Source organism: Lathyrus oleraceus, chromosome 1 (assembly GCF_024323335.1).
Source record: "Lathyrus oleraceus cultivar Zhongwan6 chromosome 1, CAAS_Psat_ZW6_1.0, whole genome shotgun sequence".
NCBI lineage: Eukaryota > Viridiplantae > Streptophyta > Magnoliopsida > Fabales > Fabaceae > Lathyrus > Lathyrus oleraceus.
Genome location: NC_066579.1, coordinates 56,097,186 through 56,169,274, shown reverse-complemented (window position 1 = coordinate 56,169,274; position 72,089 = coordinate 56,097,186). Strand labels below are relative to the sequence as shown.

Genomic DNA, 72,089 nt, shown 5'->3' with positions numbered 1-72,089 from the left:
TCTCTTTTTGTTGACACATGCTTGAGTGGCTTGAGATGACGCTTTAGTTGCATTCTTTGTTTGCCATCATCCGATAGTCAAGTTCATCAAATCCTAATGACAAGGTTTGCATCTTTATCTGTTTAATCGTTCATACTTGACTTATCATAATATATTGGTTGTCATCATCAAAAATTGATGTCTTTGTTAAAAGCATGTCACCTGCAAAACAAGGTTCCATTGGGAAGACATTTAATGCTTATGTCCCTTATTACTTTTTCGAATGAATTTAAGTGTTTCCGCTTCTAGTTCAAAGCGAACGACATCCTTAGAGGGCGACCACGAGTAATAAAGACTTCTCCGGCTCCTTAACGCCTGACAAGCCTTGGGGAAATTGTTTTACGTCGGTTAAAGACTCGAAGTAATGTCAATCCACTCCAAATGACTCAATGTATAAAAGTCATCTCATGTGAAATGTAAGATACACTTTCTGATCTCCATTTTTCACTACGCTCATCTTTAATTTTAAACTGACCTGAACGTTGGAGTGCTAACTTTGTAGATCCACTCTAGTACCATTGTATAAGAGATCAACACCACCGTTTTAAGATTCTTCATCACTAACTTACACTTAATTCTATTCTATAACGATATATATATATATATATATATATATATATATATATATATATATATATATATATATATATATATATATATATATATATATATATATATATATATATATATATATATATATATATATATATATATATATATTTCGTTCTAGAGCCAGAATCATTTTATTAAAAATTTTATTTTAACTTAATAAAGATTATTTAAAATTAGCAATCCTCTTAAAAATATTATATTCATTATCCTACAAAAGACAACATTATTTACATAAGTCTTTGCATCACTGATAAGATTCATCCTTAATATTATTATTAATAAGTTAATTTGTTAATTTTTTTATTCTTATTATAAGAAAAAAAAGTTTTAAAAATTGTTATTCCTGTTTATCTTTATTATAAAAAAAAGTTTTTTTTCTGTTAATTTGTTACTTTATTTATCCTTATTATAAAAAAGTTTTTTTTATAGAAACTAAAGTCCTCCGCTCTACCAACTAAATTATAGAAAAAAAAAGTTAATTTTTAAATACATTAAATAATATATAATATACATTTATTTTTTAATATATTTAAAAATATTTAAAAAATTATAATAAAAAATGTATCGGAGGTATTTTGTACCATGAGTAAAAATAGTTGAGAATGATATTAGAGACCACTCTATCCCAGGAACCTCTATTCAATCACTATCCTCTTTAACTCTTCAACCCTTCATCAACTCATAGTCATATCTTTCCATTGATCCAATTTCCCTCAAATTTCGTATATTTCATTCTCAGAACAAGAATTGTTCGATTGTGTTTGGCATGCAATCTTTCACTTACACTCGATCAACATTGTTGTAGAAAATGGAGAAAACAAAGTCTAGTTGTGTAAAGGTCAGTAATCATATACCTGATGATCTTACAGTTTCCATTCTTTCAAAACTTCCTCTAAAATCTTTGGTTCGGTTTAGATGCGTAAGAAAATCATGGTCTTTCTTGTTCCAAGACTCCTATTTTATGAATATCTACCGCATCCATTTTGCATCTAATCACAATTATACCTATGCTGATCATTCATGTATCAGTCATGAGTTAATTCAGCCATATTATGAACTCCACAATGCCTTGTTTTTGTATCGTGGGAAGAGTTTTGAGAATAAAGTAAGATTAGATTGGCCACCTCCAATTCAACAGCATGACCTAGGTTTTCAGTTTATGGGCTCTGTTCTTGATGGCACTCTTTGTTTCTCCCAAAATTGGGAAATCCCAAATACTGTATTTTGGAACATTAATACTAACAAATTCAAGACTCTTCCTCCTAGTTCCCTCGAGTTTCCGCCACCTTTTTATCATAATGCTGCGTGTGCAATTCATGGATTTGGTTATGACCATGTTACAGATGATCATAAGCTGATTAGACATGTAGCACATTGTCTCCATGTAACCGACGATGAAGATCTTATTCCGCCATACCAGGCTAACTGGGAAGTATACAGTCTAAGAAGTAATTCTTGGAAAAAAGTTGATATAGATATGTCCAACGGTTATTTTAATACAGATCTCCGAGTTCACGTAAATGGAGTCTGTCATTGGTGTGATGAACCTGAAGATTGTTTGGTGTCATTCGACTTGACAAATGATGCGTTCTTTAGAACACCCCTACCCTCACGTCTGGATGGTAATTTTGGCTTATTATTGGTAGATAAACGGTTTGTGGCTTTAAATGGGTCTGTTGCTTTTATCTCAACCTGGGAAACAAGTTGTGCAAATAAGCTAACTACTTTTCACATATCGGTTTTGGCTGAACTCGGTAGGAAAGAATCATGGACTAAACTGTTCATTGTTGGACCATTACCTTGTATTTACCATCCTATTGGAGCAGGGAACAAAGGTGATATATTCTTTTTGTCAAAAGATCGCAAACTAGTTCAGTTTGATTTAATTACGCAGAGAATTGAAAAACTTGATATTAGCTATCGACTAGGTAAAAAGACACTCCTTTATAAGGAAGTCTTTCTTCCGGTCGGAGAACTAAGAGATGTATGACCGTGATTGTTAGGATTTTATCTTGTATCAATAAAGCATGTCATACTTATTTTCAAAGTATATGAAAAATTTAGAAACTGGTTGATAATATGAATTTTGCTTCATCAAGTTTATTCTATGGTTTACTTTTTATATATATTTGCAAATTGTTCTGATTTGTATTTCAACTGTATGAATGATCTTATGTCTTTACTGGAGAACCTCCAATTTTACATTGACATAACTAATACTTGAGAAAATCTGATAGTATAATGAGCTACATATAGTTCTCTTGAACTATTATGTTAATATTGAAATAACTAAATCTGTGTTATAGGGAATCAGTGTATTTTAGGTCCATGAAGAAAGTGTTTGAGACACCTGTCTTATTAAGTGGTTCTGCTCTAGATACATGTCCTCTTGCTTTATTTCTCCGCCTCCTATAGAATGTGTGCTTTGCTTGGAAATGGCTAAAGTGAAAGGATTTCACCAATATCTGTACCTTTAGAGAATTGGTTATTTCTGACCTCTCGTGGCTTGACAGTTAGTCTGTTAGTATTAAAATTGATGCAGAATCTAATTATAATATTTAGGTAACAGTTTAGGTGGAGCTGTCTTTTTCCTTTGTCATTTAGAGATCTTTTTTTGGCAATTAGAAGTGGGATATTTTTCAGCGTTTCGTCGTTTTCTGGGTTAGGATTTTCTGCAGCAGTATTTTTTTTTCTATAGTGGCAGGGGAGTGCATATGTGTTGGAGTTTACATCTCTGATGGTCAAAGTCTGGTACTTTATGGAATAGTCTTGCATTGTCAATTTTATCGCAGGTCTAAAGTGGTTTTTTGTGGTTGGGTTTTGATTGGGCCACGGTCGTGTTTCTGCCTGGCTGTTTGCCTTCAGCAGGGATGAGGTTCCTTCTCTTTAAGGACTGGAGTGTCTCTGGTTGTCTATGTGCATGCTGGTTTGCTGTGTGTATGGTCAGAACTAGCTTATTCTTTGGTTTGTCTTCTATGCTAGTGCAATGGCTGTGCATTTATTTTCTGCTCTTTTTTGGATTCGTCTTGTGCTTGAATTTTGAGTTCTGTTTCTGTACTGTTTTTCAGTTGTTTAAAAAATAAAATCATTATTTGGGCACAAGTTGGTAGAGAAAGTGAGTATGTTGGCACCAAACTGTCCTCTAAAGCTGGTCTGCTATGTGGGTTTGGTGTGTGTTAGATTTTCATTTTAAAACTATTAGCAGTTCAGATGATGCTAAATCTGAGTAATTGTTCAGCAGTTTAGATGGATATGAAATCGGTTGTTCAAAACAGGGAAATTGACAAACAAAATTGAAGCTTTTATATTTACATTTCAAAAGACATCACTATTACTTTGGCTATAATTTCTTTATTTACTTTATTAAAGTTCTTTACAAAATACTTTAAATAAGAACATAACTTAAGAGTTGTATTCCATATAAGTAACCATATAATGGAAGAAACACATACATAAGACGCCCCCATATTCAAATGCTGTTTCTTGTATATGAAGACAAACTACTCAAGGCATGATAATGATGACATGGTCTCATATCCAAAACCTTTTTATTTTGCATGATTTCTCTGTCATTTCTGTTGTTCCCATGGATGGTGTGTACTAATGCTTTTAACTTGTAAAGAGGAAGGAATGTTGTTTGGTTTTTACTAGTCAAATAAATCTTGGGGGTCTAGGTCGGGTCACTCCACATATTTAGGAGGTTGAGACCTTCCTAAAAAACCAGCATATCTTTAATATTGGGAATTTTTTTTAATGTACCATATGATTTATTAGACATTTTGTGAAAATTTAAAAATATCTTTTGAATTCGGAGATGTATTTTTGGCGTATTTTATACACACACAACTCATTCGTTTTTGAGTCACACCTTAATTTATGATAAAATTTAGTCCGAAAAAACATTATTTCAGGAACCTGTATGACTAACAGTATTCAAAACCTCTCGCAGCAGCATATTGCTCTTTGTTTTCCTATCCCATGAATGATAAAAGTATTCAAACTTTTCAATGCCGAAAAGGGCTCGACGTAGCCATGATCACCACTGCTACGAAAGATAAAGTACATTATAAACAAGTTGGTCAATGCCGGAAAATTAAGAAAATTTGAAAATAATATTCTTCAAAAACCAGCAGGGCTTGAAATAAGTTTAAGAGATATTAAAGTATGACATGAAAAATAGCAAAGTGGAAAGAGATCAAAATTACAAGCCATGTTTCCAATAGCTTGACATTGTGTGAAAATGCATATTTTAAAATACTTTTGAGCAGGTGATGCGCCTCCAAAGCACATACTACAGCATGTTTCGGAAATATATTTTCGGAGAAATTCGGGAAATATATTTTTGAACTAAATTTTGTCATAAAATTGAGGCGTGATTAATAAACAAATGAGTTGTGTGTATGAGATACATTCGGAGATACATTTTTAAATTTTGAGGGACATTTTCAAATTTTTATAGGATGTTATTCCACCACATAGGGTGGGATAAGAAACCCCCTTAATGTTTATGTTGGTGTGAATTTGTCAAAACAAATAAGTTTGTCTTTGGAAAATAAGAATTTCGGGTAAGAGAGGCCCAAGTATAGATTCATTGGTGGTTGTTTTAGTGGGCGACAAAGAATTCGGTGAAGAACATGGGGTTACTTCTCAGGTTGCATAGCTTGAGTCTGATAAGGGCTTTTCACCAACAAGCTCCTTAGTTTCAGTTAAGGGTCTCATTTGGTTATGCCATGGAAAAATACCCTATGAAAAACCCAAAATGTCTCTCAGATTCTGAAGATGTATCTTCGGACGACCTTGTCTTAAGTATAAACGTTAATTGGTCTGGAGACGTATCTCTGAAATGCTTTAACACATACCCCATGCATCCCTCTCTGAAAGGCCTATTTTATACGATTATTGTTCTGGAGATGCATCTTCGTTTATGGTTTACGGAGATGCATCTATGTACCCTATCAGAATAGTGCGGGTTATGTTAGGTTTATGGTTATTCAAATGAAAATGAAGATTTATAAATATTAAGGACCTTGTTATGTGATGAGCATAAAACCATACAATCGATATGTAAAAAATGAAATATATAAATCCAAATGGTCAATAAATGACATATATAAATGAAGTCGAAATACACGATAAAGTAGAATGAAGTCAAAATAAAATAAAATCTATAACAAATCCAAAGTATAAATATTATATACTACTGCGTATTCTGAACTACAACTCCTCGAGCTCCTCGGTCTCCTCTACCCCCGTCCTCCGACGTTGTCTCCAGTACATCAGTACCTCTCGTGCCTCCGTCATAATGGCATCTAGGACATGCCTCACCTCAGACCCATCAGAGAAGATACCTCTGTCAATGTTTGCCTATGCAATCTCCACAATGCAAGGACATCTAGGCAAAACATCATAAGCATGATCTAACTGTGTATGCTCCTCCTCTAGTATCTCCTGATGAGCTGCCTTCGATGGATCTCCTAGAGCAATCTGCACCATATACGGATGTAACACCGTGAAGAACCACCTGATGTACCCGTCGACATAACTTTAGTCGCTCTCATCTATTGTACTTTGTGCCTCTTCCTGTACCAAGTGACTAAGATAATCATCAAACATGGCATATATATCTCTACGTGTTATAGCATGAGGAGCAGAGATTGCAGGGTGTCTGGGAATAGTCTGAATGTAGACGAACTGCCACATGATGCGCTCAGGCAGACGAGGAAATGTCAGACGTGAACTGCAAGCCAACCATCCTGAGTATAACACTATGTTGTCAAGTGGTCGTGTCTCACGGTGATTGACATGGCTATTAAAATGCATATCCTCGGCAACCCAACGGTCAAGATACACTCTTAACGACTTTATCGCCTAGTTCCATTTTAGCGGGGCAAATGCAGAAGCACGCGACATATCCTTAGTATAAGTCAGTACATACAACCATTCGAAGATGCGTGGAAAGTTCTAGAGGATCCAAGCCTGAAAAGTGTTGGAACACACAAATCATCAATAAGGGTGTTGCAAAAATGTAATGAAAATGACACACAAACATTAAAAGACTAATAAATATTACCGTCAATAGTGTGATACTTCCTATAACATGCTTCGTCTTTAACATGCAACCCTCTGATAACTTCGAGTACAAGTAGACCAAACAAGCGGTCCCCTAGTTGTACTCACGGATCCGCTCGAAGTCCTTGACGTACCGTAGGTAGATGACATCCACATAAGTGGCACTCTTATCCACAAAAATCACAGTGTCAACCAAATATAGCATGTATGCTCTCATATCATACTCTCTATGGAGCCCCACCTTCTCGTTATCACATCTAGCCTGCTTCACTCTAAGGAGCTCATCTGTATATACCTTTTTCGGGAATTCAAATCTAACATGAGCTCCTCTAGTTTTTTCAAACTCCTTAATGGCATCCTCTGGGTCAACTCCCAAATAGTCTACCATCAGCTCGAGTGTCTCATCTTTGCTAATCCTCTTATGATTTAGAAGTTTCCCCATAATCAGAAGATGCAGCAAACATGACACATCATTGAGTGTGATAGACATCTCACCAAGTGGTAGATAAAATGATGACGTCTCAGTGTGTTATCTCTCCGCGAATGCATTAAGCATCTCGTGGTTGACCGTAATATAATCGGTCTTGTATAAGTCCTTCATCCGATATAGGGACAAAGCAGCCTGAAACCACTTGTCATTAGGCTGAGGCAAGCTAGTAATATTTTGCCCATGGTTAATAAACTTCAACAGACCACGGTCCTTTAGAAAAATAAATCTATGTCAAAAACTTGTAATATAATAATAAACGTAATTTAAAAAGAATAAATCTAACTAATTTTACCTCTCCGTCCCAGATATGTCTGACAGTATGGTCCAAGTACAAAGGCATCATTGACAACTCTATAGGGCCTTCTTTAAATGCCTGAGGTGGCACTAGCTCATCAGTCTCAGCAGCCTGAGATGACAATGGCTTAGCAACCTCATCAGCAGGAGGTGGCACTGGCTCATCAGCATGAGGTCCCTCCGGCGTCCGGGGTGGCATTGGTGCCTCAGGTACCACCGGTGACTCGGGTACCTCTGGCGCCTAAATAGGTGAAACTTGTCACCTGCAAGAGGAGAGAGGAAGTGAGGCGTCAGTAGGTGACACTCGTCTCCTACGGGAAGAAGAAGATGGAGAAGCATGAGCCCCAAAAGTCGATGCCTCCGCATGAACTGGGCTAAAGTGAACAAAATCCTCTAAAACCTGACTCTTCTCCCTACGGACTGGTGCATGTTGTGCAATCCTCTTGTGCCCCAGTATGTCGTCTCTATCAGCCAAAATGTTTGTAAGTAAACCAAACAAGTTTCAGACAATTACTACAAGCAACCTTACAAGCAAGAAAAGCAACAAAAAATAGATAGATAAATTACGAGATGCATCTCCGATTACTAGCAATTCAAACGTTGAAATTTTTTGAAGATGGATCTCAGAAATTTCCTACAACTTTCAGGTTCGTTAATGGTGGTAATGCAGACCACCAAACCCTAAAAAATAATGCTTTGATCGTTATTTTGAACCATAAAACACGTTTTTCAATATGTATAAACTATTATTCATGCAATTTCTACTCATTTCTTACCTAAACCATCAATTTCTACTCATTTATACAAAAATTCAAAAAACTTTTCAAAAATTCAAAACTTACAAATTGAGAGTTTACTTCAGTGTTGAATGATGTATTTGATGCACTTGATGTTGATGGAAGAAACTTTGAACTTTGTTGATTGATTTTGAAAGAAGGTGAGTCGAGAGAGTTTGAGAAATTTCTTAGTATTTTTTTAGAATTGAGGAATGAAAAGAGTTATTGCGCGTTTTAAAACCAACACCGTCCGGAGATACATATTTGAAATAATTATGAAGATGCATCTCCTGAGTTTTTTAACGTTAAGTTTAAATTATATTTATTCAATGTGCGTTCAAAGATTTATCTTCGAAATTTTGATGATATTTTAATATTTTTATTTAATACACTAGTAATATATAAGGTGCATTAAGAAATCAAAAAAGAACAACTATGAGATTCACTAAGATGGGGCAGATGAGTTGGACACGGGTATTGACAAACATCTTGAAGCCTAAACCCAAGCCATGTATTTTTTAATTTGGGAGAAAAAGCTATATATAACTTACCTACACTATACAATTTGAATGCGATTTTTTTACTGCCATTGCCACATTATTAGAAGAAAATAACCATAATACCACACTTTTCATTCATATATATACCAATATGTCATGCTTTAAAAAAAAGGGACATTCTAGAACTGCCGTCAAATGAATGGGCGCCGTTTCTCAAAATATAAATGCAGAATAGACGGCACTATTGTAAGATGATTTTTTTTTAATTTAATATTTATAAAGAGTATTAATTATAAATATAATTAATATTAATAATAAATATAATTAAAATTAATAAACAATATTTTTTATAATATATAATTAATATTAATAATAAATATATATATATATATATATATATATATATATATATTAATTAATATATTTAAAATTAATATAAAAATTAATTATGAAAATATATTAATTAGTTTTGTTTTGTAGTTATAATAAAATAATTTAAAATATTTTGATGTACATAATTAATGGAATTAAATTATTTATTAGATTTTAATTATTAATAAAATATGTTAATCCGATTTTAAATACTATAAAATTATTTTAAATAATTTAAATTGATTTATATGTATATAGTATGTTGCACTTACCAATGTTGTAATGGGCATATTACGAGTGCCTTTAAAGACTGAATTCATTGACTCGACGAGGTTCGATGTCATGTGACCCCAACGCCGACCTCCGTCAAAATCCCTCGTTCACTTCTCTACTGAAATATTGTCTACCCACCTTAAAGCATCATCATTAGCCATGCCAATTTCATTATGATAATAGTTAAACGTGGGTTGGTTTAAATCATACCCTATATGTTAAAAATAAATGGGTTAATGTTATAATATATAATTGACTAAGATATAATGTTACCAAATATATAGATACTTACACATGTTAATAACTTTTTTTGGAGGTTTATGTCCTTGATTTCTCTCATGATATTTCGCGAAATGTGTCTGATACAGTAGACATGCACAGATGACGGATTATGCCAACCATTATCTGGATTATTGTATGCACTTTCAATTGACGCATGCATGTCTGAAATCAAACATAGATCAGGTTGAGGAGCAACATGCCTTCTGAAGTTCTGTAGAAAGAACCCCCAACCTTCAGTCGTCTCACCTTCGACAAGGGCAAAGGCAACTGAGAAAATATTATTTTTGTCATCATGTGCTACCGCCATAAGCAGTCTGCCTTTGTACTTACCATATAACCATGTTCCATCAATTTGTGAAACTCACCAACAATTTGTGCTACTTTATGCAGATACTTTCACATTCCACGATCTTGGATAAAATATTGGAATAGTTTTGCATTATCAATATTATCGCAGGTCTGCAGCGGTTTGTTGTGGTTGGGTTTGATTGGGCCACAGTCGTGGTTTTACCTGGTTGTTTGCATTCAGCAGGGGTGTGGTTCCTTCTCTTTGCGGACTATCTTTGGTTGTCTATATGCATGCTAGTTTGCTCTGTGTATGGTCAAAACTGGCTTGTTTTTTTTTGTTTTTTTTGTCTTCTATGCTAGTACAATTGTGTGTCATACTTTCATTTTGAAACAATTTATGAAATCGGTTGTTCAAAATAGATAAATTGACAAACAAAATTAAAACTTTTATATTTACATTCCAAAAGAGATCACTACTATTGTGATTCTAATTTCTTTATTTACTGTATTAAAGTTCTTTGCAAAATACTTTAAATAAGAACATAACAAAAAAGTTGTATACCTTGAAAAATAATAGTATGAGTGAAATCACATAACAATCATATAATGGAAGAAACACACATACATAAGACCCCATTTTCAATTTCTGGTCCTTGTATATGACGACAAACTACTGAAGGCATGATAATGATGACATGGTCTCATATTCAAAACCTTTTTGTTTTTGCACGATTTCTCTACCATTTTCTGTTGTTCCATGGATGGTGAGTACTAATGCTTTTAAATTATAAAGAGGAAGGATTGTTGTTTGTTTTTTACGAATCAAATAAATCTGGGTACTTCTTCAAACTTGAGCCCCGATCATTTTTGGGGATCGCTCTACATATTTGGAAGGGAGAGACCTTCTGTAAAAAATTGGCATACTCTTTAGTATTTAAGTTGGTGTATATTAGTCGAAATAAAGAGATTAAAGTTTGTCTTGGAAGAATAAGAATTGAGAATTACTAGTTTCATCATAAGAGATAGAAAAATATCTTATAAAAACCTAAAACTGTCTTTTAGATTTTTAAGATGTATCTCCAGACGCATTATTTGTCTCATTGAATAACGTCTCAAATGAGTGTCACTCGATTTTAAATCAAAATTTTATTCTGGAGATGCACCTCCGGACAAATCCAATCAATTTATTGATTATTGAGCATTTCAGTGGATTTTACGAAAATGCATTTTTGGAGTTTGGAAGCGGGAATTTGAAAACCTATCACCTTTGCATGTTAATCATATCCAGGGATGCATTTGCGAAAATATCAAACGCAATTTTTAATAAAACAACCACCTACATGATCAGATCCCATACCCATTTTTGCTCAAAATCCTTTCAAATAACACTTTCATTCTCAATCAAGATTTTCACTCCAAACTTTCATTCTTATGTTTCATCATATCAAAAGGAGAAAAAGAAAATGGAATTCAAGGTAAAGATTGTTTATTTCAAGCTTCATTGCTCACATTAATCTTATTTTGTAGTTGAAGAAACTTACGTCGTATCTGGAAATGTATTTTTGGATTCGGTAAGAATTCTTTTAGAAATGCATTTTTGGAGTCTGTCTATTTTCATTTGCACTACTATGAAAAACACATATAATGACGGTTGCGAAATACATATAATGACGGTTGCACATCAGTTGTTAGGTAGTGTGTGATTGTATGTATCCTGGTTTTCACAACGGGCGTGTGATCGTGGTTATAAGCTAGGTAGCGCGTTACCTATCACAATAATTATATTAAACAACTGTTGTGGTATGTGTAAGAGTTTCTTATAAAATATGAGATTACTTGTTTTTATCTGCCCCTCATTAACCATATACAACCATTCAAATAGATTTTTTGAGATGATAATTAGAAAAATTAAATTATTCTTGAAAAACAATTTAAACGGTTCAATGTCTTTCGAATTGCACGCATCTTGTAATTCATGATTTATTCATTAACCCATATAATTTGATTCATTCCCTAATTCTTCAAATTAATGAAAATGAATGAATATCTTCCAAGTCTTTCAAACAAAATTTAATTTCCTCTCTTTGTTTTCTAGTTTATTTTACAAACATTAAATTTTGTGTGAAAGACTCGGACTTACATCCATTTATCATCATAGTTTTGAAGAATTTGTGGCATTTAATCAAGTTCTACAGCCTAAAGAGAAAATCACGATTATAAGATGCATGCAATTTGATAAATATTGGATCGTTTAAGTTGAGTTTCAAGAATAATTTAATTTTTCTAATTATTGTCTCAAAAATATATTTAAATGAATGCAAGTTCAATGAGGGGTTAGTGAAACAAGCAATCACATGATATAACAAATTCGCTAACAATATTTATCAACAAAAATATCAATTAATTAGCATAGATTGAGAGAACTTGATAACTAATCATTCTTGGAAGCTATGAAGAGGATAAAGTATAAGTGAGAGTAGAAAATATGTGTCCACTATGGAAATATCATATGAAAGACTCATAATATTTCCACAACGAACACAAGTTCGCGACTCTCTTATTAGATTCATGATCACACTATCAGTTGTATTAGTGATAAGTAAAGAACAATAATTGTTTGCTATCTGCACATGAAGAACCATTTATTAACAAACAACACAAAACAACATCAACAATATACATCAACATTTATTAACAACATACATACCTTTAATTGAAAAAATTTGGGGGAAATTAAGACAAACCATCATGTGAACCACACTCATAGTATGCAAACTTGTAAAATAAACGGTGGATGAAACTAATGTGAAACCTGCAAACTTGTGTTAAATTTGAATGGATGTCATTCTAGGTCTATCATACAAGTTTGCGTCTTTCACTTCAGCTTCATCCTTTCATGTATTTTTTCTTCATAGCAACACAAATCAAATGTAATCCTACAAACACCATGAAAAAAAACAACATGTTAACATAAACTAGCAGTACATTGTAATCCAACAAAAATTTATCAACATACATAACAAAAACATCAACATAACAATAACATACACGAAAAAGAGAGAATATGAAAAACGATTTGTCAACAACAACAACCAACAACAAAACATGTGAAATCGAAGTAAATAATATCAAAATCATGTCAACTAACATTTATGTACATTTATCAAAAACAACAACAACATACAAAAAAAAACTCATAATGTCTTTCACAATGGTTGACAATACCAACCATGGTGATATATATATATATATATATATATATATATATATATATATATATATATATATATATATATATATATAATATATATATATATATATATATATATATATATATATATATATATATATATATATTTTGGGATCAACTTACTAAAAGAGTAAAAAAATGTTAACCTACTCTAAATCATAGCCTTTGAATTGAATCTAATATAATGATTAATTAAGTAAGAAAACTAATTTAACAATTATTTTAGATTCAATTCAAAGGTTATAATTTAGAGTAAGTTAAAAAAATTTACTCTTGAAGTAAGTTGATCCCCACTCATATATATATATATATATATATATATATATATATATATATATATATATATATATATATATATATATATATATATATATATATATATATATATATATAAAGACAACACTAATTGTAACGAAAAAGTAAAAATTGTTGGAGCTGGGATTTGAACCATGTCACTCCATGAATGTATAATCACGATTAATTGTTTTGACCATAATGCAATGTCTTCTCGCAAATATTAAAAAAAAACACATCCAAAAATGAGGTATTACCACAATTAACTGTCAGACCGTTGTAATTTAGTGTTACCAAAGGTATATTTTGTAGTAGTGTTGCCACCAATTATTTTTTCAATTTCATTTGTTTTTTTAACATTTTATGTTATTATTTTCATTAGATATAGTGCATCACGATGTTTTCCCAAATTTATTGTGTCTTCGAATGTCAAATATGTCATTTTCAAGGAGGTAGATGTTGGCAACCAATTTACAAATGAACAAGAGTTTAAATTTCGTGATCACGTGCTCCAACGAAATCTTACGGAGGCATTTAAATTGGGGTTTGGTGTTGTAATTCGAAGATCTGATAATGATTCGGATAGAAGATGTGCATTTATGACAATGACATGCAAAAGAAGTAGGAAGTATAAAACTCCTCTTCAGAAACTCAAACCATATGACATCGGTTCAAGAAAATGTGAGTGTCTCTTTAAGTTGTGTGGTTATCTGTTGGCAAATAACAAATGAATATTTAATATGACATATACATAACCATGATATGTGTAAAAAGTTAGTTGAGAATCCAATTGCATGTCACCTCATGTCGGTAGAGAATGAATGTGTTTCAGACATGACATTGAATATGATGCAAACGAAAAATATATTTTCAACTTTGAAACATAAATAACTCGGAAATATCGCAAATATCAGGCAAGTCTACAATTTTGATGTAATTTATGAATCTCTTGTTCCTTGCATTAGTGCACCGGTACCAGAGAATAAATGAACGTGTTTCCTTGAAATATGTCATCTCATAGAAAATGTGTATGAAAGAATGTGTATTGATCTTACAAGATATGGATTTTCAGAAATATTTTTGTCACTGCGCACTGCCCCGCCTCAAAATCCAAATGATCGTATTATGTGTATTGAGTAGATTACAAATCTGTAACACTTTATTCAAGTTTATTTGAAACCAGGATGTCTTATATCATTCACATCACTAGAGTTGACAACTCATTCAACAAGGGAAACTGAGACTTGGTCAGATCATTTTTTAAAAAGGATGCAAGAGTTCACCAAGTTGAACGAGATTGAAAGAGAACCAAATAATCAAGATTAAAAGGCGGTACCACTCATTGATATACATTTAGCAGGCGACAAATGTTTCAGTTCATTTTAATTTTTATTCAATGATGTATTGTATGTAATATTGTATTAATGTTAATAATGTCTAATATATACAATTTCGAATATTTCAATACATTTTGAAGTTTTCCAAATAATTATATATTTAATACATGTTATGTTTATGTCTGAAACAAAATTTTATTTTGTTATGAGTGGTTCCGAAAATACATCCTCGTAATAACAGAACAGGGTGGTACCAAAGATGTATCTCTGTAACATCCCCTAGTATAAGATAAAAAAAATTGGGATCCACATTTGTCTACAAATACTATAAGTATGGGCTCTTTCTCTTGTTTCATACGAAAACACATTACACCATAATGCACATCAATTGGCATGTCGGAAATGTCTACTTTAACGTCGTGAAACCCTCAATTGAATTTAAGATCAATGAGTACACCCCTCTTGCATATCCGAAATACATGATGCAGAATCTCCTATCATACTCCGACAATTAAAAAACTATGAAGCTCGAGTACCGTTCACCCTCGATTGACAACAGAGGGAATATTGAGTTTGGCAACTTTGAGCTGAAGTCGAGTGTAGATTTAAGGGTTATGTGGAATACTTTTTTTCATTTTAAAAAAACTCCAATCGAGGTGGATGTAACGGTTTTGAGATAATTCGAAGATATTATGAAGGTGTCGAAATGTTTACCCGAATATTGAAATGTCATGTTTGATTTATGTTAACAATTACCTATGTAATATTTTGTTTTTTATGTTATCAATGTTAATTCTATTTTGTCAAACTGCATCTTTCTGATTCTCTGTTTGTTTCTACTTTAGTATGATACGGAAATATACCTCTGTAAGGCTTAACGCAATCCAACTTCATAATTTAATTAACCAACATTTTACATTTTATTAACCAACTTTGTTTTACAACTAAAAATATTTTTTAATATCGGGGTGTTTAATAACCAAGTTCATAATTTCATTAATCAATATTTTACTTTTCATTAACGAACTTTGTTTTACAATTAAAAATTATTTTAACATCTGAGCGTTTATTAACAAACTTCATCACTTCATTAACCAACTTTTTATTTTTCCTTAACCAATTTTGTTTTACTACTAAAAATTATTTTTTATATATGAGCGTTCATTAACCAACTTTGTACTTCATTAACCAACCTTTTACATTTCACCAACTAACTTTATTTTACTATTAAATATCATTGTTCATGCACTGTTCACGGATACTGATTATGCAATGTTCATGTTATTATTTACCGTATTTATGAATAGAAAATATGATGTAAGTGTAAGGGATGATGTAGGAATAACATAGTTGTATAAAAAATTATATATTCAAATTATAGATGGCATTTTATAGGGAAATATCTTCATATTGCATAGGCATAAATTCGCTTGTTTTTTTTTCAAACTTTAATAAAAAGGTATTACATTTTACTCTTTCTGATTCAAAATGATTATCATTTTAATAAATAAAATTTGTAAAAATGACGGTCATTCTCACTCTTAAATGTAGAAATGATTGTTATTTTTCCAATTATGTTCTTTAGTTATTACTCTTTATACTATTTCCAATGTATTAATATGGTTAATTTAGTAAAAGTGTAACATTTTATGATAATATTATTACATTTCTTAATTTGTGCATAAAAACCTTAAACGACAATCATTTTGAAATGGAGGTAGTATTATTTATTGCACGATTAAAGTAAAAGTAGAAAAGAAAATACGATCTTCATTTTAATATGATTAAGTTTATAAGTTTATAAGATCATTGTTTATTTTACAATTAAATAAGTCATTTCAATTTTACAAGTGAATTTAAATATATTTTATATCGTATCAAATAAATAGTCCATTTATTTGATACAATATATAATATATTTAAATTCACTTGTAAAATGAAATGATAGATTTAATTGTAATATATATATATATATATATATATATATATATATATATATATATATATATATATATATATATATATATATATATATATATATATATATATATATATATATATATATATATATATATATATATATATATATATATATATATATATATATATATATATATATATATATATATATATATATATATAAGTACAACACTATTTGTAATGAAAAAATAGAAAATTGTTAGAGTTGGGATTCGAACTCTGTCACTCCATAAATGTATAATCAAGGTTAATTATTTTGATCGTAATGCAATGTCTTTTCGTAAATATAAAAAAGAACGCATCTAAAAATGAGGTATTATCACAGTTAACTGCCAAGACTGTTGTAATTTAGTGTTACCAAATATATATTTTATAGTAGTGTTGCCACCAATTTTTTTTTCAATTTCATTTGTTTTTTTAACATTTTATGTTATTATTTTCATTTGATATGGTACACCCCGATATTTTCCCCAAACCTATTATGTCTCCGGATGCCAAACTTATCATTTTCAAAGAGGTAAATGTTGGCAACCAATGTACAAATGGACAAGAATTTAAGTTTTGTGATCACACGCTCCAATTAATTCTTACAGAGGCATTCAAATAGGGGTTTGGTGTTATAATTGGAAGGTCCGATAATGGTTCGGATAGCATTTATGATAATGACATGCGAAAGAAGTGGGAAGTATAAGACTCCTCTTCGAAAACTCAAACTAGATGACACCGTTTCAAGAGAATATGATTATCTCTTTAACTTGTGTGGTTATCAGTTAGCAAATAACAAATGAATATTTAGTAGGACATGCGCATAACCATGACATGTGTAAAAAGTAAGTTGAGAATCCAATTGCATGAGGCGGCTGGTATAGAATAAATGTGTTTTAGACATAACATTGAATGTGATGCAAACGAAAAACATACTTGCAACTTTGAAACATAAACAACACGAAAATATCTCAAATATCAGGCAAGTCTACAATTTTGATATAATTTATGGATCTCTTGTTCCTTGCATTAGTGCACCAACACCGGAGAATAAATGGACGCGCTTCTTTAAAATGGGTCATCTCATAACAAATGTGTATGAAAGAGTGTATATTGATCTTACAAGATATATATTTTTTAGAAATATTTTTTCCAATGCGCACTGCTCCACCTCAAAATCCAAATGATTATATTATGTGTATTGGATATATTTCAAATCTGCAACATTTTATTCAAGTTTATTTGAAACCGAAATGTCTTATACCATTCACATCATTGGAGTGGAAACTCATTCAACAAGGGAAGCTGAGACTTGGTCAGATCATTCTTTGAAAAGGATGCAAGAGTTCACCAAGTTGAATGAGATTGAAAGAGAATCAGGCGACAAATGTTTCAGTTCATTTTAGTTTTTATTCAATGATGTATTGTATGTAATATTGTATTAATGTTGATGATGTCTAATATATACATTTTCGAATATTTCAATATATTTTGAAGTTTTCCAAAAAAAATTATGTATTTAATACATGTTATGTTTCTGTCTGGAACAAAATTTTATTCTGTTATGAGGGGTTCCGAAAATACATCTTCGGAATAACAGCACAGGATGGTATCAAAGATGTATCTCTGGAACATCCCCTGGTACAAGATAAAAATTTTGAGATCCACGTTTGTCTACAACTACTATAAGTATGGGCTCTTGTCTCTTGTTTCATATTAAAACACATTACACCATAATGCACATCAATTGACATGTCGCAAATGTCTACTTTAACGTCGTGAAATCCTCAATTAAATTTGAGATCAACGAGTACACCCCTCTTGCAGATCTGAAATACATACTGTAGAATCTCCTACCATACTCCGACAATCAAAAAATTATGAAGCTCAAGTGTCGTTCACCCTCTATTGACAACGAAGGGAAGATAGTGATACACGAAAAGTTAATGATAGTGATATTTATATAAAATTTAATATTATATATAATAATTAATAACACGTTTAAATAAATTTTGATATAATATATTTATTAATTAAAAAATGGTATTTGTTTTAGTTATATAAAAAAAATGAATTTTATACATCCTTGACAAAACAACCATGAAAAGAATTTTTAAGAGAATTTTAGACCTATTATTATTATTATTATTATTATTATTATTATTATTATTAATAATAATAATAATAATAATAATAATAATAATAATAATAGTATTTATATTTAAATAAGTAAATATGAAAGAAAAAAATTTATAATATGAAGGGAAAAAAAGGATAGTGTGAAAGTATAGATGGAATGGTAGTGAAAGTTAGTGGGAGAAGTCACGGTTAATAATTTTATAAAAAACTAATATTAAATTTATAAAATATATTATTAAAAATAAGTAATAAAATTAATATTAAAAAATAATAAATTAACATTTTTTAGAGCTAAATTTTATTTCATTAATTTAAAAAAAGTTATTTATGTAAAATAATTTAAATAATATGAACAAAAAATATAATTTTAAAACATATTCTAATACATATTTTTCTTCTTGCAAAGCAAAAAAGAAATAGTTGAGGTACAACTTGACAACAAGAAACACGATAATATTCCTAAGTATTATATTAATTGATAAATTTCGTTAACATATAATTTATTTTATTGTTCATTTAAATATTGTATTTTATTCTTTTATTATTTAAATAGAAAAATATATATTGCAGAATTAATGTTGGTGTTCTATTAAGGTAAATTTATAAATTACATGAGTTTTAAAAACCTGTTAAAAGAAAAAGTATTTTAGACCTTCAAAGTCAAATCCATGATTTTGGCTTTTATCTTTTATTTCAACATCCTTATTGTTATTGATTCTAATAACCAGTCCATAACAATAAATAAAAATATATAATTATAAATAAAAGAAAAATTAAGAATATGAATAAAGAAAATAAAATAAAATAAATAAATGATTAACTTTAAAAAAATTGGTTACGAAGAATTAAAAAAAAAAGTAATTAATAGTTAATTTAAAATTTGGATTAAAGAAAATAAACAAAGTTGATTGAATTAAACCAATATTTAATAAATAATAAATAAATGTTCATATAAAATAAAATAGTTGAAACCAAATGAGTAGTTCTCTTTTAAAAATAAAAAATAAATAAAATAAAAAATCATGAGTTAAAAACGGAATGGATAGTTAACAAATGTGTGTAAGGTTTAATATAAAATAAATTAATAAATAAAATAGAATGAAAAATTTTGATACTAAAATAAAGTCATAATTGTATTTAGATTACAATTTATTTTATATATGAGTAAAAATTATTTCCTATATTTTAAGTTATCTACATCCCACCAATTTATATGATAAGGATGAGACGGATTTAATTGTATCAGGGTGGACCTATTAATTGAGGTCAATAAAAGTAGAAGTTGAGAGAAATATTAGAAAGATAAATGGAGGAGAGTGAGAATAAAGTAGGGATTGTGTGAGAAAATGAATTAAATATCAATTAATAAGTAACTATCAAATATGAATAACATGCTTAAAGAATAAATTAAAGAACTGATAAAAGAGCTATCCACGTTTTAATCAAACTCATCAATAAAACTAAAAAGTAAAATAAATGAAAAGAAAACATTAATATGAGATTAGAAACAAATATCATAATTGATAAACATTTTAATTTCATGTGCAATTCATCCATCTAGCGTATCGTGTATGGTGGTATTTGTAAAAGTAAAGTAAGAATCGTTTTTATGAATAATATATTAGAAAAAAAATAATTGATATCTACAAAAATAAAATAAGAATTTTTATAAATAATAATAAATTAATAAAATGAAGAAAAAAATAATAAATTATAAAATATCCTGACACTATTTACGATTCCTCCATTTATAGGTTGGTACACGCAAAATAAAATACACTACATGAAATTAAATAGAACCAAAAATAATAGTAATAGGAAACAATTTAAAAAACTATAAATAATAAATAAATATTTTATTAACTAAAAAAGGTAATTAGTAAAATAAATAATATTAAATAGTTATTTAAAAAATTAATATAAACTAAAGAATTATAAAAATATCTTTATAACGTCAAAATTATTAAGTCACTTAACAACTTTAACTTTATATATATATATATATATATATATATATATATATATATATATATATATATATATATATATATATATATATATATATATATATATATATATATATATATATATATATATACTTTCACTAACCATTCAGCAGAGCAATTTATTTATTTACCCTTAGCCTCATAAGGAAACCATGTTACTTAAATACAAACCTATGCTGAGGCTGCACCCTATCCCTAATAGCCGCTAGATCCGTTCCAACTTTGTCTATCTCAGGCTTCTGTTTATCGAAATCATTTTTCACAGCGTTTACGAAAATGGTGAATTCCAAATCATTGACTAAAAGGTAAGTAATCATATACCTGATGATCTTACACTTTCCATTTTTTCAAAATTTTCTCTAAAATATTTGGTTCGATTTAGATGCATAAGAAAACCATGGTCTTTCTTATTCCAAGACTTCTATTTTATGAATACCTACCACATCCATTTTGCATCTAATCACAATTATACCTATGTTGATCATTCATTCATAACCTTAGAGAAACTTGAGCCATATTATGAAGGGCTCAATACCTTGTTTTCTCTTTCTGGGAAGAAATTTGAGAATAAAGTAAAATTAGATTAACCTTCTCCAATTTAAGAGGATGACACAAGTTTTCGAATGTTGGGTTCTATTGATGGGACTATTTGTTTCTACAAAGATTTAAAAATTCCAAAAATTGTATTTTGGAACCTAACTACTAAGGAATGGAAAATTCTTCCTCCTAGTCCCCTCGAGTCCCTACCACCTTATTATGATAGAGTCTTCTTTAAAACATATGGATTTTGTTATGATCAGGTTGACGATGATCATAAAGTGGTTTGATATGTTGCACATTGTCTACCTCAATCTGAAATTGAAATTGATTATGAGTGTTTTTTCATACAACATGACTCTATGTGGGAAGTATACAGTCTTAGAACTACTATACTTTGATACACAATTACAAGTATAATAGTAGTGCAACAATCACAAAGGTTTTCAACCTTTAGAAGATTTCTAAGATAATCAAAGATAAGAAATCTTATGATCTTTAAGCAATAACAGTAAAAGAAATAATAGCTCAGAGTTATGTTAAATATCTTATAATGCATTGTGATGTTGTAACCTTCCTTTAAGTTTTCGGCTTCCCTTTATAGAGACTGAAAAAGAGTCGTTGGAAGGTTTGAACATAACGAGCAAACTTAGTGAAGAAGCAGGCCAAGAGAGACGTTGGAGACTAACATAGGATCTGATACTTTATCCGTTAAATAATAGCATTGCTCTTAGTATCTTTTATTGTACTAGGCATCTACCAAAAGTTAGAACAAACTGAAGATGTCACATCTCTTTTTCTTGAGTCTTGCAAAACGAAAATCCTAGTTGACTTTGTCCAGAAATCTGGGGCTTTGATAAGACAATACTACTTTGGTTCAGTGTACATATTAGATGTTTTTCATCCTTTCAGAATCTGAGTTATCATCAGAAGCCGAGTCTTAAGACCATAGTCTTCAGATGTTGATGCCTTCAGATGCTGAAGAACCATTTCAGATTCTGATCCATCAGAATTAGGAACACATTGCTTATTCACATATGCTAACAATCATGCTTAGTTATATGCTTGTGATCCTGCACACTTAAACAAAATGTTAGCAAACCCTACTGGTTTTTTAAATACTTTTTTATCATAAAACACTTTTAAGGACATAAATAAATCTTGTTTTAAAAATCTCCCCCTTTTTATAATTTAGTTAACACAGTCTAACATCATAGTTTGGGGTTTGTAAGATCCTCCTAAATTAGATAGACCATTAAGGTGAGGTGTCTAAGCTCGCCCTAAGTCTGATAGTCCATTAAGACGAGGTTTGTAAGCTCCCCTTAACTACTTTTATATGTTAATTGAATCTTATAATTTTAATCAACAAACTGACTTTAGGTTTGAGGTTTGCAAGTTCCCCCTTTAGTCCGACAGTTCATTAAGATAAGGTTTCTAAGCTTTCCTTAATTCCTATTTGTGTTAATTAAAACTCTCATTAAGCACAATGATATTAAATTCATTTAGAAGAAATTAGTATTAAAATAATTGAGTGATTAGGGTTCAGGATTAATTAAAAGCATTAAAAATTACTTTTAACCTTCTTAAATATTCTAGTACTTTTATCCCCCTTTTTGTCATCAACAAAAAAAAGGAGCTCATACAAGTCAACAAAAATATTAAATAAAACTATCACATATTTGGAAAAATATAGTTCTGATAAGAACATAGTGTGAACAGCCTTTACACTTCCCAATACTGGGAAGCGGCTGAAATGGTTGAACAGTTTCTGCTTTTCTCAAGGTGTCACACGTCATTCAAGAATATCAACCATCATAAGTCACCATTGCAAGCATTAAATGAGCATATGTTACATCTTCTTATTGTAACGTTCAAGACACGCAACTGTCTCAGAGGAGGTCAGAGTTCCCCTCTAGCAGTAACTAATCGAGGAGCCCCAGCCAGCTGGGTCGACCGCCATAAGGGATGCATTAAGGGTGAAAAAACCCAAGAAGAACAAGAAGAAGCTTAAGAAGAAAAATAAGAAAAGAGTGCCCAGAATAATTTTCTTCTACAATTCTGATGAAGGAAGTGAGGAGCGGGTCCCCGATTGGGATGATTTTGTACCAGCGATGGGTTATTGTTCTAATTTGGACAAAATAATTTAAACCCATGAATATCATAATCCTTCCAGTCTATAAATGAAAATTTTCTCCTTTTTTTGTAATGATATTTACTCTGCATGATTTGATTCTCCTTTGAATTTGTTTAAACATCAAGAAAATTACAGGAAAAAAATCATTCATCCAAAAGATAATCAAGCAAAGATATTATCAAACACTTATCAGAAGAACGATTATAATTTCTAGATAAATATAGCTTAATTTAAAAACATAAGCAAGATAACAAGACATACAAAACAGATAGAGAGAAAAAACATAAGATTTTATAAAAGAAAACGGTTTAATAAAAAATGGTTCAGATCCTAAAGCTAGGGTTTCTTCAGAAGATCCAAAATCTCCCTTAGGTTTGCACCCATGATGTCTTTCCTAGAATCCATACACTTCATCCACTTATCTATTCCAACTTGTTTGACAGTCATGGCTTATTGAGCAGTAGAGAGAGAAGCCATATTTTCCTTCAAAAGATCTTGCCTAGAACAAGATGAGGCAAGCGACTCTGAAGTGACTTCCTTCAGATCCTGAATAACTGATACAACATATGTCTTGAGAGAATTCCACCTAGCAACATATGTTGTTGGGTCATATGCAAAAGGTCTCTCATCGATCAGACTTTGCATTTTACCTAAGAGAATGTTTCTAACTACACCCATGTTAGTTTGGATAGTTTGAGAGAGGGATGGGGTGATTGAATTTGAGGATCCATGTTCAGATGAATGGTAAGGTGGGTTTAGTGAGAATTCAGGGTGAAGGATGTCAAAAGGAATATGTTCAAACTCAATTGTAGATTCATACACAATTTGAACTAGAGATAGATCCTAAACAACTTGTTCAGTTCTAATTTGAAATTTATATGCAGCTTGTTCTAGAGGTTGACTCTGAACAATGCTAGATTCTCTCAGAGGGGATGTTAGGGGTGAAGGTTGAGATGATTAATGGGTTTTTTATGGAAGGGTGATTTCTGGTTGAACAAATATTACATGTTCTACTTCAGAAGTAGAACATGTTTGGTAAGAGGATTGAATTAAATGAGTGAAGACTTTTATAGGAATAACAATAATATGGTTGATATCAGGTGAAAAATTTAAGGATTTTAGGTCAAGATGAGCGTCAAAACCTTCGGAATCATATTTTGACTCAAAGCTAGATGATGTAGCTTTCCCACTAGAAACATCTATATGGGGTCGAGAATTGTGTTTAAGGAGATGGTTGTTCAGAAGCATAGAATTCAACTAGCTGATTCTGAACACCAATTGGTTCATTGGTTCATTGGTAGAAAGAGGTGTGTGTTTAGGTGAGTGATTTGGTGAGGGAGTTAGAGAAATATGGTTAAGAGTGGTGCAATCAAAATCATCCTAAGAGACTAAATTCATATTTATACCTGTTTTACCAGAATTTTGAGCATCTTAAGTAGCAGTTTCTGGGGAAACATCTTCAAAAACAGCAGAGGCTTCCACAATCTTTAAGTCAACCATAACTTAAGCAACCTGAACCTCAACAGGTTCCAAAACACAAACAATAACTTCTTGATCCTTAGACACAAAGGATTCTTGATGCTTTTGTGACTGATCCAAGATAACAAATGTTAAAAGTTGAGCAACCTTGAGTGTAGGCTCAATTATTTTCTTCTAAACAAAGTCATCTGCATATTTATCCTTCCTGATTAAGGACACATTTTATTCCTCTTCTTCTTCTTCTTCTTCTTCTTCTTCTTCCTCAATCTCAGCCAACTTCCTTAACCTCTTCTTTCTTAAAGTTGCTTCTGAAATAACAGACACATAAGCAACCTTCTTGGGAGACTTTCCACTCTTAGTCTTAGATGGAATTATTATAGTGGTAGCAATCAATTCTTAAACTTCCTTCTCCATAACTCTCTCCTTATAATATTTCTGAACATCCTTCAAAATAACTGAAGCTTATTGCTTCCTCTTCTTAGAAGAATAAACATCATTAGTCTTTTTAGGAAGATCTTTAAGTATGATGTTTTTACCTTCCTTGAAGGACTGGATGATGAAATTTCTGATTACTTTAGGGTTATCCATTTTTTGATGACATGATAATCCTCAAGATAATCAGAATTAGTACATCTAATAGAAAGAGGAATCTTTGAAGCAAAAATATCACATTTCTTCTTCATCTCCATGTTAGCCAAAACAGAAGCTGATAGGATATTTACATAAATCTCCTCTAGATCTTCATTATCATGCAAGCTTTTAAGGGCATCAATTAGACGACCATGAAAGAACAGTTATTACAACAATCTAGCATAAAGGAACATTCTTCTTGTGAAGCTTTGTGTTATCCTTTATAACTTCACAGAGATGGTTGAAAATTTAAGCTGAAAGATTTATCTTATCCTCATTCTTCAGGTAGAAAATGAAATGTTTGTGATACCAAGAAATCTGATTAGTAGTACCTTCCCTTGGAATCAAGAAATTAATTAAGATTTTGATCAGAAGCCTGAATTCATCCTTCATGTTCTTGACCTTTCCAAAGTCATGGGAACAGAGATTATCACCATCTTCAAACAAACACCACTTGATAGCATCAGCTTCAGAACTATTGACTTTGATACCTATAACAAATCCACCAGAGTTTGGAGTACTCAAAAGTTTAGCAACCATTTTCTAAGTGATGATCACATCAATAACCATTACAATAGATACAATTTCAACCACTTCAAACTTCGGTAATCCTACTTCTTTCCTTATCTTCCCTTTCAAAGAGTTGTCCTTATCAACCAGAAGTCTCAGCTCTTCACAAGCAGCAAATTCATCAAAAACTTATGTCCTAACCCAGAAATATTTCACAACATAAGGATAGGTTGGATGATTTCAACATATCAAAGAATGAAGACCACTCTTGGACTCTGAAAAATATCCAAAGATTATACCCATTTTGACTGAAGGAGTCAAAGTCGACAATCTGTTCCACCAGAAGCTTTAGATAATCTTGATTCAAATTCATGGTATTGGTAATGATTGTCATACTTTTTCCAGATTTGACGACCATGTGTGCATTTTGAGCTTTTGAAGACGATGCCATTGAAGAATAGATTTTTAGGGTTTCTTTTGAAAAATGAGTTTTTCAGAGAAACTTAGAGAAATCAAAAGTGTAGGTAGTGAAGTAGTCAGGTGTGTCATTCTGATATAAATGAAGTGTTTTTTAGTGCTAAATAAGTTTTAAATACAAAAACATATAAGTGTAGTGAGAGACACGAAAAATAAGCTAATTACAACTTAACCAAAAAGAGAGGAGATATTTACTTAACAAATTCATTCCACATGTCAGGAGTTGTTCCATATTAATGACACACAGCGGGACAAGTGTCAGAGGTAGTTACTGTGAAGCAGCCATTTGTAAATATTATTCTAATTCATAGTATCATATGTTGTGATACTTCAGAGGCTATTTGTTCATCATAACTTTCTAAGGAGCTTCTGATCAAAGTAGCTTTTGAACATCATCAGATTCTGACATAGAAGGAAACTGTTCAAGAAGAACAATACATTTTGAACAATGATCTTCTGTAAACCATCAGAAATCTCTTTAGACTTCTCATAACAACTAGATGAACTTTTGAGTCATAACCAATAAATTGAAGCACCGATCCACAATAGAAGACTTTAATCTTCCCGGTACTAGTAAGTTTGTCTTACTGGTTTCTTCTAGATTCCACATCTTCTTCCTCCTTCAGATTTAGGATTTGGAATGTAAGCCTTCTTCTTGTTGAAAGTTGTAAGAAACCATTGTCTTGCAGCAACTTTTGCTTTGTTCTTTCCTTTGATCATATATGCAGAGAAAACAATTTCATTCTTTGGTACCTATATTTTTATGGATCCTCTAAGGTTAGTTTTATAGGGCTTCTTCTTTATTTGTACCTTAGCTTTATAGTAAGATTTATACTTCTTCCAGACAGTTTGTCTAGGATAAGTCTTAACATTGACTTTTGAACCTTTAGGAACTTTAGATATAATAACTTTAGGTTCCGAATATTTCAGAATTTATGAGTTACTTATCACATATTCTGATTGGTTCAGAATTTTAACTTTTTCAATAGCAGGCAAAAAGTAAGCATTCGGCCCTTTTGAGCAGTGATTTAAGAAGAAGGATTTGATGGTTTCATCGAGACATTAAACATTGGATTATAAGGTTTCTGAGAATTAAAGACTTAAACTTTGGATTATGGACTTTGGATTAAACCTTCTTGAACAAGACTTAAACCTTATAATCCAATAGCCTTCTTGAATAGTAGTCACTTTGGGTCTGAATAAATCCAATGTCTAAAGTCCATGACTCCTAAGAATCTTCTTGATATGGTCCATAATCGTATAGCTCTTGTTCAAGACATGAAGTCTTGACACAAGAACTTGAAATCTTGAGAATATAGATTTAATGTTCTCATAATTCTTCATCCTGAACATCGTATATTGTTGAATCAGAAGATTGGCTTTAGCTTCTTGAACTTGCCGATTACCTTCAAAGGTAGCACATAGGGATTTAAAGATAATATTTGCAGTAGAATTATCAATAATCTTTACATACTCAGAATGAGGTAAACCATCAACAAGAATTCATTTCACTCTATGATGCTTTTTATAAATATTTTTATGATAAGGAGTGAGATACTTTTTGTTAGAAACCATTCCAACACCATCAACAGGAAAGTTAGTGTCATCTTCCAAGATATCCCATAACTCATCATCTAGAGCAATAATGTGAGTGTACATCTTGCTTTTCCACCATTTAATTTCAGTGGAGTCTCCACTGAATATTGGTGGTCTAGTAGTAAATGCGATTAACACACAATGATTATCTGGATTCCTCTCCTCAACTGAGAGTAATCCAATCCCTTTACCTCAACAAGATATTTTCACTATAACCAAACAAGTTACAAATTACTCAAGCACACTTGCAAGAGATTGAATGCTCAATCAACCTAGAAATAAACTTCTGCTCAAGTCCTCATACAAGAGACTCCCTTGCTCAATTAACCTAGAAAGATACTTCCTTGCTCAAGTCCTCACACAAGAGACTTCCTTGCTCAATCAACCTAGAAAGTGACTTCCTTGCTCAAATCCTCAAACAAGAGACTTCACTGCTCAATCAACCTAGAAAGATACTTCCTTGCTCAAGCACGCAAGCAAGAGACTTCCTCTACTTTAAAAAGAAGTTTAGTAAAAAAGATAACTATTATACTTTGATACACAATCACAAGTATAATAGTAGTGCAACAATCACAAATGTTTTTAACCTTTCTAAGATTTCTAAGATAATCAAAGATAAGAAATCTTATGATCTTTAAGAAATATTAGTTACAAAAATAACAGCTCAGAGTTATGCCAAAGATCTTGTAATGCATTGTGATCTTGTAACCTTCCTTTGAGTCTTCAGTTTCCTTTTATAGAGATTGAAAAATAGTCGTTTGAGGGTTTGAACATAACAAGAAAACTTAGTGAAGAAGTATGCCAAGAGAGACGTTGGAGACTAGAATATGGTTTGAAGCTTTATCCACTAAATAATAGCATTGCTCTTAGCATCTTTCATAGTACTAGGTATCTACTAAAATGTAGAACATACTGGAGATGTCACGTCTCTTTTTCTTGAGCCTTACAAAATGGAAACCCTAGTTGACTTTGTCTAAAAAGTTGGGGCTTTGATAACACAATACTGCTTTGGTTCAATGTACAAATTAGATGCTTTTCATCCTTTCTGAATCTGAGTTGTCATCAGAAGATGAGTCTTAAGACCAGAGTCTGAACCTTCAGACGTTGATGCCTTCAGATGCTAATGAACCACTTCAGATTCTAATCAACTAGAATTAGGCAAACATTGCTTCTTCACATATGTTAATAATTGGGATTATTTATATCCTTGTGATCCTGCACACTTAAATAAAAGTTTAGCAAGCCTTATTGTTCTTTAAATACTTTGTTATCATCAAAACCTTTTAAGGGTATAAACAAATATTGTTTTAACAGAGGTTTCACATAATTCATCGCGTAGGTTTTGTAATGATTCTGATTGTAATCGACGTGTTTTCACCAAACAATGGAAAGTTAATTATAAGTAAGCAATAATATCATTTTCATGTTATTATTTGTAGATAATCGCAAAAATAAATTTTGAATGAAGCATTTAAGATTAACCTTTCACCATGCAGTTTGTTTTGATTTGTCATAAGCATAGATTTCTGAATTCTTGTGTATCTAATTGTTCAACCATTGAATCATCTAAGATTTGCTTTAATCCCATTATATTTTACAAGCAAAATCAAGAAAAATCATAAAAATTTCAAATTATCCAGAAAATGGCTTGTGCATTTGAACTTGGACATATTCATGTATAAATCAATTAAATAATTGAATAGAAAAATAAATGTCACAAATTTTGGCAAGCTTTAGTAATTAGTTTCTTCTTCATTTTCTCCTTCGGGATTTTTTTTGCATGTCCTCAAGCTATCATCATGTGAGTATGGGGATTGAAACAATAATCTACATTTGTACCTAAAGATTTAGCTTAGAGACGATAATAGTTCATTGGGAGGACTTGTTTAAACTCAAAAAGTGAATTTTTGTGAAGCTTTTGCTTAGCGAGTAGATAAGCTCACCCAACAAACGTTTTGTAGAATTTCCAAATCTGATGTTGACTTGTTTTAGTTCTGAAAATAAAATATGCATGAAATAAATTTTAAAGCTATAAGATTGTGTTGCCTTCTAATAAGCTTTTGCTTAACGTTACTAGATTGATTCCTATGTTAAGGCTCCTCCTCAATATGTCTTCTTTTCTTCTTCATATTGTCTTTCATGAATTTTACATATGTAGGCAGTTTCTCCAAGACTTTAGAAAGTGGTATGATTATCTGCAGTCTTTTGAAAATGTTTAAAAACCATGAATACTTCCTTTTCTCTAGGCATCGCAACGACGCGGGGCAGAGGCGAATTTAAGCATTATCATCCCCGCCCACACATCCATATACCAGCCTCATCCCTGACCCACCCTCAATCGGGGGTAACAAATGACCTTCCACCCTCTCCCCCATCAGAGAAAAAGTTTCCCCGCACCCACCTGCAAAAAATTTATTTTTTCTTATATTGCATTTTTTTTTCATAACAAAAAAAATCAATAATTAAACTAAATATTTGATCATTTTAATAAGGATTAAATATATGTCATCCCCTTCCAATATAGCGAGTTTTGATTTCACACCCTATACGATTTTGTTTTTGTGATCCCCCCTTACCAAATTCAGATTCCCTCAATAAAGACCTTGGGGTCACATTTTCGCTCAGAATCTGAAAAGATGTCCTACGTGGTATTAGGCAACTTGTTGACTGTGTATTTGGTATTTTATTTAAAAGAAAAAAGAACTTACAATTTATTCAGTTTCTTATTTACCCCCCGTGAAAAACCTAGGGCTCACAATTGGTCATTCACCCAAAATAGAAATTGGAGAAGACGAAGTTACGGTGCAGCCACGGTGGTGTGAAGTGAAGGACGATCTCCATCTTAAAGAAGACACATAAGAATCGCAAATGTCACAAGTTTGTTTTGAAGTTTCGTTTAAACGTCACTCTTAACTATTTTCGAGTTGTACTTTGGTTTAAAGTTTCTGTTATCTGTAATTTCAGATGTTTAATGTTGTATTTCACCATGAAGAGGAATTTTTAAGATTGAATGATGGTGATATGATATACAAGGGTGGTGTTTCGACCATACTGTCAGGGCAACTCATTGATAAATGATCAATGGTTAACATTCATAAGTTGGTGAACGGGTGGGGGTTACATAGAAGGGACATACAGGATATGGACCAAAATTCTTGACATAAATGAAAACTTTTTCCAGATTAGGAATAACGATGATGCTTACGATTTTTCTGCATATGCTTGTGCGACCGAAGTAGATGGGGAAATGTTTGTGGAGCATGATGTCACTGGTATAGAAGTCACAGTAAATAGCCATAGGTGTATGAATGAGATGGTAGAGATAAATGGATGTGATAATGAGAGAGTTGAAAGGTTTAATGATAGTGAGGAGGAAAGAATCATTTTTACTGCAGATGGATTTGATGGAATCGATGTTTCTCTACCCATTAATAAGGGTAACATAGTTGTTGGATTGTTAATTGGTTCAAAAAAGAAGAAATAGGAAGATGATGAATATGTTAGTGATGAGATATACAACTCTAATCCAGATGTTTCTGATGATGATAATGGGCCTAATTTTGAAAAGTTTAGGAAATACCAACTGAATAAGAATTTTAAGTTTAAGTGGAGTATGCAATTCAATTCTCCAGATGACTTTAGAGAGGAAAATCGTGAGTGGTCGGTATTAAATGGTAGGGAAATTACTTTTGTGAAAAATGAGAGCTATAGGGTAAGGGTAGAATGCAGGGATAAATGTGGTTTTCTAATGTTATGCTCTAAAGTGGGTCATAAGCACACTTATTCTATAAAGATAATAATAGACAACCACACATGTGATAGGGTTTTGGATAGTAGATTTGCAAGCTCAAGGTGGGTGGCCAAGGCAGTTGTGAAGAAAATGAAAACATCTGACACAGTTAGGATTTGGGATATTATTCAAGACATGAGACATAATTACTCTGTGGGGATTACTATGTCTAGGGCATGGAAGGAAAAACTGATAGTAAAGAAGATAATTAAAGGAGATGCAGACAAGCAATATGCAAATTTATGGAGATATGTTGTTGAGTTACAAAGGGTAAATTCTTGGAATACTATGAAGATCAATGTTGACAGACCAAACCCATCAATTCAACCAAGGTTTAAATCTTTTTACTTTTGTTTTGATGGTTGTAAAAGAGGATTCATAAATGGATGCAGACCATTTGTTAGGCTTGATGGGTGTCATTTGAAGACAAAATATGATGGTCAACTTTTAATTATTATGGGTAGGGACCCCAATGACCAAGACTTCCCATTGTCCTTTGGTGTTGTGGAAACTAAAATAAAAGACAGCTGGAGGTAGTTTCTACAATTGTTAATGGAATATGTTGGACAAGATAATAAATATGTCTTTATTTCATATCAGTAAAAGGTGTGTGGTTTTCATACTTCTCATTATATTTTAAATTATCTATTCTTAGTTGTATTTAAAGGTATGTGATTTTCATATTTGTTATAGGGTTTGGTAGCGGTATTTGAAGAAATGTTTGAAATAATAGAGCATAGGTTGTGTCTAAGACACTTGTATGCAAATTTCAAGAAAAAGTTTGGAGGTGGATAATTAATAAGAGATCTTATGACGGGAGTTACCAAGGCAACTTACTATCAATGGTGGATGCAAAAAATGAATGAATTGAAGCAAGTAGATCTCAAGGCTTGGACATGGCTAATGGGAGTACCTCCCAAATATTGTTGTAAGCATGCATCTAGTTTTTACCCTAAATATGATGTATTGATGAACAATATTGTTGAGTCTTTTAATGCAATAATTTTAGTAGCCAGGGATAAACCTATACTAACCATGTATGAATGGATTAGAAAGTACTCAATGAATAGGTGCTCTACTTCTGCCATCAAACTTGGTCATTTTTATTTAATCTTTATTTTCAAAAAAAATTATGAATAATAATTTTTATAAATTTGCTATCTTAAGATTAAGAAAAGTAAATTGATAGTAAAATTATCAAACAATAAAGATAATAAAATAAATTTAAAAGGTCGAGTGGGGGCGGGGCGGGGTCAAGGAGGGTACTAGTAACTCTCGCCCCCACCCCCACCCTCGTAATTAAATTCAAGATTTTCACGCATCTGCCCCCGCCCCCGCCCCCAAATAAATTGGTTTTCTCCGTTAGAATTGGGGTGAGGGTTGTTGGGGCAGATCTTTTTTCCGTGCCTACTTTTCTCATTGTTCTTGGTTTGGGCTTATGGATAAGGTAGATTTTCAACATGCGGGTTCTTCAATTTTCGTCCATTGTTCTTTCACCTTTTGTCTTTGCCTATTTCTTTACAATTTTGTCTAGCTCATTTTTTTCTTATGCTTCTACCCTATTTTCTTCTTTCTTTCCATCTTGTATTTCTTTTGACTGAACAACAACCATTTCCATTTCTTCATTATTTTTATTTCCACTTACTATCTTTCTTGTAGTTGCAATGGTTTGGAAGTGCTCATTTGAGTTAGTTTGAGTGTTGTCATTTAATGTTCCACTTTATTGATAAGCTAGTTGTTTGGCTATATGAAAAATCTGAGTTTCAAGATTTTTGAAAGACACGTCATTGTTTTTTAGGTTTTCTATGAAGAGGTGCATGAACTGATTTAGAGTAACCTCCAATTTGAAATTTTATCTTCATCGGGTGGAGGGCAATGACCTATGTTCCACTTTTTCTCATTAAATGATAGTGTAAAGTTTACCTCATATATAAAATATGATTAAATATATCTCACCTTCTATAATATTAACGAGTTTCTGTTTATCTTGTGTAAGATTATGTGTATATGGTCCCTAATTGACTATTTTAACCCAAAATCTTTTTCAAATCCTATGTAATTGTCCACATAATTTATTGTTTTTATTTTCATTTTAAATCTTCACCGACTCTATATGAATAAGTTGTATCTAACACCCCTTCCCTTCACATAAAATATGTCTTTCAACCTCTCCTCACATGCTACTCTACACACAACCTCCCTCCACATTCAATAAACTTACATTTCTACCTCTCTTTACCTAATTTATAAATACAAAAATATCTTCAAACTCCCATGATACAATAAAAATTCTATTAAATCTCTCTTCACATAGAAACAAGTTTTTGTTGGTGCAAAGGTAGAATGAATGATGAACGAAATATTCTATTAAGAGAATGACGGCTACAAAATACATGATAAAAGTTACAATGATTGTCACCCTATTTATAAGCTAAAACTAGGGTTACTAGAATATGATAAAATACTAAAATACCCTCTAACAAACTTAGGGGCTAAGAAAATAGTACAACTAATAAATATGAATTAGTTCTAATACCATCCCTTAATTCATATTCCATCAAAACTTGTAACACCAATTCCATCCCTTAATCTGAGAAATTGATTAGTCTTGATAGCTTTCGTCAGAACATCTGCCAACTGTTTCTGAGTGCTGCAGTGTACAACTTCTAACACTCCCCTCTGAACTTGATGTCTCAGAAAATGATACTTGGTCTTAATGTGCTTGCTTCTCCCATGCAACACTGGGTTTCTGGCAAGATTGATTGCAGACTTGTTGTCAATCATCAGCTTCAGAGGTTTGTTTACTTTAATCTTCAGATCCTGCAGTAGATTCAGAATCCACACAGCTTGGCATGCAGTAACAGCACCTGCAATGTATTCAGCTTCACAAGTTGACAACGCCACAACAGGTTGCTTCTTGGAACACCAAGAAATGGGACCTCCCAGAAATCTGAATAAGTACCCAGACGTACTTCTTCTGTCAACTCTGTCTCCACACCAATCAGAATCTGAATAACTCAGAAGTTCTGACTCATCCTTTCTTCCAGAAGGAAATAATACTCCATACTTCAGAGTTCCCTTGATATACCTCAGAATCCTGACAGCAGCTTGGTAATGGGACCACTTAGGTTTACTCATGAACCTATTAACCATCCCAACTGAATAGCAAATATCAGGTCTGGTATTGCACAAATACCTCAGAGAACCAACCAACTGTTTGAAGGTTGTAGCGTCCACATCCTTTCCATCAGAGTCAGAATCCAGTTTCTGATTTGTATCAGAAGGTGTGACAGCAATCTTACAATTCTTCAGATTAAATCTCTTCAGAAGTTCTAATTCATACTTGAGCTGATGCAAAATAATACCTTTCTCAGAGTATCTGAACTCCATCCCTAGAAAGTATGTCATTTTGCCTAGATCAGTCATTTCGAATTCATTCATCAGAACTTTCTTGAACTTGGCTATCTCCTGTTCAGAACTTCCAGTCAGCAGTATATCATCAACATATAAACATACCAGAGTCATATTTCCTTCAGAAGTATGCTGAACATAGACACCGTACTCCATCTCACATTTCTGAAAGCCTTGCTTCTTGAAAAATGAATCAATCTTCTGATTTCAAGCTCTGGGCGCTTGTTTCAATCCATATAGAGCTTTGTATAATTTGTACACCATCCCTTCCTGATTCTTTTTCACAAATCCAGGAGGTTGTGACACGTAAACTTCTTCTTCTAATGGACCGTTCAGAAATGCAAATTTTACATCTAAATGCATCAGAGGTCAATTCCTGTTAGCAGTTATTGCAATCACCATTCTGATTGTTTCATGTCTTGCTACAGGTGCAAACACTTCAGAGTAATCCAGCCCAGGTTTCTGTAGAAATCCTCTGGCTACCAACCTTGCTTTATGTTTGCCAATTGAACCATCTGGCTTTAACTTCTGCTTGAAAACCCATCTGACGCTGATGGCTTTCTTGTCTTTTGGAAGTTTTGTCAGCTTCCAAGTCTTGTTTCTCTCTATAGCATCAAGTTCTTCTTTCATGGCCTTCAGCCAGAGCTTCTGCTTAAGAGCCTCTTCTGTACTTATGGGTTCAGAGTCTACTAACATGGCACACTGAATAACTTCTCCTTCAGAGTCTACTTCAGTGTCTTGCAGTATGTCAAATTCTGCATATCTTCTGGGGATGTTTTTGATTCTTTGTGGTCTCTGAACTTGTTCAGAGTCTTGAGCTTTAGAGTTTCTAGCTTCAGATGGTTGACTTCCTCCAGAGCTTTGACCATCATCAGGGGCTGGCATATTTCCAGAGTCTGAATTGCCACCAGAATCTGGATTACCATCAGAGTCTAGGTCATCAGAGTCTGGATCATCAGAGTCACCTTCATCTTCTGAGTCTTCTCCAGAGTCAGAATCACTATCAGAATCAGAATCAACGTCAGAGTTTACTCCAACTTCAGAAATTCTTAACTCTGACCTTTCTTCAGAAGTTCTAACATCAGAATCAGATTGAGACTTATCCCAATTCCAAAATTCTGATTCCTTCACAATCACATCTCTGCTGAATTCAATTTTGTTGGTTTCTGGACAATAGAGCTTGTATGCACCTGTACTGTGGTACCCTATTAGAATCATCACTTTGCTTTTATCATCCAGCTTCTGTCTTCTGGCTTCTGGAACATGTTTATAGCAAACAGAACCAAACACCTTCAGATGACTAACACTTTGCTTATCTCCAGTCCACTTCTGTATTGGAACTATTTCCTTCAACTTCTTCGTAGGACATCGGTTGAGTACATACGTTGCAGTGGCAACAGCTTCTCCCCAGAGCTTCTGAGGAAGTTTCTTCTCCTTTAGCATGCTTCTCACCATATCAAGCAAAGTGCGGTTTCTTCTTTCAGCAAGACCATTGTGTTGAGGGGTATAAGGAGCAGTAACCTCATGCTCAATTTCATTCTCCTCACAGAACTTCTGGAACTCTTTGGAGTTATACTCACCTCCACCGTCAGTTCTAAGAATCTTCAACTTCTGACCACTCTGATTCTCAGCCTTCATTTTGAACTTCTTGAATTCATCAAACACCTCGTGTTTAAACTTAATAAGGGATACCCATGTCATTCTTGTGAATTCATCAACAAATAACACAAAGTATTTATTCCCTCCAATCAATGCTACTGGAAATGGACCACACACATCAGAATGTACAACTCCCAAGGCATGTTTTGCTCTTGGAGCAGTTTCTGACGCAAATGGCAATCGTGGTTGTTTTCCTTCCATGCAAACTTTGCATGACTTTTCAGGCTTCTTAATTGCAGAAATTCCATGTACCAACTTCTTTGAATTCAGATGTTTTAAGCTTCTGAAATTCAAATGACCAAATCTTTTGTGCCACAACTCACTCTCCTTCTCAGCACTTGTTGCACTAAGACATTCTGAGTCTGCAGTTCTGACATTCACCTTGAATGCTCTATTCCTTTCCTGTTCTGACTCCATAATCAACTTCTGATTGCAGTCATACAACTTCAGAAGATTGTCCTTCATGGTAACTGAAAAACATTTCTCAATTAATTGTCCCACACTCATCAGATTGCTTCTGATGCCAGGTACATACCACACGTTCTGAATCAATGCTGTTTTCCCATTGTTCAGAATCACTATGACATTTCCCATACCTTCTGCATTAAGATATTTGTCATCAGCACATCTGATCTTTGTCCTCTTTGTTGATTCCTTAGGATTGACATTAATTTTAGAAAACAAATAATGTAATCATCTCTGTTGTTTTAATATGTTGGGTTGAAGAAATTCAACATCTGGACCAACATGTCATGTACGATGTCACGACATCAGGTCTGTGACATCGCACATGTGTAGAAAACTGAATTAATTAATTCAGTATATATTATGGGATCAGCAAGGATATCTGGTGAATATCCTAACTCCCTTGTGGAGGTCTTGAAGACTAAATCAGAACATATATAGGCTTTAAATATGGAGATATATATGGAGAGAGTTTAGGAACTTGAAGACCTTGTTTGTAGCAGAATTTTTTTGCTGAAGTTGCAACAGCAAAGAACAAGTCTGCTGCAATTTTCTGAAGGCCCAAATCCAGTTGGGTGATTAGGTTATAAATAGCTGATTGTAACCTAGTTTTTGTAAGCCTCTTAGAATGAATTTTTAGGGGTGTGTGTAAGGTAAACCTCCCAATCTGTGGGAAGGTTACCATGTGTTTCTCAGTGGTAAAACCTGAGAGTGTTTGTAACTCGAAGCCTGTAGGCAAGAGTGATTTTGTGCTTGAATGAAGCTGTGAAGCAAGTTCAAGGTGTGGTAACATTACATTGTATTTGTAGTGATAGGAATGGAAACTGGAGGTTTCTATCTAGGAGTTCCTAGGTATAGATTGCATTGGGTAGGGATTAAGTGAGGAGTTGTAAACGGGTGAGTTTAACTCTGAATTGATACTGCTAATAGTGGATCTTCTTCCTGGCTTGGTAGCCCCCAGATGTAGGTCATGTTGGACTGAACTGGGTTAACAATTTCCTGTGTTTGTTTTCCTTCTGTATGATATAATCATGTCTGCCATAACTAAGCATGTATTCCAGTCTGTTCATCAAGATAATAGCAGACCTGATACATAGCCTTCTGTTGGAATGTCAATCAGAATGTTTTGACATTCATCAACAACAGCACATACTGTTTAATAAGCTGATGATTTCAGTTCAGTATGTAGTGAAGTCTGGAGTTCAAAAGCATAACAGACCTGGCCAAAAGATCATTGTGAAACTGTCAAACTGGATGTCTTGACAGTTCTTCCAGTAAGCTGATACTGAAGTAGAGACTGGTTGGTCTTTTACAGTACAGCAAATTTAGCACAGTCTGTTTTCAGGAACCAAGCAGACTTAGCATATGGTTCTGGACTTGGATGTCAAACGGAATGTTGTGACATTCACTCCTGACTGCATATGCTAAATTGTTGGATGGTTAGTTTTTCTGTTTCAGGATTTTTCTCAGGCTATTCTTCAGGAATCCACCAGCTGATCTAAAATCTAGGAAACTAACAACTAAGCTACAATTAATGAACCTGGCAAATAATCTATTTGTTAGCTCCTTAATAAGTGGAGATTAGTTTAACTTGTTACAACCTTTAATTTAGGAAGTACAAGTACATGACCAACAAACTGGAACAATTTAGCAGATAATGTCCAAAACAGGATTGAGACATCTTACTGATATCTGTGTAGGAAAACAACAGAAGTGAATGATAAGGTGCACATAACCAGGTGTCCCTCCATTCTAGGATGACATAGAAGGAGAGGTCGTGACACTGTGAAAAGGTGCACATTAGTACAGAGTGTAATAACTGTCTTGCTGTACAATGTTAGATCAGATGTCATGACGTGGAGTAGAACATCTGAATTCTGACTACACCAGAATTTCAATTGGTATCAGAGCAGGCATCCTGTTCTGTCTCTGGATGAGATCCATGGGTGATACTTTCTGGTAGCTGGCAATGAGTTATGTTAGTACTGATGCTGGAACCTGTGTAAGGTTCTGTAATTCCCTGAATGGTCCCTTGAAGTAGGTGGATGGACTGTTCATGACAGAAATGGTGTGTACCTGTCTCTGGAGGTTGGCAATTGGCCTGTGTGTGGGACAGCTGTGCCAGTACTAAATCACATTCAAACCTGGTATGGTCTTGGAGGCCAATCTGGTGAAGTGTGTGTTCATAGGTTGAGTTGTATTATGATTTCCGCTGCATAATACATGGCAAAACTCAAACTCTGATGTAGTTTCCCCTCATGTGGATGAAAGGCTGTTGTGTTCAAGATCTCATCATAATCTACTGAAGATGTCAAAGATACTTGAGTCTCCTCAAGTCCACTCATCATGACGTTCTCACTTCAGGATGGTAAGAGTCACTTAATCACTGATTCTCTTACTCTCTTGAGTAGTGTATATGAAGACCTTGAAGACCTTCAAGGAAGGGTTGTTCCAAGGAGGTGGAACCAATGTTCTATGTGATGTTAGAACATGTTGTTCAACAAGTATGCAGCTACTGGTTGAAGAGCAGATGTTTTTAGGGTTCAAACAAAGGGATAATTCTGTTTGGAACCTACTCCTGACCTGGAAGAGGAGACATCTGTGTGTGCTAAGTTGACAAGAGCAGGGTCAACTGGATGTGAGCTCAAGAAGGTCATCCCTAGAAGTTGAGCTGGTTGAGATGTGACATTGTGCAATCTCCTACTGTTAAGTATCTTCCTACAGTTTGATCAGGATTGGATAGTTGTTCCCTGAAGTACTATGGTGTGTTGGAAGACAAGTCTCCTGGATGTTAGCAGTCAATAATGGGGTAACCTGATTGTGATATCATTTAAGGGGGTTGGAACCATGAATCTTGTTATTCAAACACCACGTTCAGAAGTGGCAGTTCTTACTAGGAGTGAGAATATGAAGATTCAGAGGTTGGTTGAGGTAATATGCTCTGGCAATGCATATCTACTATTGACTGGTGTTGTTTTTCTCACTAGTACTTATGGTCAGCTGAAGTCTGATTGGTGTGATTGGAGGAGTTAGTTGCCACTGGTAAGGGATGGTGGATGTCATGTTGAGACATTTGTGTACAATGCATGGATATTGGTGTGGAGTTTCCATGATTGTTAAGTTGAGGGGGAGTCTTTGTTAACCTCCTCAAGTCTGGTCAGCCTAGGGTCTGGTTGGCTGTTAACCTGTGTCACATGGGTTCTGGTGGTTGTGTGACACATTTGCAAGGAAGAATTCATCTCTCTCATTCCTAAGGGTGAATTTAATCTGGGAAGACTTTCAAAATTGTCTAGGTGCTTGCAAGCAGAAGATGTTGACACAAGAAGAGTACTTTCAAAGTATTCTTATGGTGGAAGTATCTGAAAGGAAAATTGGGAAAGGATTTAAGATCAATGTCTACTTGTGCCAAGTACAAGTGTGTAATTGATTATCCTTGGAGTTCAAGATAACGGATGTTCTTAAAGATGTTGGAACATCACTTCTTCAAGACCCTGTGCAGAATCACAGGAAGGATAGTACATTGGCTTATGATCTATCTCTTTGGTGGCAGCAAAAGCATATGATCTCTAAAAAGGTTTCCTGGCAAGAAACTTGATTCAGCCTTGGTATGTACAAGAAGAAGAAGACATCATAGTCTTGATGGTGGTTACTTGGATCAGTTTATTTCTGATCTAGGTAAGGAAGTGCATTAGCTTATGCACACTGTGGAGTCAAGAACAAGTGGCAGCAATCTTGACATCATGGAAACAGCCTTGCCTTAGGATGTGAAATCCTTGGTAGAGCTGAAGGGTTAGTGACTAACTGATCCTTCTGAAGACTCATACATCAGAGTGTTTGATGTCTTTGGAGAAGAAGCAGGGATTCATCAAGGTGTGAGCTTGGATGACTTAACTGCAAACCAGCAGGATGGAGGTTGTTTACTCAAACTTGGTTCCACAATCAAGTCTATGAGAACATTGAACTCTTGTTCTGTGAAGGGAGGAAGTTCTTTCAAGTGGCAGAAGAAGGAGCTGAATTCAACAGTTAGATGTCAAAACACAATGTTGTGACATTTGGTTCAACATCAGATTCTTAGTTGGTGAAGTGGCACATCAACTTGAGATAGAAAGGTCTACAGGGTTGTAGATTGGATACTTCAAAAAGCTTGAAGTACAAGTCTCGCTTGGAAGGTCAGAATATCTTTGGGAGAAGTCTGATAAACTTGGGGAGGTCAAAAAGCAGCATTTGACTTTTTCATATGAGGATTCATGAAGGAGGTAATCAACCAGTGGCAATTGGTCTACCTCAGAAGTGAGTTCGAAGAATCAAGATAATCAACATATGGCAGCTGATTATTCTTGAGGAAAGTCTGAGAAAAATTACTTTTGAGCAGAAAAGTAGTAAGTTGAAGACAAAAGGAGGTGTTTTCTATTCATCCCTTGGAGCTTGTGGTAGGAGTTCTGAGCCATCTATGGAAGATTATCTCTTGTAATGGGACAAAAATGTATATGTCCCAATGTATGTCTGGGTTCTTCTTGATCAAGCTGGTGACTCAGTGATATCTGAAGACTGTCAGATGGTGTTCCCTGTTATGTGTGAAGGATGTCCTAACGAATGTTAGAACATTTTGTGAAGTGGCTTTCTGTTCTGGTTAGAAGAGAGATTGACACAGGGTGTGGATGTGTTCAACCAAGAGGGTTGAACAGAGGGTGCGCTCTTGAAGACATGAAGATGAGTCTTATGTTTTCCATTCATCAAGTGGGTTGATACTGCTAATAGTGGATCTTCTTCCTGGCTTGGTAGCCCCCAGATGTAGGTCATGTTGGACTGAATTGGGTTAACAATTTCCTGTGTTTGTTTTCCTTCTGTATGATATAATCATGTCTGCCATAACTAAGCATGTATTCCAGTCTGTTCATCAAGATAATAGCAGACCTGATACATAGCCTTCTGTTGGAATGTCAATCAGAATGTTTTGACATTCATCAACAACAGCACATACTGTTTAATAAGCTGATGATTTCAGTTCAGTATGTAGTGAAGTCTAGAGTTCAAAAGCATAACAGACCTGGCCAAAAGATCATTGTGAAACTGTCAAACTGGATGTCTTGACAGTTCTTCCAGTAAGCTGATACTGAAGTAGAGACTGGTTGGTCTTTTACAGTACAGCAAATTTAGCACAGTCTGTTTTCAGGAACCAAGCAGACTTAGCATATGGTTCTGGACTTGGATGTCAAACTGAATGTTGTGACATTCACTCCTGACTGCATATGCTAAATTGTTGGATGGTTAGTTTTTCTGTTTCAGGATTTTTCTCAGGCTATTCTTCAGGAATCCACCAGCTGATCTAAAATCTAGGAAACTAACAACTAAGCTATAATTAATGAACCTGGCAAATAATCTATTTGTTAGCTCCTTAATAAGTGGAGATTAGTTTAACTTGTTACAACCTTTAATTTAGGAAGTACAAGTACATGACCAACAAACTGGAACAATTTAGCAGATAATGTCCAAAACAGGATTGAGACATCTAACTGATATCTGTGTAGGAAAACAACAGAAGTGAATGATAAGGTGCACATAACTAGGTGTCCCTCCATTCTAGGATGACATAGAAGGAGAGGTCGTGACACTGTGAAAAGGTGCACATTAGTACAGAGTGTAATAACTGTCTTGCTGTACAATGTTAGATCAGATGTCATGACGTGGAGTAGAACATCTGAATTCTGACTACACCAGAATTTCACTCTTTTCAAAGTCAAAGTCAACCAGTCATTTCTTGTTTCCAGTAAGATGATTTGAACAGCCAGTGTCCATATACCACCAGTCTATCAGATCCATATCATCAGATTCAGAGGCCATTAATAGCACAGATTCGTCATCAGAACTTCTGGCTATATTTGCTTCTTATGATTTTCTCTCCTTGTTTGACCAACAGTCTCTAGCAAAGTGACCAAACTTCTTACAACAGTAACATTGGATCTTCTTCTTGTCATACTTCTCTTTTCCCTTCTGAGCATTCTTTTGTCTATCAGAGGTTGAGCTTTCTGACTTCTGACCACCATCAGATCTTCTCCTGGCTTCTGACTGCTTCTGATACCTCCTATCAGAAGTTGCTTTCAGAGCCTGCTGCTCTACTTCCCTTTCAGAAGTTCTTTCAGTCAAACGCAACTCTTGCGCTTCTAGACTGCTCTGCAGCTCTTCAATTCTCATGGTGCTCAGATCTTTGGAATGTTCTATTGCTACCACAATGTAATCAAATTGAGAGGTAATGGATCTCAATACCTTCTCCATGATTGTTTCTTCAGAAAGAGTTTCTCCACACGCTTTCATCTCATTAGTGATCAGAATTACTCTGGAGATGTATTCAGAAACTTTCTCATTATTCTTCATGTTGAGATTCTCATATTGCTTTCTCAAGGACTGAAGCTTCACCTTCTTCACTGATGTGTCACCACCATAACATCTAACCAGTGTGTCCCACGCAGCCTTTGCTGTCGTTGAATCTGCAATCTTCTCAAACACATTTACATCAACACATTGATGAATGAAGAACAATGCTTTCTGATCCTTCTTCCTTACTTCCTTCTGCGCGTTTTTCTGTTCATCCGTCGCATCTGCTGCTACCGGAACATAACCATCAGTGACAAGATCTAGAACATCTTGAGCACCGAACAGTACACGCATTTGGATCATCCAACGATTCCAGTTTTTACCGTCAAATACTGGAAGTTTGGTGTTCATGTTGCCGTTTCCGTTCATCTTTCTATCTTGCACAGTACACTCAGATTTCTCACAGTGTTTCCCAACCCACAGAATTAAAATTCTGATCAGATTTTGTTCAAGATTCAACACGAATCTAAGAATCAAAATCAAACACACAAGACCTCACGTTCACTCGTGTTTCCAGTGTTTCCCTAATGAATCTGAACCGGAGCTCTAGATACCAATTGTTGGTGCAAAGGTAGAATGAATGATGAACGAAATATTCTATTAAGAGAATGACGGCTACAAAATACATGATAAAAGTTACAATGATTGTCACCCTATTTATAAACTAAAACTAGGGTTACTAGAATAGGATAAAATACTAAAATACCCTCTAACAAACTTAGGGCTAAGAAAATAGTACAACTAATAAATATGAATTACTTCTAATAGTTTTCTTCATTATCTTTTTTCATTATTTTTCTAACTTGTAAGTTTAAAACATGAATGGGAATGATAATGTACGACTATTTTAAAAAAAATGGCAATTAATAGTTTTGTTTTAATATTTAAACTCAAATAGATTATATTTTTATAAATAGTTTTGTAATATAAATTATTTAAAAAAATGTACAATTAGAATATGAATAAATGTGATTTTTAAATTTTATAGATTTAAGTGTAACTTTGATCATTTATTTTTAACTTTTTAAATTTTAATCTCCCAATTTTAAAATCTAATTTATTAGTCGTTTATTTCAAAAAAAGAATTCTGAAATCTTAATCTCTTATATCATTTGAATCTTTTTTTTATAATGTGACAATTGAATTGATGAGATAGTATAGATTATATGACATAATTAATTTTTTATCTAATTTCTAATTATTTTTAATTTCAATAATAATATAAACTATTATATTTATTGAAAAACAAAAATATTTACTTCATCTCCAAAAATTCAGTGTTCTCTTTTCATACCTCTATTTTTTTTTAATAACCCTCCTTTTTCCAAATTTTATCAAATATCTACCTGCCTCAATTGCATCAGCCATGTGAAAAGACAACATTGTGATGAATATACTAATTTTCCCAAGAGGTATTGTCCATAGCCTATAAGCAACAATAATAATGAGCTTACACATTCGAAGGTATTGGTATTGGAATATGAGTTTCATATTTCCAATCAAGAGGGTATTGCCATTGGAATATGAGTTTCATATTTCCAATTAAGAGTTCATATTCGAAGGTATTGGTATTGGAATATGAGTTTCATATTTCCAATCAAGAGGGTTATTGTAATTGTATCTTTGTGTGTCTAATATGATCACACATGATGTATATTTATATGCAAATAGGGAATATACAATAGGAAATAGTATCAATTACAGTTATGACTAATTGAATATCAATCAATACTGATTGATTGATAATATATTCTTAACACTCCCCCTTAAGGAGGATCGTATATATTGTATGATCCGAGCTTGTTACAAATATAATTCACTCGAGAACCTTTGAGAGATTTGGTAAACATATCAGCCAATTGATCTTCAGATTTGACAAATTCCGTGGTTATTTCTCCCGACAGTACCTTGTCTCTTACATAGTGACAATCTATTTCTATGTGTTTGGTCCGTTCATGAAAAACCGGATTGGACGCAATGTGGAGTGCCGCTTGATTGTCGCATATGAGTTTTGTATTCTGAAGGTCACCGAACCTAAGTTCTGAGAGAAAATTCTTAAGCCAAGCAAGTTCTTTTGAGGCTGCTGCCATAGCCCGATATTCAGCTTCAGCACTAGATAATGCAACTGTGTTTTGTTTCTTGCTTCTCCATGAGATCATATTTCCTCCAATAAGAACACAATATCCAGAAGTGGATCTCCTATCCGACGGTGATCCTTGTAACACCCCGATTAAAATAAGAGAATTATTTAATTGAGTTAATATTATTTTATTAATTTAATTAAATAAAGTTGAATTATTGGATTATTATTATTATTATTATAGATGTTATTTATTTTAATAATAATTAAATAAAATAAATAGAATATGAAGAGTGGAAGGGTAAAAGTGGAAATTGGATAAAAGAGGCAAAAGGGAGAACTCAGGTTGTTTTTCACGTGTTTTGCCTCAGAGTCAGAGAAAGGGGGAGAAACGCTGAAGAGAAAGAGAAGGAAGAGGAAAAGACCAAAGATTGCTCAGAGCTTCCTTCAATCCAAAGAGGTAAGGGGTCTGAACCTTATTAAACGATAATATGCGAACAATTTCATGATATCTGTTGGATTATTGATGGATTTTGGGGATTTTAGGGAGATTGGGAAAGTTGGGGTTTTGATGGAAAATTCTCCGATCTGTGAGTTTTGTTGCGTTATAGGCACTGTAATCGAAGTATGTTGTGTATATATGACTGTTAAATGTTGATATTGGGTTGTTAGATGTGGGGTACGGGTTATGGCGAGTAGAGAAGCAAAGCTGCGCTGGTTTTCGTAGCAGAGGGCTTCTGTTCGCGCGCGATTCGCGGCGCGAAGCCCAGTTCGCGGCGCGAACTGGGCAGGATTCAGAGGAGTTCTGTAACGCATCGTTCGCGGCGCGAACCCTGCTTCGCGGCGCGTACTGAAGCGAATTTAATTGTTCGCGACGCAATCCTTCGTTCGCGGCGCGTCCTGGAGAAATGGAGGAGTTCGCGGCGCGTCCCTATGTTGGCGGCGCGAACTGGAGAATGCAGAAGCTAATGTTGGTGAGTTTTGAGTACGTTGAGTTGTGAGACTCTTAGTAAGTCGCTGTAATTGCATTATAAACAATTAACAGTGATTATATGATTGTGTATGAGGTGTTTATGATGATGATATGTTGAATTTACGTGTTTACTTATAGATATGTTATGCGACGATGTGATATCGTTGTAATGTTGTTGTTTTGTTGAGTTGAATGTCATGCTATTAATGATGATGATAACATGACTATATGATGCTGTTGTTGCTATGTTGATTATAATGCATGTTTGATGTGCATGCATTCATGAAAGGCCGATGCCTAGTGATGAACGGACTGAGTTCCAATGATGTTGTTGACTCCGGGCTTGTTGAGAGGCTTGGTTCCTTGCGGGGAACTCGGATTCTATGGTGATGAATCTGGGAGTAGTGACCCTGTAGTTGGTCACAAAATGGGTATACCGAGTCGTGTTGAGTCATGCATGGGTGTGTGCATTGTATTTGATATGTTGTTTTGTTGAAGTTCATGAGTTTATTGATTATGATGATTATGATGAATGGTGTTGGCATATGTGAAATATATTTATGTTTATATTTCTGTCGTTATATTATTATTTAATAATGTAATTCTCACCCCTTCTGCATGTGTTTATGTTCATCTATGATGAGCAATGTGCAGATAAAGAGGAGTAGCTGTTGTTGAGGTTCGAAGAATAAGTGTAGAGTTATTCTACCGAGTCGAGTCAAATGCTCTGGTCATGTGACACCGGGGATTAGGGGATTCGATAGATAAATTATTATTATTTACGTTGTTTATGATGACTAATATGTTGAGGTGTTTTGTTGAGATGATGTTGAACATTATTATGAATTGTTATATGAGGAATGATAATAATTGCGTTGTTGTCCGCTGCGGAGTTTTAATAAAATAAATAATATGTTTTATATTGTGATGCGAAAGGTGTTATGTTTTAAGAAATGTAAACTCTTCTACATGTTGTACTCTGATAATCTATTTAAATATGTCGTTTGGGGTAGAAGGGTGTTACATAAGTGGTATCAGAGCATGGTCAGTCCAGTCGAGTCTTAATGTGAGGTTTTCCCTGTTGGTCGATTAGTGTAAACGACACTGTCGATATTTAACGGTTGTAGTTGTGTTGTGCAGAGTATGGCTGGAGAAAATGACTGTGCGATTGCTGAAGCTTTGGCTGCTATGGCGCAGGCTATGCAGGCGCAGCAGAATCCGCCGGTCGACGAGTTTAGGAATTTGGGAAGGTTTCTGAAGAATAACCCTCCTACATTCAAAGGGCGCTATGATCCAGACGGTGCTCAGATTTGGCTGAGAGAAATTGAGAAGATTTTCCGGGTGATGACGTGTACTGAAGCACAGAAGGTGCAGTTTGGTACGCATATGTTATCTGAAGAGGCTGAAAACTGGTGGGATAACACTCGCCAGAGAATTGAAGTACCAGGTGCTGAGATGACTTGGGAAAGGTTCAAGACGGCCTTTCTGGAGAAATATTTTCCTGCTGATGTGCGATGTAAGAAGGAGATGGAATTTCTAGGACTGAAGCAGGGTAACATGTCTGTTGCTGATTACGCTTCGAAGTTTGAGGAGCTGGTGCAGTATTGTCCTCATTATAATAATGCTGATGCCGAGGAATCCAAGTGTGTCAAGTTTGAGAACGGGTTGCGTCCCGAGATCAAACAAGGCATTGGCTACCAGGAGATTCGTAGGTTTCCTACACTGGTTAACAAGTGCAGGATATTTGATGAAGATAGCAAGGCTAGGACTGCTCACTACAAGAGTCTTAGTGAGAAGAAAAATAAGGATCGTGGTAGTCCTTATGCATCTCCGAATGGTAAAGGTAAGCAGAAAGTGGTAGATGAGAAGAAGCCAAGTGGGGGAGGATCTCCCATAGCTGGTAAATGTTTCAAGTGTGGCGAGCCAGGCCACCGTGCTGATAGCTGTACCAAGAAAGTGCTGAGATGTTTCCGATGCGGTCAGGCTGGTCATAGAGTTACTGAATGTAAGGATGCTGGTCCGACATGTTTTAATTGTGGCGAGAAAGGCCATATCAGTTCGCAGTGCTCGAAACCGAAGAAGGCGGCTACTGCAGCTCATACTACTGGTAGGGTGTTTGCTCTGAGTGGGGCTGCAGCTCCTAAAGAAGATAATCTGATTAAAGGTACTTGCTTGATTAATAATGTTGAATTGCTTGCTATTGTTGACACTGGTGCTACTCATTCGTTTATTTCGTATGAGTGTGCGACCAGGATTGGTGTGATTATGTCGTCCCTAGGCGGAAGTATGGTGATAGATACTCCTGCTAATGGTTCTGTGAAGACTTCTGTTGTCTGTCGAGGTTGTCGTTTGACGATCTTTGAGAGAGAGTTCGTGGTTGATTTGGTGTGCTTACCCTTGCACCAAATTGATATTATTCTGGGAATGAATTGGCTAGAATTCTATGGCGTGTTTATCAACTGCTATAGTAAGACGGTGCGGTTTTCTGAAGTTGGTGAGAATGATGAGGCAAGATTTCTATCTGCTAGGCAGGTGGGGGATTTTGTGAAAGATGAAGCTCAGATATTCGCTTTATTTGCGTCTCTGCAAGCGGATAAGAAAGTGGTGAGTGTAGATTTGCCTGTTGTCTGTGAATTTCAGGATGTGTTTCCGGAGGATGTAAGTGATTTACCTCCAGAACGTGAAGTCGAATTTGCCATTGACTTAGTACCAGGTACGAGTCCGGTGTCGATGTCTCCTTATAGAATGTCGGCAACTGAATTAGTTGAATTGAAGAAGCAACTTGAAGAATTGCTTGAGAAGAAGTTTGTGCGTCCAAGTGTTTCTCCTTGGGGTGCACCAGTATTGTTAGTGAAGAAGAAAGAAGGTACGATGAGGTTGTGTGTCGATTATCGGCAGTTGAATAAGGTGACTATCAAGAATCGGTATCCATTGTCGAGGATTGATGATTTGATGGACCAGTTGGTTGGAGCTCATGTTTTCAGTAAGATTGATTTGCGGTCGGGTTATCATCAGATCCGAGTGAAGTCAGATGATATTGCGAAGACTGCTTTCCGTACGAGGTATGGTCATTATGAATACACTGTGATGCCGTTCGGTGTGTCTAATGCTCCAGGTGTGTTTATGGAATATATGAATCGTATATTTCATCCGTACCTTGATAATTTTGTTGTGGTGTTCATAAATGATATATTGATATATTCTAAGACGGAAGAAGAGCATGCAGGACATCTGAGAATTGTTTTGCAGGTGTTAAGAGAAAAGAAATTATATGCAAAGTTATCTAAATGTGAGTTCTGGTTGAAGGGAGTGAGTTTCCTTGGCCATGTGATTTCGAGTGGTGGGATTTTTGTTGATCCGGCTAAAGTTGATGTTGTATTACAGTGGGAGACTCCGAAGTCTGCTACTGAGATACGCAGTTTTCTGGGGTTAGCTGGTTATTATCGCAGATTTATTGAGGGCTTCTCTAAGTTGGCATTGCCGTTGACGCAGTTGACTAAGAAGGGTCAAGTGTATGTGTGGGATGCAGCTTGTGAAGCGAGTTTTGTTGAGTTGAAGAGGCGGTTGACCAGTGCTCCAGTGTTGATCTTGCCTAATCCTGGTGAGTCCTTCGTTGTTTATTGTGATGCTTCTTTGATGGGTCTTGGTGGTGTTTTGATGCAGAATGGTAAAGTTGTAGCTTATGCTTCTAGACAGTTGAAAGTTCATGAGAGGAATTATCCTACGCATGATCTAGAACTTGCAACTGTTGTATTTGTGTTGAAAATGTGGAGGCATTATCTGTATGGTTCCAGATTCGAAGTGTTCAGTGATCACAAGAGTCTGAAGTATCTGTTTGATCAGAAAGAGTTAAATATGAGGCAGAGAAGGTGGTTAGAATTACTGAAGGATTTTGACTTTGAATTGAGTTATCATCCCGGTAAGGCTAATGTAGTTGCAGATGCGCTGAGTAGAAAGTCTCTACATATGTCTGTGATGATGGTTCGGGAGCTTGAGTTAATTGAACAGTTCCGTGATATGAGTTTGGGTTGTGAAGTTTCCGCTGATAGTGTAAAGTTGGGTATGCTGAAGTTGACTAGTGGAATTCTGGAAGACATTCGGAATGGTCAGCAAGTTGATGTCGCTCTAGTTGATCATATTACTATGGTTAACCAGGGTAATGGTGGTAATTTTGAGATTGATGAGAATGGCATCCTGCGATTTAAAGGTAGAGTTTGTGTTCCTGAGGTGTATGAATTGAAAAAGAGTATTCTTGAAGAGGGCCATAGGAGTGGATTGAGTATCCATCCAGGTGCAACTAAAATGTATCAAGATTTGAAGAAGTTGTTTTGGTGGGCTGGTATGAAAAGAGATGTTGCTAAGTTTGTGTATGCCTGTTTGACTTGTCAGAAGTCAAAGATTGAACATCAGAAACCGGCAGGTATAATGCAACCTTTAAAGATTCCTGAATGGAAGTGGGATAGCATTTCCATGGATTTTGTGACGGGATTGCCGAGGACGGTGAAAGGTAATGATTCTATTTGGGTGATTGTGGATCGATTGACTAAGTCGGCGCATTTCTTGCCGATGAAGATTAATCACTCTTTAGAGAAGTTGGCAGAGTTGTATATTGAAGAGATAGTGAGGCTGCATGGTATTCCATCCAGTATTGTGTCTGATAGAGATCCCAGATTTACTTCTAGATTTTGGGAAAGTTTGCAGAAAGCGTTGGGGACTAAGTTGAGGTTGAGTTCAGCTTATCATCCTCAGACTGATGGTCAGACTGAAAGAACTATCCAATCCTTGGAGGATTTGTTGAGAGCTTGTGTGCTGGAGCAGAGTGGTTCTTGGGATAGTTATTTGCCGTTGGTGGAGTTTACTTATAATAATAGTTTTCATGCTAGTATCGGTATGGCTCCATATGAAGCATTGTATGGTAGGAGGTGTAGAACTCCATTGTGTTGGTATGAATCAGGTGAGAGTGTTGTACTCGGACCTGAGATTGTGCAGCAGACGACTGAAAGGGTTAAGATGATTCAGGAGAAAATGAAGATTTCTCAGAGTCGTCAGAAGAGTTATCATGATAAGAGGAGAAAGACACTTGAGTTCCAAGAGGGAGATCATGTGTTCTTGAGAGTTACTCCGACGACAGGTGTGGGCAGAGCTTTAAAGTCTAAAAAGCTTACTCCGAGGTTTGTGGGTCCGTATCAGATTTTGAAGAGGGTTGGGGAAGTGGCGTATCGGATAGCTTTACCGCCGTCGCTTTCTAATCTGCATGATGTATTTCATGTATCTCAGTTGAGAAAATATATTGCGGATCCTTCGCATGTTGTTCAGTTGGATGATATCCAGGTGAGGGATAATTTGACCGTTGAGGTGTTGCCAATTCGGATAGATGACCGAGAAGAGAAGATCCTGAGAGGTAAGAAGATTGCTCTAGTGAAAATTGTTTGGGGAGGTCCAGCTGGTGAGAGCCTGACTTGGGAGCGTGAAGATCAGATGAAGGAGTCGTATCCGGCTCTATTTGCTTGAGGTATGTTTTCGAGGACGAAAACTTCTAAAGTGGGGGAGAGTTGTAACACCCCGATTAAAATAAGAGAATTATTTAATTGAGTTAATATTATTTTATTAATTTAATTAAATAAAGTTGAATTATTGGATTATTATTATTATTATTATAGATGTTATTTATTTTAATAATAATTAAATAAAATAAATAGAATATGAAGAGTGGAAGGGTAAAAGTGGAAATTGGATAAAAGAGGCAAAAGGGAGAACTCAGGTTGTTTTTCACGTGTTTTGCCTCAGAGTCAGAGAAAGGGGGAGAAACGCTGAAGAGAAAGAGAAGGAAGAGGAAAAGACCAAAGATTGCTCAGAGCTTCCTTCAATCCAAAGAGGTAAGGGGTCTGAACCTTATTAAACGATAATATGCGAACAATTTCATGATATCTGTTGGATTATTGATGGATTTTGGGGATTTTAGGGAGATTGGGAAAGTTGGGGTTTTGATGGAAAATTCTCCGATCTGTGAGTTTTGTTGCGTTATAGGCACTGTAATCGAAGTATGTTGTGTATATATGACTGTTAAATGTTGATATTGGGTTGTTAGATGTGGGGTACGGGTTATGGCGAGTAGAGAAGCAAAGCTGCGCTGGTTTTCGTAGCAGAGGGCTTCTGTTCGCGCGCGATTCGCGGCGCGAAGCCCAGTTCGCGGCGCGAACTGGGCAGGATTCAGAGGAGTTCTGTAACGCATCGTTCGCGGCGCGAACCCTGCTTCGCGGCGCGTACTGAAGCGAATTTAATTGTTCGCGACGCGATCCTTCGTTCGCGGCGCGTCCTGGAGAAATGGAGGAGTTCGCGGCGCGTCCCTATGTTGGCGGCGCGAACTGGAGAATGCAGAAGCTAATGTTGGTGAGTTTTGAGTACGTTGAGTTGCGAGACTCTTAGTAAGTCGCTGTAATTGCATTATAAACAATTAACAGTGATTATATGATTGTGTATGAGGTGTTTATGATGATGATATGTTGAATTTACGTGTTTACTTATAGATGTGTTATGCGACGATGTGATATCGTTGTAATGTTGTTGTTTTGTTGAGTTGAATGTCATGCTATTAATGATGATGATAACATGACTATATGATGCTGTTGTTGCTATGTTGATTATAATGCATGTTTGATGTGCATGCATTCATGAAAGGCCGATGCCTAGTGATGAACGGACTGAGTTCCAATGATGTTGTTGACTCCGGGCTTGTTGAGAGGCTTGGTTCCTTGTGGGGAACTCGGATTCTATGGTGATGAATCTGGGAGTAGTGACCCTGTAGTTGGTCACAAAATGGGTATACCGAGTCGTGTTGAGTCATGCATGGGTGTGTGCATTGTATTTGATATGTTGTTTTGTTGAAGTTCATGAGTTTATTGATTATGATGATTATGATGAATGGTGTTGGCATATGTGAAATATATTTATGTTTATATTTCTGTCGTTATATTATTATTTAATAATGTAATTCTCACCCCTTCTGCATGTGTTTATGTTCATCTATGATGAGCAATGTGCAGATAAAGAGGAGTAGCTGTTGTTGAGGTTCGAAGAATAAGTGTAGAGTTATTCTACCGAGTCGAGTCAAATGCTCTGGTCATGTGACACCGGGGATTAGGGGATTCGATAGATAAATTATTATTATTTACGTTGTTTATGATGACTAATATGTTGAGGTGTTTTGTTGAGATGATGTTGAACATTATTATGAATTGTTATATGAGGAATGATAATAATTGCGTTGTTGTCCGCTGCGGAGTTTTAATAAAATAAATAATATGTTTTATATTGTGATGCGAAAGGTGTTATGTTTTAAGAAATGTAAACTCTTCTACATGTTGTACTCTGATAATCTATTTAAATATGTCGTTTGGGGTAGAAGGGTGTTACAATCCTGCCCAATCTGCATCTGAGTAACAAGTGATTTTAGCATCACCCTTATCTTCATATAATAGGTTGGGCCTAACTCAACCCTACAAAATCGGTTTGTAGAGTGAGGACTGCCCCCACTTATAAACACATGTTCAGGCCATATATTATCCGATGTGTGACTCTTAACATACACCCTCACGCCCAGGACTGGACATCTGGAGCGTGGAAATAAATTGTGGGTGGTCCGATAGCGGAAATCATAATAGGTGGCCCACCGAATCTTAAACGAGACTCTGATACCGTATTGTAATTGTATCTCTGTGTGTCTAATATGATCACACATGGTGTATATTTATATGCAAATAGGGAATATACAATAGGAAATAATATCAATTACAGTTATGACTAATTGAATATCAATCAATACTAATTGATTGATAACATATTCTTAACAAGGGTATTGCCATTGGAATATGAGTTTCATATTTCCAATTAAGAGTTCATATTTCCAATTAAGAGTGTTACGACGGAAGTTTTACATGATACCCTTACATTTATCTCTCCATTTCTATATTTTATAAAAATATCAATTTTATCCTTATATATTTTTATCTAATTTATTATTTTATTTTAAATTTTTTTTTAAAAAAAATTATATACCGGAATACTTTACAAAAGAGTTTCGATAATTATTTTTAAAAATTTTTTTAAAATTTTTTTATATCGAAAGACTTTGCAAAAGAGTTCCGATAATCAATTTTTGTGTACCGGAAGACTTTGTAAAAGAGTTCCGGTAGTCATTTTTTAAAATATTTCTTTTTGTACCGGAAGACTTTGCAAAAGAGTTCCGATAGTTATTTTTCAAACATTTTTTTAATATTTTTTTTATACTAGAAGACTTTGCAAGAGAATTTTGATAATAAATTTTTGTGTACCGGAAGATTTTGCAAAAGAGTTCTGTTACTCTTTTTTCAATTATTTTTTTTTAATTCTTTTTTGTATTTCGGAAGACTTTATAAAAGAGTTTCGGTAGTCAATTTTTATGTACCGGAACTCTTTTGCAAAGTTTTCCGATACATATAAAAAAAGGTAAAAAAATATTATCGGAATTCTTTTGCAAATTCTTTCGATAAATAAAATAAAATTTTAAAATATTTAAAAATAAAATAATAAATTAGTTAAGAATTGATAAGGATAAAACTGATATTTTTTTAAAAATATAAAACTACATGGATAAATATAGGGACTTTTAGTTCCGAGTTATTTGATTAAAAATGTTATCACTTGGGGGGACACTTAAAAAATTATATATTTAGTGATATCAATTAATTTCAAATTTTTCAAGATTTCAATAAGATCTTTAATTTCTTATGGAAGAATCTAAGGATAGAGACAACAACTGCGCTAGTTTGAGTGTCTATGAGTTGTAATTTTTCTTATAATGTATATTTTTTTCCATAACAATACAAATCAATTATTAAATAAATATTTGATTATTTTAATAATAATGATAAAATTTGGTCATTCTTATTTAATCGTTATTTTCAAAAAAATGAATAAAATAATTTTAATAAATTTGATATCTTAAAATTAAGAAAATAAATTAATATAAAAAATAATGATAAAATAAATTTATTAGACCGAGTGAGGGAGGGGTGGGAACAAGGAGGATACTAGTAATCTTCTTTCTTAATTCTTAATAATAAAATATAGTTGAATAGTGAAATGTGAAATGTTAATTAATAACATGAAGTTGATTAATCACACGGTCATCTTTAATTTTAAAAAAAAGATTGCATATATTTTTTAAAACATTATTTTATTATTATGATATTTCATTATTCACTAGTATTATTGAATACGAAATTTGATGTAAGAATAATATCTTTTGGTGTAAGAATAATATTTTTCTTAAATACATGATTGTCGTTTTAATTAAAAGTATTTAATAAAAAAAAATTTAAAAAAAAATAGTATTAATATCCATTTTTTAGTATCTTGTATTCGGGGTTGATTTTAACCTCATAGTATTAATGTATTTTAATATGAATAAATCAATTCATTAACAATTTGTCTTGCAGATTATTTAAGGAACATAATGCTTACTCCGGTGATGAGTGGTGCGTCTACTTGAGCTAAGTATCTCGGTAAAGTTGGGATTATGAATCCACTTTATGTGCCAAAATTTGTCTACTTGAGCTAAGTATTTCGGTAAAGTTGGGATTATGAATCCACTTTATGTGCCAAAATTTGTGGATCGTTGCCAAATAATATTCCATAAATATATTTTTCTTTTTTCATGTTGAGTTAATATTTGTATTGTATTGGATGATCAACAATACTCTTAAGTTAAATTCAATTATTTTTAATTAATTGAACAGTCACAAGGCTTTAAATATATGCACTTTCTATCTAATCATTATTTTATGATATTCGGATTATTATGGCATATTTTTTCAATAGATTTAGATGTTTTAATAACACAATAAATTAACTAAAATTGGTCAAAAATTTTACATGTAAATATTTCTTACTTTTTATGATACTAATGTATTTCACACTCTTTGATACTTTATGCTTTTAGAGTAAAGTGAAAGGATTTTGGATACGGCAATCTACAACCAAAATTGATTAAGCACAAGCACAATCATGAATGTAACTACTCTCACTAGGCTTAGATTTGATCACTACCATTTGCTAGTGGAGGCTAGCTTCTCTCAACAACATCATGTTTCTCAATTTAATTTTTTTTTTAGCATGTGGACATTGCATGACAAGTGTGAGGATTTCATTGCTAAGAGTTACACTTCTATGATTGGTTGTCCTACGTACACATTCTTAATAGGAAACTTCATTTATTCAAAACAAATCACAAAAATTGGAATAGAGAGGTTTTTGGGGACATTACATTAGCCTAATTGGAAACAATGGGAATCTTATAGCCCGAGAGAAATTAGTTCAACGTGAGCTTGAGCTTGAGCAAGTTCTATCCAAAGAAGAAATGTTCTAGTTGGAGAAATCCAAGGACATATGGCATTGAGCTTGAGCAAGTTCTATCCAAAGAAGAAATGTTCTAGTTGGAGAAATCCAAGGACATATGGCATTTGGAAGGGAGAAGAAACACTGTTTTGTTTTTTTCTACATAATGACTAAAATTAAGAATTCTAGATACACTATCACTTTCTTAAAAAATGGAGAGAACCTCGTTCATGATCATGCTGAATTGGCAAGTCATGTTGTTACTTATTTTACTAACATTTTTATCTTGCATAATCTACTCAAGACCTTTCTTTGGTGGACGAAGTTACCCCTAGCCTGGTTAACACCAACATGAACACCTTTCTCACAAGGATTCAATCATTTAAAGAGATTATTATGGAAATTTGTAACCTCAACAAGGATAGTGCCACAGACCCAGATGGTGTTGATGGAGTGTTCTTCCAAACCTATTAGTCTATCATCAAAAAGATGTATGCAATGCAGTTTTGCAATCATGTATGTAGTTTGTAATCATCTCATCATGAGCTAAACCTTTCGTTTATTGAGTAATGGAAGTTAATGTTATGTTGTTTTTATGTTAAGAGATGTGTTATTTAGTGTCTTGTTTTATTATATGATAACTTGTACACAAATCTTATTCTTTGAATGATCAACTTAGAAAAAGATAACAACTTGTTCTTGCGAGAGATCCAACAACAAATGGATTTCATAATAAAAGCAGTTTAAAATAGTAGGATAGAGATATTCACTTGATTAGTTCACTTAGAGATAAGGAACTACACCTATAAGTGATTTCAAAATACAAATAGACATATTTTAGGGTTATAAGTGTGACTTAGAGATTTGTTCCATTGCCTTATAATGCATGCTTTGATGTTGTAGAAATACATTTCTAAATCACTCTGACCTTTCCTAGCACGACACTACACATCATGAACACATATTTACTTCACTAATATTAATGGACCATAGCTCAACATACACTCTTTTGATGTAGTCTCACTCTCACCTTACATTGTTTAGATCTGGTTTAAGTAGAAAACTGAACTTGTGACACTCATATATTATTCTTATCCTTGGTCGTGCTTAATTTCAAAAGATAGTTTCTTGCAAAATCAATCTAAGTAACATTCACTACATATGGGCACGATATCCTTACTTTTTATAACATGCTACTTTTAAACATACATGTATACTTGCATGTGACACATTTTCAAGCAACAACATTTGAAGTTATAACCCATATGGACCATAAAGCTTTTGTAGGAAACCTTCATCTTAAAGTGGATATAACTAAAGCATTTGACATCGTAACTTGGAGATTTATTCTTCGTGTTCTTCCTAAGTTTGGTTTTAACCAAATTTTCTACCAATGGTGCTCAACATGAATTTTTAACCGCGCCAAGGGGGTAGACAATGAGATCCATTATCTCATCTTTTTGTCTAGTAGAAGAAGTTTTTAGTATGAGCATTCAAATATTTCTATTTAAGATTCTCTAAAGCTCATTAAAAATTGTAAAGACACTTACTTTTTTTCTCACATTCTTTATACATATGACATTCTCATATTCTGCAAGGGTAGGATTTAACATTCAAGCACTCGTCAATTTTTTCAGTAGATATTCTCAAGCTTCGGGATCAGTGGTCAACATAGCAAACTCTTCAGTTTTCTATGGTATCATTTATTCTAGTAGACTTCTTCACATCTTACAGATGACATGCTTCTCAAGAGGTGTTTTACCTCTTAGCTACCTTGGTGTGCCTATCTTTAGGGGTATGGTCAAATCCTCTTATCTATAGCCTATTGCAGATAATATCATTTTAAAAAAGGTTGAATGGAAGGGTTACATTTTTTGAATGATTGACAGAGATTCTAAGAACTTTATTTGAAGTGAAGATGTCAATAAAATAAACTTGGTCATGGTTTCTTGGAAAAAAATGTGCATACCTCATCTCCGTATGGGGTGAGGTCTTAGAGTCTTACTCAGACTCAATTAGACAACTAACCTCAAGCTTAGTTGAGACCTGATAAATTTTGAGTAGTCTTGGGCCACCATCCTCAAATCCATAGTTATTAAATCTTATGAAATAGATATCATATATTATCCATTCTATAGTTTGGCATAAAAAATGAATACTCCACTCTTAAAAACCATTCCATTTGGTCTTTTGGGAAAGGAACATCAATCAACTTCTAGAAAGATTTATGGTGTGGGTCTTCTCTCATTTTGGAGATAAATTTAGAGTTCCTTCAAAACCAATAAATCTCATACGTTACAAAAGTGTCTGACTTCATTCTTGATGGTAAATGGGTCTGTCCAAACAATTGGAGCATAATCTTTCTATTTCTTTCTGAAACATTGCATCAGTATCTTTTCCTTGATAAAAATGATGAAGATATTCTTATCTCCCTTGGACACATTAAGTATGAAAGAGACTTATAATTTCAAGTCTTTATTCATAGTGATTGATTCCTTTAAAACATTGCATCGGTCTCTTATGCTTGACAAGATCTCTATAAATGACAAGCTATTGATAAATAATATGTTAATTACTTAGATAACCTTATGCAAATATAATTCTTTTTTGAAGAATGGATCATTATGAAAGAACATATCCGATCGACTTCTTTTTTTTTTACATAATCAATTTTCTTAAATATATATAGTTAGATAAATATATAATTGATTTCTTCAACTTAAAAATTTAACAAAAAACATTTCTTGATTTAAACACTATTAACATTTTAATCTTGTTTAAGAAATATATATATATATATATATATATATATATATATATATATATATATATATATATATATATTATATATATATATATATATATATATATATATATATATATATATATATATATATATATATATATATGATTATAATTTATATGTCAATTAGATTTTTTTAAACAATTCTATGAACATAATAATTAATGTGTAGAGTCTTTAGTGTGGACAGTTGCATTCCGTAAACGACAGCTATAGCCGAAATGAATTTAGAGTTTCCGTAAACGACCGTTGTGTAATTGTAAAACGGTGATATACATGTCGTTTATAGGAAAAATTGGAAAAATTAAATAATTATCAGAGCCTGGTTTCGATCCAGGGACCTGTGGGTTATGGGCCCACCACGCTTCCGCTGCGCCACTCTGATTTCATGTTCTATGTTACGTTTAAACTTTAATTATTACTTAAACTTTACGAAACATGATTTGTCTTAGACTTCGATGGTTGATGTTTTAACAATTTATGACACCTGAATTTTGTTTTGCATGATTGAAATCTAAAAAGGTTTATAGCTTTTGGATGAGCTAGGTTTTGTCTTAGGATCGTATATAGCTTCGATTTTTAGACAAATTAATATTATATACAATAAAATATTGTTGTTTCTATTAATTATATTTACTTTGCTTTTACTAATTTTAGAAAAGTTATGCGTTATTGTAAAGGAATTAATTAGTTCATAAAAATAAATTTTAATTCTATTTTTTTTTTGCTTGTAGTACAATAAAGGGCATACATTAATAAGTGATAACATGGCAACATTATTTTAGTATTTAGTCATAATATAGTTTTTTAAGAAGTCAATGAATGTTGGTTGCATATGCATAGTACTTAATTTTCTTTTAAATAAATGTATAGTTTTTGAATATTTTGTAAAAATTAAATAAAGTACATTGTTAAATTGTATCCTAAGGATATAAGTTAAGAAAATAAAAAAATGTGTTTTCCTTAGATATACTTTAAGACACAAGTTAAGAAAATTAAAAATTAAAAAAATTAAAAAAAATTGTTTTGAAAAACTTCAACTTTTAATTTTTAAAAGTTAATACACAATTTAAAAAAAAACTATATTGTTTGTTTTCTTAGAGTATATGTTAGTATTTTTCAAAAATAAATGGAGTGTATTAGAGACAGGTAGTTTTTAAAATAGTTTTTTATTTTATTTTTATAGTGCATAGTTCTTTTTTTCTTATGCATATTTTTGAAATCTCATCTTCAAATCCTCTTTCCTCAATCGCACCAATAACCATAAATAATATCATATGTTCTCTTAAGCTCACTTGCTTCAAATTTATCTAGTTTATCTTGGTTTATAGACCCACTATTTAAAAAAAAGTTCTTTTCCTACCTCTTGAACCTCTAAGAAATTATGAAACTTATAAAAATATCCTTTAAATTCTATAATTAAGTGCTTTTTAGGCATTCAAAATTTAGAATTGGAAAATTTTAAATCCATTAATAAACATGCATGAACATGGTTACTCCATTTAATTAGATGAAATTCAACCTCTTACAAATCAAGCACTAATAATAAGTTGTGAATAATTTAAAACAACAACTAATACAAACAAGATTAACCATGCACGAGACAATCACATAAAATATTTTGGGAGAAACTAAGTTTAGAAAGATCGCAACATATTTGATTAAGGTATCGTCAAACTCAATAGGATCTAAGGAACGATATTGAAAAAAATATTGAGATCATAATTCTCGTATAATCATTATTTTATAGTTGCATGTTGGTGAAACAAACACATTTAATATTGTCGACTGATGGCATGACGGTCTCAATCCATAGTCCACTAAAGCTCTTCCTTTAGGTCTCAATATTTTAATTTTTTTAAACTAATATATATATATATATATATATATATATATATATATATATATATATATATATATATATATATATATATAAAACTGATTTTTTTAACTTTTAAAATGTTTAAAACTGATTATATTTTATATATAGTAGATAAAACAATTACTTCATTTCAGAAATAGGTTTGAACAATTTAAACTGTGTAATGATATTTTTATATTTCTTTTTAGCATTGAGAAAACAAGATCATTGTTAAAAAAATATTTTTTTAATCTTGAATATTCATTAAAATATAATAAAAACTCAAATATTGATGGATTGAACTTACTTAAAGATTAAACATCTTAAAAGAAATTATACATGTAGAAAGTGATATACCGATTGACATATTTATTATGTTAAAAAAATGATTCTTTTTTAAATGCATATATTTTTTATAGAATAATATTAATAATTAATGTAAGTGTTGCTACTGTGGAACATAGTTTTTCAAAATTAAAATTAATAAAATTCAATATAAGATCAACAATGTATCAACAAAGATTAAATGAGTTTCCTTTATTATCTTTTGAATTTTTACAATAAATCAATTATGATAATTTAATAAAGGATTTTGCATCTCAAAAAAATTGAAAAATATAACTTATTTAAATTATTTATATAAAAAAGAATTAATTTTATAAAGATCCAATTCTTAGAATTCACTTTAGACTTCAATATTAATTGAGACGGTCTTGACTAAGGGACAATAATATTCGATATTGAACATATTTATTGTGTTGTGGTGGTTAAGATAGTGATTCATTTGGTTCATTAATGTTTCATCTCAAACAATGTAACATCATCATTAATCATTAACAAGTGAGTGAAATCTTATTTGTTATAGTAAATTGTTGCTATGTTATAGTTCATTCTAAGTGGATATGGGTAAAAATAACTCTTTTTTATTGTAAACTGCAGATGAATCAAACACATTATTTTATTTTATACAAGTTATCATGCATTCTAATATATAAAAAGTGTCAAAATAATTTAAACCACACAAAAATTACACGTTTTAGATTATATAATCTGAATGCATGCCAAAAATGCCTCATTCATGAGTACACATTCTACAATCTAAATTATGCCAAAAACCACATGCATGGGTCCAAATTATAGAATTTTAAATTTTCTATTACAACATAAAATTTCATATATTTGATAAAAACACCTATAAAATAAACCAACATAAATAATAATTAAAAAAATTCAAAAAATTAGATTTGAACAAAAAATAATGTATAATGTAACATGTGAAGTTACATGCATGATAATATTTTACACACAATACAACCAAATCCAAATGAAACAAAGCAACCCTCAAATAATTCATATATTGGGTTGCATGAGATTGAATGGAACACTTCTTCTTCATATGCAATGTTGCATTTGTTTTCCTCGAAATTCTTCATGCAATTGTGTCGACATATGAGTCTTCTAGTACAGTTCCACGAGAGAGTAACATGATAGTCATGTCTTAGATGCACGCATCCTAGGACCATATTATCTACACTACCACACTTCATTATCTTCACTACAAGGGTTTCTTCATTGGTTGGTATACACAATTGTCTTTTAGGTGTGGGAATCATGTAAGGATATGGTATCCTTAAATATCATATAATGTAGATCTGTATAATCTCGCAAACATTAAGGATCTGGGTGCCTCAATCCTCTGGGGATAAAATATAGTCACAGTACTCATCATATTTCTTGTGAATTTAGGATGAATTGATAATTAACATTAATAAACACTATAATTAACATTAATAATATTCTCTCTGACCGTTTCTTAGCCAGATAGACCAACACCATATTACAATTGTATTGGACATGTTTCTAGCCACTACTAGCTAGATTATCCTATTTCCCAGCTATAATAACTAGCATCTCCCAAAATATAGATATGACCATAATCCCATATTACTCAATTTTAGCCCTATCGTGTCCCAAAAGCCTTATATAGCTAAAAAAACCAAAATCTAAGATATTTAAGAGAGTGTGGCTTGAAATACCTGAAGTTACGAAGATTGTGAAAGATAAATGGTATCTAAATCATTAAAGCAGTAAGGTTAAACTCAAATCTACTCTTAATAAGCTTTGGACATGGGGCATGATAAATTTTGGAATTTTTATAAGGAACCTAAATCACCAGTACAAATCTCTCAATATTGCCCACATAAATAATATCAATAACACCAGATATATAAAATCCAAGAGGAAATTGATGATATGTTGTATTATGAAGAGTTGTGGTGGTCCCAGAGAGCCAAGGCCCATTGACTCAAAGAAAGTGATTGTAATACCAAGTTCTTCCATAATAAAGCAACACGAAGGAAGTCTAAAAACAAAACTATAGCTATTAACAATAAATAGGGGGTTTTATTGATAATGAAGTGGAGATCCATAAAATTTTCATCCAACATTTTGAGACTCAATACTCAATTCAAGTCAGAAAGATCAAATCAGAACCAAATCAATAATGAGATTTATGGGATATCTAGGAATATTCTAGACAACTATATGGTTGAGGATCTTGACAAACCCTATACTCATGAGGAAGTTTATCAGGCTATTACCCAGCTCAAAGTCATGGCTTCCCTGGGGTCGAACGGTATATTAGCTTTGTTCTATCAAAAAAATTGGGACATCATAGGTCTTGACATTATAGGTTTTGTCCTTAACATCCTGAACCATAAAGGAAATCCTAAGGATTACAATCAGACCCACATTTACCTCATTACCCAAAAATAATAACCATACCTCTCCTCCAGAGTTTAGACATATCGTTCTTTGCAATATTTTCATGAAAATTACTACCAAAACCATCGCTAACATAATGGAAAAGGTTCTCCCTCACATGGGGAGTAACAGCTAAAGCGTTTTTGTTCAGAAAAGATTGATTACATATAACATCGTGATTGCGTTTGAGATGTTTAACTACCTAAACAACCCTCTAAAAGGAAGACCAATTATGCGGGGATTAAGATGGATATGGCTAAGGCATGTGATAGACTCGAGTTAGACTTTATTGAAAGTACACTCCTCAGGAAAGTACATAACCATTATTATGAAATGCATTACCTCTGTTACTTTCTCTATTCTCATCAATGACATTCCCTCAGACAACTTTAACCCTACCAGGAGAATCATACAGGGAGACCCTTTACAACCCCCCCCCCCCCCCCCCCCCTATATTCATTATTATTGATATATTTTCTAATCTAATTAACAATGCCCAAAAGAAGAATCGTCTTATGGGTATTACAATAGCTAAAAATGCTCCTAACATAACACATTTATATTTTGAAGATGACAGGCTCATTTTTTGCAAGGGGAAATTCAAATTTATCTTAGTCTTACTATTCATGTTGGCTAGGATAAAAATAATAACTTTCATGATCTAATTAAGAGGATCTCTCAAAAGCTAAAAGGATGGAAAACTAGGAGTTTATTTCACAAGAAGAGTCACTTTGACAAAAGTAGTGGCTTAAGCCATTCCCGCATACATTAGGAGTTTTTTCCTCATTCCTAAACCTATTTGCAACAAGATGGAGCAACTTATGGAAAATTTCTGGTGGGGAGAATGAGAGAATAAGAGAAAAATACATTGGAAGAATTGGATTGGGATGAGTACTTATAAGCAAGATGGTGGAATGGGTTTGAGATCCCTTATGGATTTCAACACTATTATGCTGCAAGCTAAAATTTTCAAATCTAAGTTTTATCCAAACTTTGATTTCCTTAACTATATTCTAGTAAAGAACCTTAGTTATATATGGACAAGCCTTCATCACAGTAAGTGGGTCTTAGATAGAGGAATATTATGGATGATAGGGAATGGTAATAGGGTTAATGTTTGGGAAGATATTTGGATTCCAACTCATTTTTGGTTTAAAGTACTAACACATAAACCCTCGATATCAAAGGTAAGTGGCGTTAGGGACCTCATTGACAAAGAAAACAATTCTTGGAACAAACAAGTCCTCAACAACCAATTATTTCAAGTGGACATTGAAGCCATCCTAAAAATTCCTATATTCAATACTAAAAAGCATGATATTACCAGCTGGGTGATAATAAAAATGGTCATTAAATCGTGAAATTTGAGTACTACAATATTCAAAATTGGGAAAAAAGGAAGCACTGAAAACTTTAACAAAAATAATAATAGAGCTATATGGAAAAAAAATATGGCATAGCAAAACTACTCTTAGGCATCAGATTATGATTTGGAGATTTTTCAATGACATCATCCCAATTAAAGGGAGACTTATTAACAAAAACATAAGGTGTGGTCCTTTCTATCCTAGATGCATCTCCTTTGTGGAGTCCATTGATCACTGCTTTAAGGACTAAGTTTAGGCATCTAAAATTTGGTATGGCTCCTAGCTAAATATTAATTTCCAGGAGACCAATAGCATAAAGTTCATTAACTGGATGAAAGACACTATACCGCTCCTAGACACTTACAATACAGCCCTCCTTATCAATATCAGTGATAATATTTGGATAGACCTTAAATCTCAGTAGCCACAAAAATTAGATTGGCAAGAATCACAACCTAAAGGAAATGCAATCCATTAGAGATAATGAATCATTCAATAGGTAAATAACAATGGTGAGTTAACCTTCAACGACAGGCTTGACAAAAACCTATTTCCATATGGAGAGAGGAAAGGAGACGATATCAGTAGCAACACCCATGAAGGAACAACACCAGAAGGTACGAGCATCAAAACCTTAATAATATCAGGAAAGAGAGGCACATCCTTGACACTGCATACAAATAATTCATAACAGTAAATATTAAATAGCAGTTCTAGGAAAAAACCAGAGTAACATTATTAGGCAAAACCCTGCTGAATTGTGCTTATGTTGGTTGATGTTTTTGCCTGTGTGTAGTCTTACACTAGCTTTTATGTATGGGTTATTATACTCAGTGGTCGAGAATAGTTGTCATCATGGTTCTGTTTGTTATGCCAACTTCACATGTTATCACAAGCGGTAGCCCAAAAATCCTTCAAATCATCATTATTATTCCACCCCATATTGTTTTGCATATTGATATAAATCCATTTCTTCAAATCACCTGCAAAAAAGAGAAATTTCATGTTAGTGTGCACCAATAATAGCCAAAGGGCCATTGCAAGTGGGCAATCCCGAAGAACATGCAACGTGTATGCCTCCACATCAACATAAAAATTGCACATTATACTCCTAAGACCCATCCCATTCTTCTCGCTGTTTGTGAGAAGGCCATCATGATTAAGTATCCAAATAAAACTTTGAATCCTTTCAGAGGTTTGAAATTTCCAGATTTCTATCCATCGGTCATCCTTTCGGTGGTTGTCATCTTTATCAAGCGGGTTGTACATGGCACCAACGGAGAATTTTGAACAATTTACACTAATGTCAGCTCTTGTATCTAGATGTTATGCACAACAAATTCTCCCATAACCAACGACTTAATATTTCCTAGTTCCACTCACCATCTTCACTCGTGAGATCCACTACTCTTGTTGTTTTGAGATTCATGTGAATATGAATATCCATATTAGCTATTGTAACATCTTGGTCAATCCATCTAATATCCCAAGCATTCACAGTTGTTCCATCACCAGCGTACCACAAACAATTTTCCTCCACTTTTGGCTAGATTTTGACAATATTCTTCCAAAAGTTTGAACATGTAGCTTTCATTGTGTTATTTCGTGTATCATTTTCACGACCATACTTCCCACACACGGCACGACACCATAAGTCTTCTCCTCCACTATAAAGTTTCCAACCCAGTTTTGACAAGTAAGCTTTATTCATGATGTCAAGATTCCTCAACCCAAGTCCTTTTTCTTCTTTTGGTCTTGTGATGGTGTTACATTTGACTGGATGATACATTTTCTTGTGCTAAGTATCTCCCCAAATGAATCTTTGTTGGAGTTTATGGATTTCACTTATGCAAGCCTTGGAAATCATGGTAGTCGTCATATGATATATAGGTAGAGCTTGGATAATACTTTTGACAAGTGTAGCTCTTCAGACAATAAAGAGGTGATTCCTTTTTCACTCAATCAATTATGTACTCATAATAACCTCTCTTGGGTGCCTTTCCAGTTAATAGTACGCCAAGATATTTAACAAGGAGGGTTATTTCTTTAAATCTCGATGTCATACACTAAATTTTATCCTAGACTTTTTCACTCGCATCAGCATAGTATAATCGGTTCATTTTATCGTGCATTTCATCACCTAAAAACATTCATCAAGGTTTAGATGAAAAATCAAGAGTTATGGAATTTTATCTGATCTTTGTGACATTCATTCAGTTATATGTTGATTAAGAAGTCAAAAGATTTGATTTCTCAATCTCAATGCATCATTCATTCCATTGCATCGTGTTTTCAGAGGTTCAGAGGGTGACAATCAAGAGTATTGTCGTCATTTGAATCTTTGTAGGGTTTTATTTATGATTGAGAATCAGAAGTAAATGGTCCAATAGCGGTTCATTTGCATCTGATTGTCCGTTCACGTTTATACAGACAACATTTTTGTTCATCTATAAGATGTTTTCATTTTATACTTGTTACAACATGCACTTTGTTTTGCATAGTGATTGAAATATTGTCCAGAATAATTGTTCGGATCTACAGACAAATACGTTGAACTAATTTTCAAATATACGTTGGATTAGCGGACGAAAATTTTCAAAATTGAGCTTGCAAATGTTAGTTTTATTAATCTATTTTCCACGTAGTTTAACCTGGTGTGCTCGTTTTAATTTTTTTGACTAATTGTTTAGTTGCATTTTAATCAGTCCGAGCCTTTTAACTAGTCTATTTTTATTTTAAAATTTGATCAAAACCTGTATGTTTTCAAGAAGTTTGTTTTCAAATTCGCCATCATGATCACTTCTGACTCTGCCTATTTTGCAATCCATCTCTGTTTGCACTAGTGAGCAGAAAGTAGAGAACACAGAATGTGACTCATCATTGTGTTTCAAGAACTTTACCCATGTCCAACAACTATAGTCATCAACGATGACCAATCCATACTTTTTACCAATGATAGAGGCAGTTTTCACTGACCCAAAAAAATCAATATGCAGAAGTTCTGACAGTATAGGGGTAGAAACAACAGTTTTTGCTTTGAAAAATATTTTAGAAAACTTGTCATTTTGACATGCTTCACAAAGAGCATCTGAATCGAACTTCAGGTTGGGTAAGCCTCTGACTAATATAAGCTTATTTAGCTGAGAAATCTTTCTCATGCTAACATGGCCTAACTGTCTATGCCAAACCCATTGCTCCTCATTCACAGACATTAAGCATTTTACATTTTGATCCTCAAGATCAGAAATTCTGATTTTATAAATGTTGCTCTTTCTCTTTCTGTTAAAAAAGATTGTACCATCTTTCTGACTAACAGCCTTACATGAATTTTAATTTAAAAATGATATCATAACCATTGTCACTAAGTTGACTAATATACAATAAGTTATGCATCAAACCATCAACCAAAAGAACATTACTAATAGAAGGAAGTTTATTGTTACCAATAGTTCCAAAGCCAATGATATTTCATTTCTGGTTTCCACCGAAACCAACGAAGCCTCTAGGCTTAAGTTCCAAAAATTGGAACATAGACCTTCAACACGTCATATGTTGCAAGCATCCATTGTCCATGTAACATGACTGGTGTTTCAACTAAGCTGCTAAGGATGTCTACAATATAAATTATTTTATCCTTAGGTGCCCACTTTATGGGTCCTCTTTTGTTAGTTTTTCTCATAGTTTCTTACAACTTTGGGTCTTTGTGCAGAAGGATAACCACAGGGAATTTGTGCATGATACTTAGGTTTCAAAACTGAGTTCTTACCCTTTGTATGTTTCTGTGTCTGTGTAGAAAAACCAAGCTCAGTACCAGCAGGCACGAAATGCTCAAAGAGAGGTTTCAGTTTTACCTTCTGACTTTCGTCAGGTTTTATAGTTTTTGTACAAAATAAAACTTCTTTCCATTTCTACTAACTCCATAGATCAAAGAATCCATTTTGCTTTTATCTATGCTTTTAGCCAGAAAGTACTGAAATGCTCTGTCATATCTGATGATGCAATTAGTACCAGAAGCTTCTCATACTATTTCTTCCTCTAGTTTTGAAATTTTACTTTTTAAAATAGAGTTGTTACTTTCTAAAGAAAATACTTTTTCATTTAGGGAAGAAATATCTTTCTCAAGTTAACTGCGAGTTTCAGAAGCAACTACTTGGACTTGTTTAAGGTCCTTGTACCTATTCTGAATACTTTGGTACTTTCCTAGTATTTTAGAAATACATGACTCTAAATCTGAACGAGATAGATTAGACAATACCTCTTCAGAATCAGATTTTGATTCTGACAACACCTTGTCTTCTGGTTCTTCAAAACCTTCTGGATCGGTTGTTGTTTCCATCAATGCAACATTGACTTGTTCCTCGTTAGAATCTTCTTCTTCTGATTCAGATTCGTCCCATGTAGCCATCAACCCCTTCTTTCCTTTAGAAAAAATCTTCTTAGGCCTTCTATCCTTTTTCAACTTAGCACATTCATTCTTGTAGTGGCATGGCTCCTTGCACTCAAAGCAGATAACCTCTTTACCAGAACCTTGCTTCTTATGTATAGAAGAAGAATCAGAACGACCAACAGTCCTTCTAGCTTCTTTGAACTTTCCTTGACCATTTTTCCTGTGCTTCTAGAGTTTGTTGACCCTCTTTGAAATCAGAGTCAACTCATCATCATCTTTTGAAACTTCATTAGAAACTTTTGATTCTTCCTCGGTTTTATAAGCTCTTATCTTCTCAGCCTTAGACTTTAAAGCAACAGATGTACCTTGCTTCTGAGGTTTATCTTCCTCGAGTTCTATCTCGTGGCTTCTCAAAGAACTAACAAGTTCTCTAAGACTTATACTGTTGAGATCTTTTGCCAGCCTCAGAGCAGTTACCATAGGTCTCCATTTTTTAGGGATACTTCTGATTATCTTCTTAACATGGTCAGCTATAGAGTATCATTTGTCCAGAACGTTCAGTCCTGCAACAAGCATCTGGAATCTTGAGAACATAGTCTCAATGGTTTCATCATCTTCCATTATAAATGCTTCGTACTTCGGGATTAAGTCCAAAGCCTTTGTCTTCTTTACTTGAGCATTCCCCTCATGAGTCATCCTTAGAGAGTCAAATATGGATTTGGTAGAATATATGTTTGTTATCTTCTCATAATCATCATAAGAGATAACATTTAGCAATATAGTTTCAGCCTTATGATGATTTTTGAAATCCTTCTTTTGTTGATATGTCATAGCATTTCTTGCTATATTATTTCCTTCAGCATTAACTAGGTGAACGTAACCATCGACTATAAGATTTCAGAGACCAACATCGTATCCAAGAAAGAAACTTCTAATTCTATATTTCTAGTAATCAAATTTCTCACCATCAAATATTGGTGGTTTAGCACTATAGTGATCTCTCTCATTGTTGTTAACAACGTTAGCAGCATCAGCAGTGGCCATTGTTTCTCACACAAATTGGATCGTACTAAACACAATGAAGTGTTGATAAAACTTTTATCACAGTCAGAACCGGAGCTCTGATGCCAACTGAAGATGTGAAAAACACAAGAAATAGGGGTTTGAATTGGGTTTTAAAAACAAAAGCTTTTTACCCACTCAAGAACACCACTTAAATGTTAATAACAAAGAGATAAAAACACAAGAATTTTTATCCTAGTTCGCTTGAAACTCAAAGCTACCTCAGTCCACCCACCAAGGTGATTTTGCCTTATACACAAAGATTTAATCCACTATAATCAACTGATTACAATAATCACAAAGAATAACCTTCTTTGTCTTCTCAAGGATCTAACTACACCCTAGTCTCCTTAAGGAATCACAAAGACAACTT

General features: G+C 33.5%; 1 protein-coding gene, 1 long non-coding RNA gene and 1 other non-coding gene across 3 annotated transcripts; 1 reads left to right on the top strand and 2 right to left on the bottom strand.

Annotated features, from left to right (window-relative positions):
- Nucleotides 1-1,235: 1,235 nt before the first annotated feature.
- Nucleotides 1,236-2,749, top strand: LOC127108397 (F-box only protein 8). Its single transcript, XM_051045890.1, has one exon. The coding sequence runs from the start codon at nt 1,460-1,462 to the stop codon at nt 2,639-2,641; it is 1,182 nt and encodes a 393-aa protein (XP_050901847.1). The 5' UTR covers nt 1,236-1,459; the 3' UTR covers nt 2,642-2,749.
- A 57,840-nt stretch (nt 2,750-60,589) lies between these two features.
- TRNAM-CAU (transfer RNA methionine (anticodon CAU)) lies at nt 60,590-60,661 on the bottom strand. The gene has a single exon. It is a non-coding gene; the product is annotated as a tRNA-Met (tRNA).
- Nucleotides 60,662-66,723: 6,062 nt separating this feature from the next.
- Nucleotides 66,724-67,821, bottom strand: LOC127115418 (uncharacterized). Its single transcript, XR_007800720.1, has 2 exons — nt 67,651-67,821; nt 66,724-67,250 (listed from the first exon to the last, which is right to left on the bottom strand). It is a non-coding gene; the product is annotated as an uncharacterized LOC127115418 (long non-coding RNA).
- Nucleotides 67,822-72,089: the final 4,268 nt, after the last annotated feature.

Coding starts and splice junctions, on each gene's coding strand:
- LOC127108397 (XM_051045890.1), top strand. CDS start 1,460: ATGGAGAAAACAAAGTCTAGTTGTGTAAAGGTCAGTAATCATATACCT.